Below are 68,513 nucleotides of genomic sequence, written 5' to 3'. Positions count from 1 at the left end.
CTAACCACTCTATGATTCTATGATTTTTTTTTATTTTTTTTTTTGACTCTGTTTTATCTAACATGAGTATGCACTTTAATTTATTTACTGAAATGAAAACGCGATGTAGAAGACATAAGAATTCTGCAGATTACTCAGGTCTGGTCGTACCTGAGTCCCAGACAGGCTCAGATCAGGGTTTATGCCCAATTTGGGATTGTTTTGCGTCATCAGAAGGGTATTCAAAGCTCAAAGCCATAATTACTAAGTGTGTCCTGTTTCCTTGTAAGTCAACCCAATTTTCTTACGCTTATTTTTGGAGTTCTTGTTTCCGTCCTGGTTCAGTCTCGTGTCCCCCGTCGGGCGCAGTTCAGTCTCCGGTCCCACAGCAAACGCGGTACAGGAGAAACCTGCACTCACAATGTTTGAAGTTTTACTTCCTTTTAAATTTGCCTGATACAGAATGCTTGTTGCCTTGAAATCGGTTCCGTTAAAGAGAACATCTCTCATGGAATTAATTAGCAGAATAATTAGCAGGACTGAAATCTAGACTCCATGTGGAGGGAGGTTACTTGCTTTTCCTTCCCCGTCAGTCTCGCAGTGATTAGTAAGAGCCATCTTGTTTGAATTCTAATATAAAAATACCAGAAAATAATCTTGTTGCTTTTAATGTGGTGTATTTGTTACAGAGTTTTGAAGAAATATTCCAAGGTGAATAAAACTGCATATATATTAAATTGTTTATTTTTTTTTTTTTAGCTTAAGCAGCTGGTAGTGTGTAGCGTTGTGACTTCAGTTTAGCTGTACCCGATGAGAGCGGCTTCTCTCCTCGCGGAGGATCAAATAGGTGATAGTTTTCATGGGTTTTTTTTTTTTTTTTTCAAATGAGCTATTCTTTTTTAATTCCTTCAACAAGAGTATGTGTTGAGTTGTGGGAAAGCTGTCTGGCGCCCAGATGGCTTCACAGCAAACTTTGTGTTGTGATACAGCCACCCTACAACCCTATCGCTCATACAAGCCCCCAGTTTTTCTAATGGCTATTTTGTTCCTTTTTTTCCCCCCCTTTCCTTGCTCATTCGCTTTTTTGTCTGATCTGTTTTGTCTATTTTTATTTTATTATAGTAATGAAAAGCTAAAAAGATATGGACACACTGAAGTTTGAGAAGTGCATTATTGTCTTCTGAAGGTTAGTTTTTCTGGAGAGAGAGAAAAGAAAGATGATCAAAATGCATCAGAAGCTACTGATACTTGTGGAATTTGCTGAATTTTTACTAGGGATGCTTAAAATTCTTCACTAATCATCAGTGAACGGGGGCTAAACCAGCTTTTTCTATCAGCTGCTTGTTTTGAGATTGGGAGTTAACCATCATTTCAAAGTCGCGGTAGTAATTTTAAGCTGGAATATATTATTTATTATTATTACAGTTACCTTTCCAAACACTTTGTGCCACCCGTAGTTCCTTTTCAGTTTCTTTCTAGGACCTTTATTTAATCTACATGGTGAAAATCTAAGTAGTTCACTTATAACCCTCAGACAGCAAAATACGTTTCTTCAGGAGAGGTATTAGATCTGCAAAAATTGTTTAATGATGGTGTGTTGCTTCTGTGGTATCTGGGCAGATTTCTGAGCGATAGAGGTCTCCGTTGTGGCTTTTGTAGGATAGTTAGGATGATGCAATCAATACAAGGGTTCTAGTTTACAACACTTGGGGCTTGAGCGTTCCAAACGGGGAAAAGAATCACAGAATCACCTAGGTTGGAAGGGACCCTTTAAGATCATCTAGTCCAACCAATGAAAAAAAAAAACCAAACCAAAACAAACAAACAAAAAAAAAACAACAAAAAAACCCCCCACACAACCCCCCCACACACCACCACACCACCCAACACTAATCCATATCCCCGAGCACCATGTCAGCTCCTCTCTTGAATACCTCCAGGGATGGTGCCTCAACCACCTCCCTGGGCAGCCCATTCCAATGCCTGATAACCCTTTCAGTAAAGAAATATTTCCTAATATCTAACCTGAACTTCCCCTGGCGTAACTTGAGGCCATTACCCCTTGTCCTATCATCTGTAACTTGGGAGAAGAGACCGACCCCCGCCCCTCTACAGCCTCCTTTCAGGTACTTGTAGAGAGCGATAAAGTCTCCCCTCAGCCTCCTCTTCCCCAGACTGAACACCCCCAGCTCCCTCAGCCTCTCCTCGTAAGACTTGTGCTCCAGACCCCTCACCAGCTTCGTTGCCCTTCTCTGGACCCGCTCCAGCACCTCAATGTCTTTCCTGTGGTAGGGGGCCCAAAACTGGACACAGTACTCGAGGTGGGTACCTAGAAGAAGTGATACTAAAGAAGTGATACTAAACCTGATATTCCTGCATTTGAGCATCCTATGGTGCATTTCAGGAGGTATAGCACACTTAGTACCTTTTTTTATTCAATGTGACCTTATTTAAGAGAGAAAGATGCTGTATCTATGGTTACAGACCTCATCCTTGTTAGACTCTGTCCAGAGAAGCTGCTTGGTTTGGAAGTAGTGAAGCTTTTTACTATTTGTGAAAAAACTGCTCTAATTCTAGGTTAACAGCAATGTGTGTTGGTTTTCCCCTCCCCTTTACGTTTCCAGTTATTGTAAAAGAAATTTCATATGCCACACAGCAAATTAGCAGAATTATATTTCTGCTGATTCCGGAGCCTATAACCAAAGTTAATGTCAGGTTCATAACGATTAATTTTTAGCATAAGAGATATCAATGAATATTATGATATAAATCAGGGTATTTTATTTAAAAATATAATTATTTCTAGATTTCTAAATTTATTTCTAAATAGATATTTCTAAAACATCCTGCAAGGTTTTCATAAACTTTCCCATTTGTACGTCTGTTCCCATCCTGCCTTCATTGAGTGCACGTTGAAATATGAACCGGGATTTAGAGAGCTGCCATTAAAGCTCCTCGAGTACTTTCCGTGAATTCTGAGAAGAGTTTCCCAAAGCTGGAGTTTTTGGCAGCTGAAGGGATTTCCTCCCGCTGCTGCTCGTTCCCCTCTGACTGTGCTATAAAATGCATTTCATAGCTGATGGGACTTAGGTGTACTCCTCTGAAAACACATCCTGAGGGGTGTTGGGGCTTTTTACTTTGAGTTTTGGTTTGTTTTTTTCTTTCTTTTCCATCCGCATCATCTCTGTGATGCAGCTCAAGATGCTGCATTGGTGTGCGGAGGCTCAGCTGGAGCTCACTGGGCAGCAGGAGAGGGAATGGCTTGAGTTCCCAGTGTTACTGGTGAAGGATTTGCTCTCTGAGCTCCTGCTGAGCAAGGAGTGAAGACGTTCCTATGCAGAAACCCGACGTATGTATTGATGGAAACTTGTTTATTACATCTTTCTTTAATTTATGTTTGAATTGACTTTAATGAAGGGGCAAATGTGTGTCTGAAAAGTCATTAAAAATAGGATTAAAGGGAATCTATGTTTTGTAATTGGGTCAGTTTTCAAGTGTTAAAATAGCCCCATTTATTACATGTGCTTCTGATTTATTTTTTTTTTTCCCACCTGACCACTTTTTGTGGATTTGGAGGCATATTTTTCCATTGTGTTTAAAAAAAAAAAAAACAAACCACCAAACACACTTCTCCCCTGTTGCTGTGTAAAATGACCATAAAATGTACAGGCAAATGCAAACCTGATCCTCGGGGAATGTGTTTGGAAACCTTTCATATTGTGCAATAAACATGTAGGCACGTGTAAGGCATTTAAAGTAATATTTCATGTAGGAGATCGCACTATATTATAAAAGTATGACACAAATCCTCCTTTCACCCTTAGTTTAACTGTAAGGGGATAAGCCAAACAATATAATTAATGGAGTTTGAAGCATTTCATTGCTATCAATGCAAATGAGTTTTAATATCCATGAAGACTCTCCAGTTATTATTAGGAGCGCGTTTTCGTTTGTTCGTAGGTGATGAAGCTGGAAGTGCCATGTCTTTCCTATCAGCCTCCGTTAGGATCTAGGATTAAAGAGAATTTATCTCCGTATCGTTGCGTATGTCACTTAGAGCAACTTCTTTATGTCAGCTTTCTCCAGCTGGAAGGTGAAGTGGTTCCCCTTGTGTTCCTCCTGAGAGCGCTACGGGCTTTGGGCTATTGTTTGTGCCTACTTGAAGAATTACTTAGGGAAAAAAAAAAAATGTAGTCTGGTTTTAAGAGTTCTCTTAATTGAAACCATTCCATTGGAACCCATGGAAGGAACTAAAGGGGAAGTTCATGAACTTGCTTGAGCTCATGTATTAGTAGTAACTTAAGCTCCGGCTTCTTGTAGTTATAAAAGTAGTTGACAGCTGTGATAATTTCAGATAAAGTAGTTGTGCTTTCGTGTGAACTACAGAAAAGTAGGTGCTGATATGGGGGGAGCCTGAATACTTTATCAAATTCCTTTTATAACAATTTAAGACCAGTGACTCAAGTTTTCTGTAGGTTTTGTCGTACAGCGCTGTTGGAACATTTCCTTATCCTCTATATCACGTGAAGATGGGCCAGCAAACAATTTATTGCTCTACGCATTTTGCGATTGAAGGGCATATTAAAAACTGTTAAAACTTTTAATTTGAAGCTGACTTTGACTCGTGTAATACCATGTTGATGCACTGATTGTAAATTGTCTGCCGTATAAAATAGCTTCTCGCCTCTCCGCAGGGAAGGGATGCGATCGTTATGTTATTTTAGCATGAAAAAGAAAAGCGTTTGTTCTAGCGATTGGGAGGCCACTGAAAGCAATTAACGTCTTCAGTTATTTCATAGTTGATGTCACGACTTTGGCCTTGAGTGAAAGTATTTTTCTTACAGGCATGGCTTTGATGTACTTTTGGGTTTTGATTTAAGTGAGTTTTCTGATGGTCTTGCGCATTGCCATGACCCATGAATCGCTTCTTGCTTAAGGAGAGATGTGTTCTTGAGAAAAGAGCAAACTGAAGCCCTTGGAGGGATGTTTATGGCCTTCAAAAATATATGCCCAGGATACAGAGGTCTTTCCTGGTTGAAATAACGCCCACGTAGCAGGAGATACTTCTGGATGAGGCAAAAATAGAACTATGAGGGAAGCAGAGGGGGAAAAAGGCTCTGGATGAACCAAACGCCAGGTGTCAGCAGGACATATTTAATTTAAATAATGCTTAAAAAGTTAGGTTCATAATGCCATGTCTGACAACCAAGAAACACAAAATACAAAGGGGGTGCATTTAATGAAAATTATGCCAATATTGAGAACCATTTGAAATTAAAATAGCTTAAAAGAGTGGGGAAAATACACTGCAGTGTGATGGTTATGCTGGTAATACAACGGAATAGATCTTTTCATGACCAATGGAAAACGATGATTCCAACTTAATCTTCAAAGGTGATGTGTGGAGAGAGAGGCGATGGTTCAGACACCAGCCCTTCTCAGAAGTTCAGCAAACGTTCCACCCAGGAACCCCTCTCAAACTGGGAAACTGGTGAGCAGTGGTGTGAAAACAAAGATGTTGAAATAACTGATTTTTTTTTTTTTTTTTTAGCTTGAGGGGAAAAAATGAGGCTGGATCCCTTTGGAGGGAGGTGGTTGCACTTGGAATCTGAACTGGTGTTTCTGTTCAAAGCCCTTTTTGTTGTTGTTCTGCTTCCAGGATTTTAGGTCATCCCCTCTGCGTTCTCCATGTTTCCATCAGATCACCTTCAGTGTTCTGTTAAAGATATCAACATCTCACACTTTAGAACATCCCCAGCAAGGCCAAGGAGGAACTTGTGTCCAGCACACATGTGATTGGTGAGGGGTATTGAGGGCCTGGGGGACATGGAATGGGGCCTTTGTTTCTCTACAAAAAAAATTATGGTCCAATGTTCATCATGGTCTCTAAAAAAAATAAATAATTATGGTCCAACGTTCATTGCTAATATTAATTGATACTAATATTTAAACACAAATTCAATGCAAATTTTAATATAAGCTTTTTATTGGTATATTTTTCCTCCTTTGCTGATACCCCTACTGAAGCTATTCAGGGTGAGGTCCCCTCTGACTCCCAGATGGAGTGCGAAAGATCTCTGATATTTTACTTTCTCTGCGTGTGAAGTCAATTTTTTGCTTTCTAGCCTTTTTTGGGCATATTTTGGCTGATCAGCCAGTCACTGGGGCAGAAGCTTATTGGAGGGACGTCTCTTTTGGTGAGTCAAACCCATCAGCCCTATTCTTTCCCACCAGGTCCTGTCCTGAGCCTGTCTCTCTCTAATTATCTGGGTTTCTCTGTCGAGCATGATATAACTACAATATTCATTGGGCATCACCCGCAGTTTCCTGGGCACTAGAGGTCCCTTCACCGCTAAGGACTTTCATGTTAATAACTTGCCTGCGCAGCTTAATTCGCCTCTTTGATGATTTATGAGGTGAGTGGGGACTTTGGTACTTTGTCTCCTGTTTTAGTGCCTCCTCAGAGAGGCTCTTCCCAACCTCCTTTAGGGCTGCTCTGGTGATTTCTGAGTGCTGTGACGTTTTAGGATATATGTAAGGTCAGACCTGGTATCACAGCCATCACAGTCACCTTGAATACAATGAGAACTAAAGCATTGTTGGAGTTTTTGGGTGTTTCTTTTTTCTTTTTTTTTGTTTAAGGTGTTACTGGCCAGCTGGAGTTGTGTGTTCTGATATATGTCTATATATTTCTTTGCCTCTCTTATAAAGACAGCCATGACTACATGGCCATGTAATAATAAAACATTGTAGTAGCAGGTATAACGATTAATAAATGCTGTCATTATTCCTAGCTCTGTAAAGCACACAAAACACTCTCCTTTAGTCAATGAATTAACAACATTCAGTCACTTTCATTAATCTTTAAATGCTTTCCAGTGATTTCTAAACTGTTTCATTTTTGTAATGGGGTGAAAAAGGGGAAATAAACAGGTCGTTAAGGAAAGACAAGCACTGGCACAGTAAGAAGCTGGCTGCTAAAATAGTGATTAGTGCACCGAATGAGTTATTTTCAAGCCTGTGAAACAGAGCAAAAGGAGTTCCAGCCATTTCTACTCCATCTTTATCTCCTCTGTAAGGCTCTCTCTGTATTTTCTTGCAGGCTTTTACAGCGCTGCAGGTTATTTAACACCTACTGTCCCAGTAAAGGACAGAAATCCTGCTTCAGCAAAGGGTTTCACAGACCTTCAGTTCAAGGTAAGGGTGGAACGTGACGGTCGGTGCCTTGAATTTTGTACAGTTGGTGCCTTGAATCTTGTCCAAGCCACAGACCTGTAAATGAGAGGAGGCTATTTAATTTGCCAGGTAATTTAAAGCTGTCTAAATGTCAGGGAGGGTTTTGGGGCTTTAGATGATGGACCTTTCAGACCCGTGCTGACCCTATGTGAGCACGCTGAAGTTCTTGGTAAGTGAAGTAGCTCCAGTCCTTCTTATCACCAGGTCTGTGACCCAGTGTCCTGTTCTCTGTCGCTGTGACTGGGCTGGTTTGGTCACTCTGGTCCCTGGGGCTTGCACAGCAGCATGTACATCGTTAACTTAACAGCAGTTCTTATGGCACAGTTGTCATATCCCAAAATTAGTGTTATTATGTGTATTTTTATGTGTTTTCCTGCAGGAACTGAAGGGAAAAATATGTTTAAAAATGTGAAGAAAAAGGTTAAAATATAGCTTAGTTTAATATTAAGAGAAATGATAAAATCAAGTAAGGACTAATCCTTGCTTCCCTTTCACTTTTTCATAACACCTTAAAACTAATTAGTTTTTACTGAACTTGAGCTTACCTGAATTCAAGGTTTCTATTTGAAAATAGGGTTGGTGCTTTCCTGTTAAAAACTGAAGTTGTATTTGGAGTGATTTACATGGAACAGGATATTATTCCTTAAAGCAAGCCTGCTATTCGTGCAAAAATGATGCTTTAAAACCTGGAGATTAAGGCAGATAATTTACTAGAGGAACATTCTGGTTTTTGCTGCTCTGTTAGCCATTATACCAAACAAAAAATTGACTCTTAGTGCAAATAAAACCTATAGCATGTTCATCTAAACAAAGCATATAAATTATGATATATGTTTTCTGTTTCAATGTAGTTTATTGGCGAACGTAGACAGAGGTGTCTACTGTAATATAAACAGTTTAGTCTTTAAGCTGCGTTTTTTCCCCTCAAAGACTGACATTTGCTGCTTTTCCCAGATAACAGTAGCCCACATTGGCTTATCAGGAGGAAGGTTGGCTGCGGTTCCGTACGTCCCGGGGGAGATAAGAACGGCTTTGAGTAATGGAGCGATGGTGCGAGTCTGCAGCGAGGCCTCTGCGTTCGGGGAAAGATTAAAGAATTTCCCAATAAGCCGACAAAACCACCCCTTTCTCCGCATAAAAATTCCCAAGCTTAGAAATATGAACTTCAGATAAACATGTTAAATTACACATCTTATTATAAAAAGCTTAAGTTCCTAAATTTCAAAATGATAAAGCTGTTTTCAATATAGAGAATATTTCCAAATGGTGGGGTTTTCTTTTTAAAGAGAAGTTCAATTTTATTTTCACTTTTTATTCTTCATGTGGGCCCTTATTTGTAACACTGAGCCTGTTGCAGGTACAATCCCTATGATTTGTTTAATTTTTTTCTAACTTCTAAGAGAAGATACACAGGAGTATTTTCTTAAAATCTCTGTAGAAATTGCTGGTTTGCATTTTGTACATCTCTCAATGCCTATCTACTCCCTCGATAAGAGAGATTTTCCTGCTGTCAATGATGAATACACATAATGATGGATAGGCCCAGTGAGTTCCAGCTAATTAATAATTATCATTATTAGCAGGTATGTCACATAATCCTTATTGTAAATTCAGCTAGAACTATTTTTGTAGCTAAAAGGGAGCTTTATTCCCCTTTTTGCTCCTTTCTACTTTCCTCATACCCAGCCTGCTAATGTTTTCCTTCTTTACAAACTGAATCTATGCTTTTCTCTTTCAGAAACCGCTTCTTGTGTCTGGAACACACACCTGGGAGAGGAGAGAAGACAGAGCTCATTGCTTTTGCTGTCGGTGCCAAAGCTGCCTCTCCTTACTAGTTTTATCTTCATTTTTCCTGTTGTTGAAAATCAATAAAGAAAAATATCAGCGCTGCCTGTATTTGTGGAAAACAGCATTTACTCTGCGGTTATTTGAAAGAAAAAGAATCTGGAAGTAAGAGCTTTAAGAAATGCCAGAAACACTGTTTCCAGCCACATTATTGTAATACAGCTTTGAGCATATCTATTACCTTAATCTATTACCCCTGCATTATCTTCTTGGAATAACATCGCACTTAAGCTGATCCATTTTTCTCTCCTTCAGTAAGGAAGAAACTATTAATGGTGTTTATTACTGTATCAGGTGAACGTGTGAGTATTTTGCTTGCCCATACTTTTATGCCTTGCATTTCGGAGAGAGACAGCAACAAGAAACAGAGGGAATAAAGAAACAGCATCAGTCAAGTACGATAGCAAAAGTGCTGCTCGTCTTACCTCGCCCTGTTGTGTTGGTAGAGATTCGGGGTCGCTTGGGATATTTCTCAAAATAAAGGGAAAAAGGAGGAGGGAGACCACCGTGGACCTTCTGCAGGCTCTTGCAGGATGTGAACCATGAGGGAGGTGGTGGCCTAGAAAAGGTAATGCAGGGAAATACCCTGAGGAAGCTATAGTAGAGCCTCCTGGTAAAATCGTGACTATATTTGTATATAAATTGCATGACCAGAGAGAAAGAATAGAGATAAAATACATAGACAATAAACTTCAAGTGCAAAACCAATGCTTGCAGAATATTAACAGGTCAACAGGAAACTAGCACGAGTGTTTCCAGTGTCATTTGAAGAGGTGTTAGTCTGGGATTCTGGATAATTGTATTCTAATCTTTCCTTTTCTATTTTCTGTTTGAGACATGAGTCCTTCACAGCAAAATGTAAAGTCTCTGCGAGTTTCAAAAATGGGCTATTTTGCCTCTTACACCCATCTGTACATCCAGTATCTCGCTTTTGGACAGGGATAACTGACTCGGAGCCCAGCACTGCAAAGTTAGAGTCGTCACGTATCTTGCTCTATGTTTGTCAGCATTGGACTTTGCCAGCAATTTCTTTCACTCAGGTAGTATTTTCAGTAAATATTTCTTTTTCAGTATTTCTCAACAACCTGAATATTATCAGCAAAATTATCATATCGCAAAATAGTCACCTCTTCCAGAGCATTTATAAATAGGTTTGGATTTGATATTTCTCCTTTCTAGCAGCAGCTGCTCAGCCAAATCAGTGGAAAGGGTATTACACGTTGAATCTGCGTCCTAACAGCCTTCTTGTAAGTCTACTTCAGCTTCTTCTTGTCTTTTACACTTTTTTCCTGCTAGTTTTTTTAAAGTTTTTACTTAACATTGAACCTTATCAGTATCTTATCTGTCACTCTGGAAATTCCAGAGAATTGTCTGAAAGAAAAAATCAGGAACATCTATTATCTTCAGAACCTTTTCAAAATTGCAGCCATCTGTACCCATATATTTCGATTTCTTTACCTGTTCCCCCCGATTTATCCAGGCAAAACAATTTTATCTTTTCACTTCCTTTCTTCTTAGGTCAAAATTTGGGTTTTTTTGGGGATGTTGCCTCGATATGTGCTGTGATCCTTGATGGAGAATATTGGAAGCGTAGTATTAAGCACAAATTCTCACCTAAATATCCCTTCAAAATTAAGACGCTGAAGAAGGCGCTGCTTCTCCTCTTGAATCCTTTGCTGGTATCGCATATCTCGTGTTTATGTGACGTGAAGGAAATGAAGACATTTGTCTCGGGAAAGCGCAAAAAGACAATCTAGATAAACTTGATGGATTCTTAGGAATGCGCCTGCAGAAACAGCAACTTTAAACTGAGCTCCCTTCAAAGGGACCTTCGTTTCATACTCTCAGTGGTGGAACATAACTTACTGCTTGGTGCCTAATAACAGCTTTTAACTGCGGGGTAATGATTTTACATTTAAACTCCCATTAAAAAGATAAACACCTTTAAACTGACCACTCAGCTCACTTAACCGCGGTGTCTGTTTAGTATAAAAGACTTTATGCTTTTTTTTTTTTTTTTTTTTTCCCTCTTTATTTGGATTTTTGAGACCCCCTGCCTAGTACTGAGCTTTAGCAACTTGTCGGCCCGAGACCTCAAGGCTACTCAGGAGTCTGAAACTGAGGAAGATTCAAAGCTCCTTTACTGAAATAGCTGAGATTGCATCCGATGACCTGGGAGAAGCAGGTACCACTGCAAATCCAAGTTACTGGGAAGATTCCTGTCAGCAAAAGCATTTCATTTCAGCCCTTTTGCGGAAAAGCAACCAAATAAAGTATTATTCAACCATCTGTCAACAGAGGCGGGAGGGTCTAACCCTCTGCTGGAAACCCCTAATGAAGCCCAGCTGGGCCCAACCGCCTCTGCTCGCAGGAGCTTCAGCACTCCTTTGATGTATAGGTAGGTCAAACTGTGACAATGCCATTTTCTAGACATAATCTGACATAAATTATGCAGTTGGTTTAACTGTCCTTCATTAGGCTACTTTATTTATCTTCAGATTCTTAAAAAGCTCTGCATCCAAATGCGTCGTGGGGTTCATTAAAGCTGCTCGCGCTTGCTGTGCTGGTTTTTACATGTAAAGCCATTAAGCACTTCCTAATTTCTGGGATAACCAGAAACCTGATCTGCTTTCCATATCTCTGTCCCGTAGTGAGCCAGGAGAGCCCACTTTTCTAAAATGGTAAATATTCCATTTCTTTTATCCATAATAATCCCTGTGGCTTCTTCCCCAGCTTTACTTTAACGCGTGCACTTGCTATTCCAGCCTCTCCTCAAAGGGCTGGGGGTTGTTTCCTTCAGATTCACCTTCTTTTTAGGCTCACAGATGCTCCCAGAGGTTGTGAAAGCTCAGGGTGATCTAAAAGTTGAGAAAAAGCCCTAAAACTTCACACTTAGGCATTTCCCAATAGCCTTTCGCCTTCCTGATTTTATCCTGCTTTTAACAAAATGGTGTATAATCGTCGTTGTGTCAGTACAGGATTTTACTGCTGCTGTTGACTGGAGAGGGGACAGTTCATTTACTTGGAAAAAGCACAAGAAAGGTCATTAACAATAGTTTATAGTTTATCTTAATAATTATTACTATTCTACCAGTAATAACCTGAAGCTTAGCATTGTCTTGGGAAAAAAAAATAGTCTGGAGCCCACAGAAAACAGGATCTTTGTCTCCTCATTGTTTTTTCTACTTTTAAATGGGGAGGGGTTTTTTTTCTACTTTTAAATGGTGTTACTGTTAAGAAGCTTAAACATCAATACCTAATAGCTAAAGCGATTGCTGAACCTGAAGGTTTTGTTTCCCTGCTGTTCATTTTACTGTGCAAATCTGACTTTTGTGGATTTCTTACATTGCAAAACCCCCAGTGTTTTCTCTTTCATAGCCTTCCTGTAAGGATCCCTGATTCCTTCTTTCAAACACTCTCCAGAAACTGTTAAGAACAGTTTAAATTGTCGGTTGCTTAAGGAGCGAATCTCTCTCGTGGTATCACAAGGCAGGATATTATTTGGAATATGAGTTTATACAATGAGAGTCCTTAACTGTAAGACATATCTGAGTTGTTTGTTGGGGTTTTTTTAGGAAACTCAGTGTTTTAAAAGCCTCTATGGATTTTATACAGGTTTTTGGCTTTACTGTAATTTTAATTTGGTTTTCTGTATAATTTTCATGCGTAAAACCTACATGAGATTTAAACTCCACATGAATTGTAATTCCATGCACTGAGGGGCGTTGCAGGGTTCTGCTATTGATGAAGTGGCTTGAACAATTCCAACCCTCACTTTAACAGTGACCACTTCTTTTTCTGGGTGGTTATTCCAAATTTGCCAGCATTTACTGACTGACTTCCTAACGACACACGAGCTACTGCAATTCTCCCTTATATTCAAAAAAAAAACCCAGATCATGACTGTGATGTGTCTGCAAACTTCTTTTTTTGAATGGCTGTTCCTGTAGCTGGTGCCAAATGAGCTTAGTAACATGGAAGGTTTTTATCACCTTCCTCACACCTGTTAATAAAGTTGTATTATAAGCAATGGAACAAATGTCACTTTTCAGCATAAAATATTTTTCCTTACTGAAGACTTATCACATATGATAACTGCTGAGGGGTGTGTGAATCCATTTCTAAATACAGAACAGATTGAAGACTCGGAACTGGCTACGATAAACACGTTCATGTAATTGTGTTACCTATTCTAATGTAAAATTACAAAAAGAAAAGCCACAAAATTATTTTTTCTTCTTTTTCTCCTCTGTTTTTCCCTTCAGAAAAATATCCAGACTGGTAATAGGCAGCCAAATCACTGATGAACAGTACTCCATGTTTTCTCTCTTTACTGTTCAGCTATTCTTATGTTCTCAAGAGTGTATTTTACGTATTTCCCATAGATTTGGAAGGCAATATTCACCCTGTGGTACACACCTGTGATTGCAGCACGTCAAGTGTACGGCGAGTCTGATGCTGACTGATTTTCAGAATTATGAAGAAAGAGGCAATTCCAGAAAGTTCTGCTGCCTGTTTGCGTATCCCTGTGTGCCCCTGTCCATTTTCCAGAGCTAGAAAACCTGAACCGATACCAAAAAAAATCTGAAATGAGGTAAGAAAATGAGATGATTAAGTTATTTGAACTCTAGACTTGGAATTTGGTAGGTTAAATGCAACATAGAACCAGTGGTGGTTGACAAAAACGCATGGGCAGATGATATAAAATATTGCTTATATTTTATTTAAGGAAAGAAAGGTCCAAGTTAGTGTTTGGTTTTAAGTACTTAAGAAAAAAAATATCAAATTTGAAGAATCATTAGCAAAACTAATATTATTGCATACCTCTTGAGGCGAAATCACAACGATGAGAAAATAATCACTCTAAAAGTAACGAGGCTATGGTGATTCACTGAGTTACCCAATAGGGGATGTTTTACTGCCTCCAAATCTTAAACTCCCAGCGTTTCTAGTGGAAATCTCCATTATCCATCTGTTGTACTCAGCCAAATATAAATATATGTCTCTGTAAGGAGTATGTGATCGAGGAAGGCCTTGGCTGGTGCAGACAGTAGAGGAGTATATTCAGGGGGTCCACACCAGCGCTGCGTCCATAGAGCATTTAAGCTAATTTTCCTTCTAATGAAGCAAACCTGAAGTATATCACTGAACCAGCGTCAGGAGCGATGTCTGAAAAGGTCATTGTGTGTATTTGTTATGCTGAACTGCTTTACGCTCTCACTACGCGTGTTTTTCTGATACACAGAATAGCTATGGACTTAAATTTGGAAGAGTAACTGCAAGTTCTAAATTAAACTGAATTCTTAGTTCGGGGAGGAATTTTTGGTCGCTTACTGTAGTTCTTACCCCTGGGAATGTGATCTGGATGGCGCTCAGCCCTCATTCATCACTCTCGCGTACCCCTTTTACAGCTAGGTTTTCAAATCTGGTTTTAAAGTTCATTTCATGTGCCTTTCAGAAAAGCAAATACGTCAGGAAGTTCGGGTTTATTTTCCATACTCAGGATAGTTTCACTTGATACAAACCTATACTGCGTTATTCAGAGTTGGTCAAGCCTGGTTTAATTTCAGATTATGGAAAGTGGTTCAGAAACACCTGGAGCCAAGATTTATATCCTTACCTCAATTCTGAAAGCAGCGTGTTTTTATAGCCCTTTAGAGGGAAGGCAGGAACTGCATTAACACTTGTTAGAGCAACAGTTAATGCAATGCTGACTGGAACTTCAAAACCCCAAATATTAATGTTAAAATGTTAAAAAAAAAAAAAAAAAAAAAGGGGGGGGGTCAGCAAGTTTAAATATTTGATATTTTCATTAAATATTTTGAAAAAAAAAATCAGTCAAGTTTTCAGGCATTTGATGGACATTAGTATAAAGTGAACAAGGTTTGCTGCTTTATTTTGATACCAGATCAACAGAAAAATAAGGACCTCAACTCTTCCTGAAAGTTACTTCACTGGAATAGGTGTGTGTGGATTTCAAATCCTCCCAGATTACGTACAGCACTCTGAGACATGGGAACTGATTCATTTCTCAAAGAATTGAAATATCTCATTCTTATTCTCTTGTAGCAGAGACATTCAAGCCCAGTGTGTTGGAAATCCAGGTTTCGGGTTGCAAGGATTTGAAAACACCTAATTTTGAGTCCTTTTTTATAGTAAAGCTATGTCAGTTGGAAAATTTGTGTCTGCATAAAGCCGTGCTGATGTTTAAATCCTTTTCCAGAGATGACCAAAGTGACAAGGTGTGTGGCCTCGGGCCCCGGAATTGATGCTGTGAAATTCCCCCGTTGAAAGCAGACAGTGGAAGGCCACCAGTTACAGAAATTCTGGCAGGTCTCAGCACTCCAGGCTGCTTTCCCAAGCTCTCAAATCGAGCGAGGATGCCTTTAGTAAATTCCGATCAGCTGGAATTGTCGTTCATCACTGATGACACTCCACCCGCTGTCGTTTCACTCCAGGTAGGGTGATAACTCATACTCTGCAGTCTCTCTGCAGAGCATAAAACCGTTCCAACGTGACATCTGGTAAGAATATAATTCTAGTCTTTCCATGCAGCAGAACGTTGAAGATTTAATCACAGCAGCACCATTTAGAGGTGTCCGTTCATGTATTTAGATACTTGAACCAAGAGAGATGGGTTGCTTCCTGAATGAGAAACAAATACATCGTGGGATAACCTCTTCTAGCCAAGCTATTTTCTCTGTGAAACGGCATTTTGAGAGAGTTGTTTAAAATACCTGCAGGAACTTGAAAGCAACAAGTGTTTCCAGTATTTCTTACAGCTGCGCGAAATGTTTTCCATGTAAAAATGAAGGTGATCAATCATAGTTTCACAAAAGGGGCAAGAAAGTTCTATCAAGACAGCCAGCAACAAGTTGTTATTGTAACTCTCTTGAAGAGGGTAAAGCTCTTTCTGTTAAAAGTCACTACAAAAGAAATGAAAATGGTCTGTTTGAGTCTTCATTTATTTGTATAATGACATTGCGATACATTGTTTTTGTCTGCCTCCCTAAATGTGCTCTGGAGAAAACCAAATTTCTTCAAGTATTGGAGGGAACTGATGAAAATTGACTGATCCGTCTCCAAATTGACCTTAAACTCTTTTTTTTTTCTACTGCCTAAGTCCCCAGGACTAACTCATACATCGCTTGTCTCCCCTCCCTGTGTCTTTTTCTCCACTTATTCTTTTGCAGCTGATGTGACATTAGTTCTCTTTCCAACTGACAGATGTTTTAAGCCTTTGTTTAAACAGGCAGGGACACCTCCCACCAGACCAGGTTGCTCCAAGCCCCCTCCAACCTGGCCTTGAACCCCTCCAGGGATGGGGCAGCCACAGCTTCTCTGGGCAACCTGGGCCCGGGTCCCACCACCCTCACGGGAAAGAATTTATTTAATTCCTTTATAGTCCTCTGAGGGAGGAGCTGCTCAAGTGCTTAAACGTTTATGCAGCACTTCTGAATTTTTTGATGTGAAATTACAATTTATTGGACTGTGGAGTCCTTCCCAGTTCCTGTAAGAATTAAGTACTCACAGCAATACAAAGGAAATTATTTGTTGTAATTTATTTTAATACTTTCTCATATAGCCCCAAACATAAGGCTGCGTATTGTCCTAACCAGCAATTATGGTATTAAAATAAAGTTATATGTAAAAAAACCCGACCCCAAACCCTTTAAATATAACCCAGAATGTAAGAAGTACTTTGGAGAGAAGTCTGTGTGCTTTTCTCTCTCCCCTCCCTCCCCTCCCTCCCCTTCTTTTCTTTCTTTTCTCCTTTTTTTTTCCCTCCTCTCCCCTCCAAGAATAGCTTGAGAACAAAAGCATGAATGCATCACCTTTGGCCCAAGAATTCCTATTCAGGAAAGGCATTTTGTGGGGAATTACCTCATCTCCCCACCGCTACACGCTTGGATCTCAAGCGTGTACCAGGTGCTTTCCTGACTCGGGGCCACTGTCAACACATAAATACAGAGGAAAACAGGTAAGATTATACAGCGAGTTTTAAGTAATATCCTAAATAAGAAGGGTGGGAAGATCTCTGTGTGATAGAGACTTGCCTGCGGAACGTGTGTATATTTGCTGTTATTTGGGCAGTCTTTGCCAAGAGAGATTATTCGCATCAAATTCCTCTCCCCTGGTTTACTTTGAAATTAACTTGTTTTATTCATTTTGTCTCCACTCAAAGGGCACAGACCCAATTAAAACACGGATGCTGTTATTTGCAGAGAGCATGCTTTGTTTGTCTACTTTTCTCCCAGCCGCTTCATGCCTTCCTTTTAACTTCTCTCGTTATTTTTCAGTTGTCTTCTGAACACATGCTCACCTGCTCCGACAGATCCAAAGCCACGAATAAAACCACCCCTAAATATGTAACACATGCAGAAGTGAGTTTAAGTGGAAACAGTTGAGTAGGGGAAGCAGACCCGGAGCTGTCATCAGCCCCCTCACAGTCACTAGATTTTATTTCACCTGCTCACGCCGCGCTTGCTCACGTCCTGTTGGCAGCCACCAGGTATTTCAGCTCTTACCATTTTACTTTTCTTCCCCCTCCACCCCACAGACTTTTTTTCTGAGAGTTTGTGACTCTATTAGATTCATCTCTAAATCCTGCTCAATGTGCTAAACGATGTAAAGTGGTTGCCATTAGAAGGAGGAATTTATGTGCTGCCAATATTTTAAGTAGGGCTTTCTCCTCAAGGTTGTCCTGGGAGACTCTCTGGAATCCTCCCAGCCTGCAGGGATCTGCTGTGGAAGGGGAGCACCAGGAGTTTGTTGGTTTATTTTCCTATATAAACAAACCCCATTTTGGGAAGAAAGGTGGTAATGCCATTTGGCAAAGGGATTTTCTGCAGGGTATGGGGTGTGGTGCTCCAAGTCCTACGAAACCTATTGAAAATACCAGGATCCTCTGTGTAAACTCGATGTTTTGAAAGCAATTGATGCTCCCTGTTCTCTGACACGTTCCACCTGCAAGGCTCGTGTCAACAAGATTTTTCTAAGGTGCATGAAGAAACTCCTGGGCAAGATGATTTTAAACGGGGTGCAGAGAAGTTTTCATTAGGTTAGAAAAATAAACACTCCAGAAATCATAATTTTATGTGCATTCCTTTCCTTTCAGGAGTGTTCTCACGTCCCATTAAACGCACCTCATGTACTTTGTGGATACAAAAAAGAAAGTAGGTGGTATCAGAACAAGCTCAACAGGTGATTTGAGGTAATAAAATCAGGTACAGGTACATTCTTCATTGTGATCTTTATCTCCATTTGTTGGTTGTGATAATGTAATTGGACCATAAACTCATGGTAGGACCATCTCACTGGCACACCAGATAATTCTATTAAGTTAAAGCAGAACATTTAAATGAAACCAAGCTGATAAATGCCTTTTTAAGTTCTGCCTACACATCCTACAGTGCTTTCCAGTACGATGCTGGGCAGTGACATGTTATGGACACAAGCATCTTCTTAGAAGCTTTTTCCAGCATGTGTGATCTGACTATCTCCATCAGCAGCACAGAGGACACATCCCCAGGTCCCCACCAGAGAGTATGGACAGAGAAACGACTCTGGTCTCCTTCCCTTTCTCTGTCCCCTTTCCCCTGTCCACCTGGTGGAGTCGCCATCCCTGGAGGTGTTCAAAAGTTGGGCAGACGTGGTGCTGAGGGACATGGGTTAGTGGTGGTTTTGTCAGTGTTGGGTTGATGGTTGAACTCGATGATCTTAAAGGTCTTTTCCAACCTAAATGAGTCTATGAAGTGGAAGGCATGACTCTGGCAAATAGTCAGAGGGGTTTTTTTCCAGCTGAATTAAACAATAGCATTTCTGCAGTCAATTGGTGGACGTTCAAAGGTGTTTTGTAGTTTGAGGTGTCGGTTGAATTAATCTCTCTGTGTTCAACATGGTTCTTTCATTCCAGAACCAAGCTACAGGGTCCTCTACTTTCCGTTCCACAGACCTCTAGAAACCACACGTCTGTCTGTGCGGTGCCATCGGTGATCGCTTGCCTCTGCAGAGACCGAGCAGGACAGCGGGAAGGTCAGTTTGGAGGTGGGTGGGAAACTGCTGCTCTTGTTGCACTCTGCGCTGTCTTTCCCCATATATCCCTGGAATATATGGCTTTAAAGGTAAGAGTTCAAACTATCTCTGCCATAAAGAGACCCTTTTCTCTGATTGTGCACAGACAAATAATAAGTGGAACTTTACTCTTCTTTGTTTGCAGCCTCATTTGCTCTATATACTTCCAAATTTTTAAATATTAATAGAACTAACCACACACTACACCCCGTGGACCCAGGCGCTGACCTCAGGTACAGCACTGTAAATCTAGAAGTAACTATTATCATTTGCATTTACGCTGGTGCCATTAAAATAAAGACAAGGAGTGATTTATTAGTGATGAGCAGAGGTTTTTATGGCCACGTCAGTCTTGCACAAGTTTATAAGGTTGTTTAAGTGCTGATACTCACAAGTTTAACTCTTTCTTTTATTACGTGTAAAGAAGTCTGTGGCAGGTCAGTCATTGCGCAGTGAGTGAGTGGGATCTAAAGAGTATATTAATTAAAAGTTCTTTTATTTACGGAAATGGCTTGTCAGATTTTCTTTAAAGTCTTGGCGCTCTTCTACACTGCCAACCCCACCACTGACCCATGTCCCCCAGCACCACGTCTGCCCGGCATTTAAACACCTCTAGGGATGGTGACTCCACCACTGCCCTGGGCAGCCTCTTCCAAGGCTTGACAGCCCTTTCTTTGAATAAATTTTTCCTAATATCCATCCTAAACCTATGGTTCATGCTAAACTGATACTGTCCTATCAAAAACTGTTTACATGTCCAATAGGTAAAAGCAGCGTAGTAAAAGAGAAGAAAATTTCCTTTGGAAACGGTGTTTGATGCAGCAAAGGGAACCCAACCGATGCAGAATGGGTACTTTCCACACGATGGCGGCGGAGGTGCATTTTTTAACTTTTCTGAGCTAAAATGAATTGTTCCGCAATAACCAAACTGGGGTTGTGATAACCGAGCCATTTATAACTGTAAATAATGACTAAGTGTTTTATTACTGCAGTTGGTCAAATCCTGAGTGATACAGAACTTCGGTAACTTCGATTACCGCTGGGTTTTAGTATCATTTAATTAAAACATATATTAACTGCTTTCTTGCCCTTTGTGAGGGAACAGCGAAGAGGATGGGAAACCTTTGCATCTTTTACCCCAAAGGTAAAATCAGGGCCAAGGTTTGTCATCAAAACACGCAGAGCAGAGGTTTCGATGAGGAGAAATGGTTTTTGGTGTGATGTTAAGAAACAGAATGCCCCTTACCCTGACTATTATTGGCTTTTAATTGTCGTACGTTTTTTCAAGATGAGGCTGATAAGTTTTTATTGGGGGGGTGGGTTTCCCCCTCCTCCCCTTAGAAGTTAATTAAGAGTTTTAACGAAGCACCCAGCCAGGCAGAGGGTCTGCTGGGCTCCTCAGGCTGGGCACCCCAAAATTTCACAAAGCAGGTGGGTATTGTTTTGAATATGGGCCTTTTTTGATATTATAAAATGTTGGTGTATGTTCTACCAGCCTGTTTTTCTTTAAGACCATCCAGTAGGATGTTGTGGTTTAACCTCAGCTGGAAAAATTAGGAATAACCATTTCGGTTTTTCTTTTTTCTTTTTTTTCTTAAATAAAAAAATTAATCTACCTACAAACTTTTTATGTCACACTGTATTCTCCTCTTACTCTGAATCTGCAGACTTTCAAAAAAGTGTATAAATAGCGGAGAAAAGGCATTATTTGCGCCTTTGGTTTATCTGTCTGTAATGCAACATGGAATTCCATGAGGCTGTTCTTAATTTGTTTAAAGCAAAAAAAAAAAAAAAAAAAAGATAATAAATATTGACCACGTCAACACCGATCCTGCATTAACTTTGTTTCCCCCCCTTGATTCTCTCTTAGGGGAGGAAATCTGAAATACCCCCTTTTGTGAGAAACTCTCTTCCATTTTCAAAGTTTTGGGTTTCCTATAGGACATTCCGAACATGAAGGGGGTTGTCCCGTCTATGCTGGGATGGGGGGAGCTGGGGGCAAAACTGTGCTGGTTTCTGCCTTTCGTTGGATTGTGGAGGGTATAGTAAACTGGGAATAATCTATCTCTGCGGGGATGTGTTAGATGTGCATCCCGTTGTGGCAATGAGCATCAGTATATTGGTGCCCTTGGGCTTATATATTTTTCAACTAAATAGTACATTTTTAGGTCAAGAAATAACCTTTGCATCTTTGTTATTCTTTTAAGTGATTTTTTGTTTTTGTTTTTGTTTTTCTGTGTTTTTTTGTGGCTAAAGAAGGGTCATTTTGTCCACTTGTTTGTTTGTGAGATCTGAGTGTTTTCATTTGTACAAAACTCATGAAAACACTCAAAAGAAAATGAAGGACTCTGAAAGCACTTGTATTTGGAATCGTATGAAATCTTGGAAATATCCAATTAAAATTTAGATGCGCTGTCATCTTTAGGCACTTGAAAGAAATTTTCTAGCTCACTGTCTATATTATAAAATAATAAATTATTGTAACTCACCGTGTATTTAATACTAATGACATGTTGATGTTTCTTAGAGCAGAAAAGAGAAGTTATTCTTCCAGTCAGGACACTTTATGAGAATATAAGACTGCAAATGAAATGTAGCTGACTTATCCCAGTTCTTTGGGAAATGGTAAGGGAAGTTCTACTAACCATCAGCGGCCAGCAACTGTGTGGTCCTGTCTTTAAAGGGAGGAAAATGGGCAATATTATATTTTGAAAATACCACTGTTGGACTGATAAAATAGAATTTTGCAAACAGGATGGTTAATGCCACTTTTGGCTGAACTGGACTCACCAAATGTTTGAAAACAGACTTTTGCGCGTTATTATACAGTCAGAATTTCGGTGTATACACGCCTTTTCTTGGATACCTATTTATTCATGTGTTTATACCATTCTTAGAGCCCTGATAAAGCTTTCAACCCTCTGCTTGTTATTAACTGCTGGCGGTGTTACAATTTGAGAAGCAAGGCAGGATTACACATTTAAATAACGGAAACTGTGATTTACAAATATTCCATGCATGTGGTTTGGGGTTTTTTATTACATTTGTGGAATTAATTGCGTTCTGCCTAAACTGATGGTGTCGTTGTGAGAGAAATAATGAAAGTGCTTCAAAACAAGGAAGATGGAGAGTGGGGGTTAAACACTTGTCAAGCAATATATGTGTGTTTTGGAAGTGGAACTATAAATGCTCTTCTGTACATGTCAGGTATCAATAAATGGCAGGAAAAGTTTCCGAAGTTAAACTCCATTTGCTGATTTTTCTTCCCAAAAGGAGAAAAAGGCCATTACCCCCCAGCAATGAGCTCTTCTGACACCTAAGAATTCCTGCGACCGCACCCAGTGATATCTCCCTCTTATCGGTATAAATAATCTAATCAGTACAATAAAAACATCCACTGCTGTGTGCTCGGGCTGGCTTTGGCACACAGTGCTTGGGAGTTATCACTGAAAGTAAGTGACTGAATTTTCTTGACTTCAGTTAAAATATGCTCCCCCTGCCCGTGTTCCCAAGTACCTGAAAAAGCAAATGAACAGCTGGAGAAGAATAAAAGTCACACCGTGGTCGGTGTGCCGTGTCCAAATAGGGCATTTACAGCATATTGAATCTTTGAGAATTATTTCTACTGATTTCAGTTGAAATAGGAGCAATAGGAAGTTTCTCAGGTTTTTTTTTTTTTTTTTCAGAATGGATGGGAACCAGTTTGTTGGTACAGAACGCAACCTGATGGTGTAACAAACTCAACTGCGCTTTAAAACCCCATTAATTCATCAGTATTTTGGTGCCCAGAGGGATTTGTGTTATGTTCCCTTGGTTATCGCTCGGTTTCAATATGCTGCTTAAATTTCTATCAGCTTCTGAAGCCGATATGGGCGTTCAGGAACTTCCCCCGTTGGCTGGCAATTATTGTAGTGAAAAATATTTGGCAACTGGTGAAGTCATGGAAATTTACTGTTCGTGTTTCCCTCCCGATGTGTGTTCAGCAGGATCCAGCACCGTGTTGAGGTCTCGGTCGCTGCCCTCAGGAATTTACAATCCAAGATACGGGGAGATAACGAACCCGCCTCGAGTTTACTCGGCTGGAAGTCGCCGGCCAAACCAAACACGGCACACCGGGCATGGCAGGTATCGTATACCTGGCATTCCAGTGAAAGTAATTCCAGCGTGTAAATTAAATACAGGATTTAGGAATTAAATTGGAATGAAATTGGAAGGAGGAATGTGGTAGAAAATGAGGGAACTTGCATTGCCCAGTGAAAGCTTTAAAAGGGGTGGATTTCTATGTTCAGAAGTGATATGGAAGCTGGAGATAGGATTATTTTATTCTTCAGAGCAAACTGTTTCCTGTAGCCCAGAAAGGGCTGAGCTTCAGTGTTGGATATAAAAGTCAGGGTGAGAGGAATCTAACAGTGAGAGTGATGAGTTTTATCACTTGCAAGAGAGATGTAAATTGAATGTCTTGTCAGTAAAACCACAGTTATCTCTATAACACAAGTGTTACAGATCGAGGTCTCTGCGATTCTTGCTCAGCTTCCCTGAACAGATTTATCTTGCCTGTGCGCGGTTGGGTGGAAAAGAGAAATGAAACACGAGAAAGAATTTATTTCTTTAATTTCAAACTTGAAGGTGGATAAGGTAGATGCATTGAGTAAATCCCAATTTGCCTTATTCAACTTCTGGGTGCTCTGGATTCTCACACCTTTCTTCCATCAGTTACGACTTCTCTTATTTAATTTTTCTGTATGAACTATATTCAAGTTTTTGTGCTACATCGTTGCAAGACTTGGCTGAGTTTACATTACATTTGCTGTTTTCTTTCATTTGGCCCTTCTCATTTTTATCCTGCATCATTTGTATAAGTTCTCATTTGTTCACACGGCAAAAGATTCATTGGAAAATAAGAGAGAAAAATGCAAAGGGGGAAGCTGTGTGCTGTAAGGAGAGAAGCGATAATCTCCCCTGTCCCAAGACAACCTAAAAAGAATTATGGACTAAAAAACCCAGAAAAGTGGTATTACCAGGAGCTCTGAAAATGCAAACTTAAAAGGGCAAAAGGAAACAACTTTAAAACTGGTAAGTAGAAGGAAAAGCCATTGGAATAATTAATAAAAGTAGGGACTGGGGCAAAACGAAGGTTTAGAGCCTGTTCTGAAAAAGGCAGCTATGGTGTATGGCAGGAAGGTGAGGACAAGAGGCGTATCTGAACTGAAAGGCAGATGCAGTTATGGATAAGTCATAGGAACCAAAAAGGGTTTAAAAATAATAGAAAAAGCCAAGGTCCTGAGATTTCATGAGCAGCACTTCTTTAGGGTATGAAAACATCCTCTGCTTTGAAAAGGATTGGTTAATTATTGTGTGGATTGCTAACTCGTGACGTAACTTAAACCTTCCTACATCATAGTTGCTTTTTGACATGCCTTCTAAGGTGGAACTTCCTATGCAAAAAGTCTGCAGAAATGGTTCTCCTGCCTGGGTCAGCCATTGGCGGCTGTGAAGAGCATTGAACAGAAGTGATTATTGAGGGATCCAGAGCAGAACAGGACGTCAGACTCAGTGAAGGTCATTTCCTAGAATAAAATAAAATTAAGTCTGGTTTTGACTGTGAGAGGGAAGAGGGCTAATTACGAGTAATTAGGTTTACCCTCTGTGATAACTATGTTTGTAAATATTGAGTGTAATGATGCAGGTGAACCATCCTGTCTGGTAATCAAGCTTTGTGTTAAATTCAGTAGCAAATCTTTGACATTTCATTTGCCAAAGGGAGTGATGAGAAGTAGGGAAAAGCATCTTTTTGTTATTGAGAGTAAGAAGTTATTTCTTCTCTCTGTCTTATCCTTCCCAACTCCGTGTCCAATAAGAATAAATGAGGTTGTTTTGGTTTGGTTTGTTATTTTTTTACATTCAGATCGTTTCAATTAGGATAACGCTTCCAAGGGGTCTGTGCGTTACAGCCTAAGCAAGCTCAGGAGTATGTTTTAATTCAGGTGACCTCCTTGTGTATTGATGGAGCCATGGATTATTCTCCTCTTCAGTTTCCCAGTGGCAAGAGGTAGTGGGAGGAACAGGAGAGGGGAAATGTCACTTGAAGGAAAAAAAACCCAAGCCCAAGAAATACCTCTGGAGGAGCAGGAGGATGCTTTAGAGTAGATCACATCTTCGATTTGGCATAGAGGCTGTGGTTCTATTACCTGGGACCTGGCTACAAACCTCCTACTGATGGGCGTCGCAGCAGGATATTTGTGACCTGCAGCTACATAGTCCGTTCAGGGACTGTGCTACTGCCTTGTTACTTCTACTGCCTCTGAAATCCACGGTAAATTGGTATTTAGCTAACAGGTTTAAGGAATGACACGTTTTATTTTACATGTTTCTAGTAAGGTCGTTCCAGAGTTGTAAAGACTTCAGTGGAACCCTGACAAGCCTGATGTGCGCTGGGTTTTATTATAAGCACCTGTCATATGTGATAGTGTTCATTCCAACATCCTGCAGTGGAGAAATTACTAGGTATACACATATTTACGATAGGTTCTTCAAGATTCTGGAGAGACCTGAATGTCCTCAGCACAGGAAGGACCTGGACATGTTGGAGCAGGGCCAGAGGAGGCCACGGAGATGCTGGGAGGGCTGGAGCCCCTCTGCTGTGAGGACAGGCTGAGAGAGTTGGGGGGGTTCAGCCTGAAGAAGAGAAGGCTCTGGGTAGACCTTAGAGCCCCTTCCAGTCCCTAAAGGGGCTCCAGGAAAGCTGGGGAGGGACTCTTGATCAGGGAGGGGAGCCATAGGAGGAGGGGGAAGGGTTTGACACTGAAAGAGGGGAGACTGAGATGAGATCTGGGGAAGAAATTCTCTCCTGTGAGGGTGGTGAGAGCCTGGCCCAGGTTGCCCAGAGAAGCTGTGGCTGCCCCATCCCTGGAGGGGTTCAAGGCCAGGTTGGAGGGGGCTTGGAGCAACCTGGTGTGGTGGGAGGTGTCCCTGCCCAGGGCAGGGGGTGGAACTGGATGGTCTTTAAGGTCCCTTCCAACCCAAACCACTCTGTGATTCTATGATGAAAATTGTCCAGAGGGGTCAGAGTGCGTTTCCCCCTTTCTTTTTTTTCCTTCTTGAGGCAAGAGTAGAAATGAGGAAGCTCCCGCTCAATGATGCTCTGCCTGCAAGTGAATGATTTTCTTCTCTGTTTCCTCAGGGCTTCGTGGGGCTCTTTTACCTTCTAATTCAGCCTAAATCACTTGAGTGCGCACAATACTCAGCTGGATTTTTGAGAGCTGTCAAGTGCCTTGTCCGGTTCCTAATCCTTTAACAAAAAATATGTCAGATTTCTGACTTTGTTTCCCTTGTCCCGTCCATCCTGGGACCGCGCTGGGCTCGCTGGCAACACGCTCCTTGGGATGAATCAGATGTGGGTTATGGCACCAGTAACACGGACTGGAGTATCTCACTGGAGTCCCCATCACAATAATAATAATACTAGTGAGTATGAGTCAGTGCAGGAGTGGCTCTAAGATTAACTCGGAGTTTCGGGGAGCCAAGAGATGATTCATCCCTTGAAATATAGAGAAGCTGCTAATAAACATTAATAGACATTTCAGTTTTATTTGCAGCGCTCGCCGTCGACATTGGGGAAGCAGCACCAGGAACTGAGAATATCTCATGTCCAGCAGCTTTGTAAACCATGACTTCGTGGATGCACATAGTCACTCGTGTGGCCACTGACCCTCACTGCTGCCACATACAGCCACAAACTTTACTTTTTTTTATTTTTAAAAAAAAAAAAGCCTACTTTTTTCCAGTCCTTAGTGCTGTTATTTTACACTTGAGATTTGCTGGACATTTCCTTTAATTCCTCTAAGTTAAGTGAATTTTTTCAACAACAAATTTGTTTGATTTATAGTATTTAAAGTGGCAAATGGCTCGGATAACCGGAAAGCCACTCCAGGCTAGATTCCCTGGACAGGAGGGTGAACTTGCTCTCCACAGAGTAGACTTTTTTGCTCCTCCAGCTTACAGTCGATTTTCCATATCTGCCAAATCCTTTTATCTGGGACCTGGTGTCACTCTACTGGCTGTGACAGTCACTCCCCTTCCCTCCTGCCTTGAAACCATCTTCGCAATCCAATGCTGGACTCTACCCAGCTGTTGTCCCATGTGTTTCCAGCTCCTGGAGAACTTATTTGCTTCAGATGACACTTATTTTGCCATGTCCTGGACTTCCCTGCTGGCGTGTCCACTCGTAAGAAGGCTTTTCTGCTTCTGAGTCGCTGCAGATGGTTGGGTGGTTTTTATCTGGCCAAAGGTAGGAGAGAGAGAGGTTGGAGCCAGCCTGGAGAGCATCCTGATTAACTCCCGTCGATACCCAATGTGATACTGAGCTTTCTGCCCCTGAGGGGGTTTCGTTCCTCCCTTGATGATACTCAGAGTGGCCCAGTGTGTCACCAACACTCATCTTCTCCTGCTGGATTTAATGCACGTACAACCGTGACTTTTTTGTGCCTCAGCCCATGGTGGCCACTGCTCTTCCCCTGCCCAGCCAAAAGAGTTTCATCCTGTAAACTAATAGCTCAGGGTTCTTTTAGAAGCAGAGACAGGAAAGAAAGCCCCAAGGGGATTTTTACTGGCCATTTGTTTGTGTCCTTGATTTTTAAAAAATTATTTATTAACTTTTTTCCAGTATGGGACTTTTAAGTGTCTTTACTTCACATTAAGGTCTTTACTTCACAAACATTTCCAGAAAAAAAAAGCGATGTCAGACGCTTATTTTCTTAACTCCTCTCATCTGGGTCACTGGTAAAATTCATGTTTTCAATACATGCTCTTAAGCTGTGTTTTTCATTCTTTTTTTATCAAGAAGAAAAAGTGCTATAGTTTTCATTGCAATTCATCCTCTGCATTATTGGTTTCTCACTGACCTTTGAGGACCTGCTTTGAGGTCACCATTCACACAAATAACCATTCGGCATTTTTCTCAGCTTTGTTTGTCTTTTTGAACAGAATTCTCCCGCACCGTGGGGAAAGCGTCTTTGTATCTGCGAGCTCAGAAGTACACGTGCAATTCGCCATAGAATCATAGGACGGTTCAGGTTGGAAAGGACTTTAAAGATCATCTAGATCTGTCTCTTTCGATGCTCAGATACCTCAAATTCAAGGTGTGTGCTGTTAAATGCACACTAAATTCCTCCTCTCCAAAAAATGATGGGCTTAAAGCTTTGAGAGTGTTGTTTGCGTTGTGTCTGCGCGTGTCTGCTTGCACAAGGAAAATTCATTTCAAAAAAAAGACTGTAAAGTACATGCTTGTCCATAGTGTTTGATAATGTTTCACTTTCCTTATGTGGAAAATGTTGAGTAGACAGTGATTTCAGTGCCTCCATCCCTCTTTTTTGAGGCTTTTCTCTTTTCGTGGCTTATAATAACCTGGTTTATAAATTGGGCTGAGCTGACTCTGCGTATTTGACCTGCATCTTGTTAAACTATTTTGCTTGTTCTGATTTTTTTTGTGTGTGTGTGTGAATGCACTGGTTTTGGCTGGGATAGAGTTAATTTTCCTCATAGTAGCTCGTGTGGTGCTGTGTTTTGTATTTGTGACCACAACAGTGTTGATAACTCTGGGGCGTGTTAATTATTGCTGAGCGGTGTTCACACAGAGTCAAGGCCGTTCCTGCTCCTCACCCCATCCCACCAGTGACGGGCTGGGGGGCACAAGGGGCTGGGAGGGGACACAGACGGGAGAGTTCACCCCAGCTGGGACATTCCATGCCATGGGACATCGTGCTCAGGGTATAAAGCTGGGGGAGAAGAAGGAAGTGGGGGAACATCGGGAGCGATGCTGTTTGTCTTCCCAAGGCACCCTCCAGGCATGATTTTACACACTCGGCTTGCAGATTTTGTTAAATCAATCAGGCATCCGACTAGTTATGTCCCATCTAACAGTTCTTCTGAAAAGAGCCGTGTTGTTGTCATAATGTGTAATCTGAGCGAATTTCTCTCTGCCACAGGCACCAGTGATATTGCTGCCTCGGAAGCTGAATTACTTTGTACAAATACTCTGTTTGTTTGTCTTTCTCACAGTATCCATTTACTACATGCTGCTTTGCCGGCATTCAGGCAGATTAACTTTCCTTTCTTTTCTTTCCTTTCAGATTTGAGTACACACACGTAGTATCTGTCTCTTTCCCAGGTAAGCATTGTATAAATCAGATACTTCCTAAACCCTAATGTTACTCAAGAAAAACTATGCAAGTTTTCCCGAGTTGAGACATCTTTCTCCATGCTGCCTTACAGGAGTTGTGTCAACTCTCTTTAATTAGCATTGACGTGGTACCAGCTGTGGATCGTACAGGCTGTTCAGAGCCCGTTGTGTTGCAATGCCATGTTCCTCTTCCTTGCGGGGTGACTAGAGCGCTCTGCAGAGCTGGCCTCCATCATAACCCAGTAAAATTTAACCCATTCACGTTCTGGAAGTAATGGGATTTGCCATAAAAACCTTCCCTGGTGGAAAGCTTGCAGCTTGAATAGTTTAATTCATTTGTAGCTGTTCTAAGATTTCTGGATAAATATTTCTCAGGCAATTGATAGCAACATCTCTATCTACAGCAAAGCTCACATTGTTGAGCGTGGAGTGAGAAGAGAAGGGAAAGAAGAACAGAGAAGAGAGGTGAGAATCCCGCTGTCTTTATGCTGAGGGTATTTCAAATTCTTAGTAAGAACTCATTGAAAGTTTGCAAGACAATTTACTGCTGAGCCAAGTCTCCTAAAAACTACTGAGCTCTCAAGCACATGGAGTCTGTTTTGTTTTTCCTCTGCTCTAAACAGTTGTTTAATTCCTTCCAATTAAATGTACGTTTCAGAGTGGGAACATTCCTGTGGCCTTCCGAAAACCAGCCAAACTTGAGGTGATTCATAGTAGAATTCTCCTTTGCAGAGATCCTGAATTAATCAAAATACTTATGGGGAAAATAATGGCGATATCCGACATCCCAAAAGACTGAACAGTTTTGTTCAAATTCTTTTTATATGGTCTTCTATTTTTATTCATCTATTTCTGCATGTGCACAAAACCGTATTGCTACAGGAAAAGATCGTAAACATTACACTTCCCCTCTTTCTGTTGTGTAATAAGGCTTCCCGTTGTTTTTAGTTTGCAAAATTCAAGTAGATTAGTCAGTTACTAATTATTTATTAAACAGAAGAGCTGGCAGTATAAGTGATTTTGGAAGTCTGGGTCTCTGTGCTGGCTCCTCGTGTACCTTGTGAACTGAGAGCTATTTCCCTTTACCTTAAGAGCACTCGGTGACCTCTCTTTGCCGTCCCTCTTCTCTCACACTCAGCTGTGATGTGGCCTTCATCTCATTCCTGATATTGATTATTAGTTCAGAAAAGTGTGTGTGTGGGGGGAAACAAGAAAAAAAAAAAGCAAAAATCAACTTATAGTTGCTTATGCTTTTGTAGGTACAGATACAAAGAATAAGAGGAATTATTCAATATAATCCACTGAGCTGGAAGCCAGTAGAACAAGGTGAAATCTGTAAAATAAAATTAACATCCGAATATGTGAAAGATCCTTAAAGTGAAATCTATTAAGGAAGGGACATTAAGAGGATAAAAGTTGTGGAAATCCCAACGTGGTGGATTTTTACAGAACAAACTGCGGCAAATCTTGTCTGTAAAGCCCATATGGAGGTACACTGGATGATCAAATCCAGCAGGGCTATCCTAGGGGGTTTTGAGTGGTGTAGAAGGAATGGATGCCAAAGATAGAGGAAAAAAAAGTTAACTTTGAAATCCTACACTAATATGTTTTAATTGTGTGATGTAATATTAGCCAGCAACAAGAGGAACACAAGCTGGCACAAAGGTGAACTGCAAAATGAAAACTCACTCCAAAGTTTCATCTAAATCCTTCTACTTCTTTCCTGCTCAATACAAGAATACATTGCAACTTTTCATTATCTTCTTTCCAAACTGACTTTTTTCCCAAGAAATTGGATTTATGTGACCTCAGGTAACAGAGAATAACATATTTGAAGCTTTTGATGGAGAAAGTTAAATGAGTTTACAAAAGGTGATGTTATTATAAAGCTTATTTAAACTTACTTTCTGCTGAATTTCCTTGGTAGTTTGCCCAGTGGGGATATTCAACCCTCCCACTGAAAAAGCTCCTTTTTTTCTATTTTCATTTTCAATTAACATTTGAGATTACTTTGAAGAGCCACGACTTCTTACAGGTAAACAGAGTACTAGAGCTGGGGGAAAAAAAATGAAATCATTCTTTTGATTGGTTTCACAACATCCCTTAAAAAATTAGGAGTGTTTTAGGAAGGTCAGAGTGACTTCTCCAAATTCCATTGCCTGATGCTGAGAAGCAGCAGCAGGTTCACTAATGGCCTGCGGAAAGTCACCGATAAAGCAGAGAACAGGAGGGAAAATACTTGGATATTGCTGGTCCGGTTCTGTAGGGAGTTGCGTAATGATTTATTCAGAATTTTAATGATGGCCAAATATGCTGCTTAATTCAAAGCTCACTGCGATATCTTGAGGGTGGTTTTAGAGTAGGGACTTTGTACAAATCGTTTCTGTTTGCTGCTGTTGGCACCGGCTCGGCTGGGAAAAAGGAACGGTCTTCTATCATTGGGCAACAGAATTGAGCAAGAGGCGGGATCTTGGGCCGGGATGGAGAAATGAGATCGTTGTTTTTTTTTTTTTTTTGAAAGGCACCAGAAGGTCAAGAATTTTTATGTAACATCAAAGCCAAAGGACTAAACTAAAGAACAGGCTGCTGCTTTGGAGAGGTAGCAAGTTTATTTGTATTTTCTGCAGTTATTTTGAGGATGGATATCAATTTCAGGTGGTGGGAAGAGCTTCCCATGTTGATAGGGATGTCTCGTTACCGCTGCTTGCTTTCTCCTGCCCGTGCTCTGCGTCAGAGCCGAGATACGGAACGCTGACAATTCCTGTGTACTACCTGATACATTCACTGTTTACATAAAGCAGGGGGAAATACTTTCACTCTACGTTGCTTTCATTTTTTAATGGAGAAAACGGCTCCAGGAAGACTAAATGAAAAGCCCATGTGCTGGAGAAGTACTCCATAAGCCATGCAGGAGAAGCTGCAAGCACTTATTTCAGACATGTAACTTTTAAATTCATTTTTCTTTCCTCGCCCTGATGGTAGAAGGAACAGAAAAGGCTGTGCTGTCCCACTTCTGGGGCTTTCATAACCATTTCGATCCCTGTTTTTCTGTTGAGAAAAACCCAAACACTGTAACCAGCTACTGAATGTTCCCACTGACGTCATCTGCCCGACCGCTGTCAGTTCTGGGGTTCAGGACCTGCCCGGTCACGGTGGCTGAAATCGATAGTTTTTCCTGGTTTATTGGATTTGTTTCTAATTTCTAAATTAATTCTCCTGCGTCAAAATCCATTGTTGTGTGGTTTTTGTTTTTTTTTTTTTTTTTAATGTGGAAGCATTTTAGGAAAAAGAACAAGATCAGGGTAATCCCTATACAAAGTGTTCCCCAAAAGCCCAGCAGACAGACGGAAGCCAAGATCGCGACAGATAAGGAACTTATGAAAATAAAAAAATAAAAAAAGACACACAAGTTCTGTGACCAGCAGAGCTCGGGGCTGTTGTGACTTGTGGCCATAAACACAGGAAGTCATTTTCCTCCTGGATCCTCTTTTAAATGCAGGAGCAAAACAAAAGTCTGACGCCTGTCGTGGGGCGCATGGGAGGTACTGAAAGGTCACCTGAACGTCTGGGCAAGAGGATGGAGGTAGCCCATATTTAGGCACAGCAAGAGCTTTTGAAAGGATGGGTGATTTTTGTTTGCATATATATGAATTCATAACTCCTAGCTATTAATTTTTTTTAGGACATTACCAGTAATACACCGGCGTCTGAGGCGGAATTGTGTAATTTCTGAGCAGCATTTCCTTTCTTAACAGTCAGATAACCCGGTGGGATGTCCCTGTTCTCCTGCTCTGAACAGTGTGTTCACAATCGTGTAGAAAACCTTTTCGTTTCTGTTTCCATTACATCAGCTACAAGAAGGCCATGCAGAAGCTTTAGGCTCTTTAATAATTAACCAGAGAACTGTCTAGATTGATGAAAAACCCCAGACGAATGCCGTGTGCATGAAACAAATTAACCCTGCTGAGATGATAAATCAAAACAGTTTAATCTCCTGAACTTTACCACCTTCTTTAGTACAGATTAAGTAGCGTATACGGTTGTCTCTACGTGTGCCAGGTATAGGTTTATCTCTAAGTGTGGTATCTTCTATGATTAACAGGTAATTTTCAGCTTTTATTTACAGTTCAAGCAACAGGACTTTCACTGCTTTCTCAGGAGACTTCATTAACAGTTATATTTGTACATTATACACATGCTCTTTAATCCCTCTATAAATATATTCTTTAGAAGGACTTTCTTGGTGCTGAAGCTTAGCTAAGTATCTTGCTATTTGGTTTTTGACTCAACCTCATGCTTTTCATGGTGTATTTCATGGTTAATTCTTGAAAATTCAAACTGGCACCATGTTCAGCAAAAAAAAAAATCATTTATTGCTTATCTGGCCATCTCATTTCCCAGTTGCATATTTCCTGCAGGTCACTGATTTTTCCTGAATGTTTTGAAAAATGAAATTTGATGTGTAAATATTCTTCCTTTAATCTTTATTCTTCCTTTATCTGCGTTCTTCCTTGGTTTGTTCTAAACCCTGAGGGCAAAACCGATCTGCTTTCACTTTTGATCCAGACAAGCAGCTTCCAGAAACAAAGAGAAATGAAGTTCTGGTGAGAAAAAACAGAGTTTACACATTACAGGAACTCTTCCTTTAAAATTCAATCTGCAAATCAAAGTTCTTAGAATGTGAAATTGCAACACTTGGGAGTGAAATAGCCATCTGTGGGGGGGATGGGAATGGGGTTGGGGGTGGTGGAAATTAGCAGGTTGTTTCATTTCTTAGCATTTCCCAGAAAAAGTGGTGTTTTGCCTTCCCCTGCTAATTAAATATTGCTGGGTGCAAAGGGCAGCCCTGGTTTGGATAAAAAGGGCAGGTCAAATGGTTAAAGAACTACCCAGAAATTCTTTTCAATGCCCCTCAGCTGTCAAGCACCTGGTATTTTTGCCATACAAAATACTGTCTCCGTTAAAGAAAATTGCAAAAGCCCATAGATTTTTTGAAGGTAGGATTTAACCTTTATTGTCTCCCCGTTTCAGGTCCTCCCCTGTAGATTGTAGTAATTCTTTATTGCACAATCAAGCATTCAAAATTAAGAATATGCTTCATTAATGTGAGAATGGGAACTGCAGTAAAACATGAGATAGTAGCTCAGAAGGTGATTGCAAGACTGGGCCTTCTATAACTTATTTAATTTTGCTTAAATTTCTCTCTGTCTGGATCCCCAGCAGGATTACGGATAGTGCAGAGAAAAACTGTGAAGTAATCAGGATTCCGAAAATCCCACAGCAGACTCCAGAGGGAGGTGTGCAAGCACATAAGTAATGCATATTTCATTTCATGAAATTTTGTTCATCAGAATATGAACAAAAGCTAAGAGTTGTCAATATTTGTCTCAAGGGAAACAAAATGTTTAATTTGAAGCATTTAAATTTAAAATAAATAAACTTAGACTTGTTGAAAGACAATGCTTAAACTTACATTTGTAACATTTCATTTCAATAATTTTTTTTCATAACTTATAAATATTTTTCCAAAGAAAAAAGTTGACAAAATTGATGCATGATTTCTAAGTACTTCTAAGATTTCTAACTCAGAAACAGGGAATTGTGTGTGGTATCCTCCTGCTGCTACCAGCACTTGGTTTTTTTCTACCGTAAATGTAAGTTTCCCTTCCTTCATCAGGACGTGCATGTGCAAGCAGGACATCTACTGTTCCAGGCAGCGGCCAACCTCACAACCGGTTTCACTCAGGTTTTTCTGTTGGGTTGTTTTTGTTTTTCCCCCTGTTACACTACAATTAACACTGTTGTTATCGGTTACTTGGTAGAAGACAAAATCCCGCAGCCCGTTCTTCTGTGTATAATTTCCAAACCCCTGGATGTGACATGGGAAGTGGAACTTTGCAGCCGCACTCAGTGACTGCAAGAGAAACCAAGAACTTTGCATCCAAAAAGGCCTTTTGCCTTTCTCTTCCTTCTGACCCAAAGCCTAGAATTTACGTTCTTCTGGGAAGGACGTTCCTAGCCACCCACTGTCTGGGGGATCTTTATGCCTTTGCCACCATCTGTCATGAACAGTCTGTCAACAGATTAGAGTTCAGGCTGCTCTGGGGTGCTGTGATGGTCTGCAAATGGGTAGTTCCAGAAGAACTGTAGAAGCGCCCATGTGGAGGGGGTTAAAGAAATGTGCAGAACCATAGGACAGGCCAGGTTGGGAGGGAGACCTTGAAAGATCATCTGGTCCAACCTCTCATGGGACAGGGAGGCTGGATGAGATTATCTAGATGATCTAGAACATCTTAGAGTTCTCTGTTGAAGAGGAGGTGCCTCTGACAAGGCTTTCCTGCAGCTTGGTGGGATTTCTGTCTGTCTCCTCACGCTTTTACTGGAACTGGTTCATGTTCTTCCCCCATAGGAGTTTTGACACTTCATCTCTCAGGCTCTGGACTGACCTCCAGCCGGTGAGTGACAAATTCCTCTTCAAGTTCTTCTGTATTTAGTCATCTGGGGAATGTGTTTGACCAGAATTCCCGTGCAACTAACCCAATAACAGTCTGATTCTAAGTATGGGGGGAAACACTCCAGTTCTGTGGCTGCTAAGGTGACCTCAAGCTCTACAGATTCCCTTCCTTAATGACTACCTTCACCTTCTCATCCTTGACCATCAAACACCCTGCCTCAAAGTGGAAAAACATGAAGCTGTAGCTGTGGAAAGGTCAAATATGAAAAATAATAATGTAATTTCATTTCAACCCAGCACCAAGAGAACATGAAATGAAAACTGAAGCTTTACTAGACAAGGAAGAACTTGGTTGCATGTGGAGGGGCCCCAGTCCTCAACTATTGTGTGTTCTGCCTGACTCTAACCCACATCATTTAGAACAGGAAACCCAGAAAAACATCTGTTTCCTCCAGATCATGTTGACGTAATGGTATACACGGTAATCAATATTCTGGATTTCAACCTGGGCCACTGGAAATCCTCAAATGCAGACTGAGACAAGAAAGCAAACAAACCACTTCCTTTCCTTTCCAGAGAAAGATAGATAGGAACAGCCAAGCAAGCTCTGACAAACTTAAAAATCTGATATGGAATCAGATTGTATTATACCACCTGGAGAGAATGCCACGGAGTCATCAAATTGATAAGAGTTGGTTGTTCCACTAAATAAACCTCTGGTTTAGGAGAAAAAAAAATAACGGTTGGTGAATAGAAGCTTTTTAAATTCAGAACTGAAATGCTGCCTGTGAGACTGGTGGTGTAAAAAACCTAACCATTTGCTAGATGTTAGAAGAAGCAAAGCAAATCGTCTCTCAAAACTTGTGGTGTTCTTTGTTGTTCTCGAGCTGTTTAATTGGGAAACAACTCCGGGAGGTACGAAATCCGCAGCAAGATAGTGGAACGGATCTCTTGAGTGGTGGAGACCAATTATTTCAGTATGGTGTTCAACTTCAGCTTAAAAAATGAACAAATGTGCTTGAAGTTTGCTACCCTTTTCCCAAATTAAATTAAAAAGACGGAGAGAGAGCATGAGACAGACAGACAGAACGTGCTTTCTCCCTCTGCACGGAGGTGGCTGTCACTCTGCAGGAGGCTGAAGTCCACAGTACATGTGATAAATTGAGTTTACCCTTTTGGTATATCTACCAGCTTCTGCTGTCGGAGACGATCCGGTGCCCTGGGTGATTTTAAAGCTGTTCTTTTAAGGAAAAATGTGATGTCTGGCAAGAAGTTTGCTTTTTACCACCTTCAAGTTTCCCTTCTTCCTTTGGCCACCGGGTAAGAGAGTGGTGCAGGACGTAGAAACACACGCTGGTCCCCACTGGATTTAATGAGTACAGTCTTAAAACTAATTTCATACAAATTTATCACTCCATTTAATTTTTTTTTTTTTTTTTTTTTAAATCCACCACGACGCACGCAGAGTCCTCGGACGCTGCCAAAGCACACAAGTTATACAAGCGGGCATGTCGCGGGCTGACTCGGTGACTCAGGGCTTGGCAACTGCCCTATAAACAAAGCTACTGAATTGGGTTGGGATCCGGGGAATCACAGCACTCTCTCCCTGCACAGCTCACTTGCAAAGGTCGGCTTTGGAGAATTACTAGAGAGTGAAAACGTGACCAAAACGCGTGAATTGCTAATTGAGTCAACAAATTCGAGGAGGGCTTAGAAATCCGATGGTAATAGTTGCGTTTTCAGCCTCTGAGTTTTAATGGGACATGAATACACCCTGAATCTAAATCAAGGATTTGCATTCTCTTTCTTTATGACTATAATTTGCGTTTCTGCTTCAGGACTTGGACTCCAGCTCCTGTTCCAGACACCGCTGTCACCACTGCTGGTCACCTAAAAGAACCCCAACTTTGAATATTGGGCAGATATTGAGGATGCAGTAGGGTAGGTTGCCCTGCAGATGGTTAAGGGCCTGTTCATGCGTTCTGTGTGGTTTAAATATACAAAAAATAGCAGCGTGCAAGGAAAAAAAAGTATATTAAATAACTAAAAAGGAATAACTATCGTTCCGCAGGTCAGATCTTTCCTCAGAGTTATGTTGTAGAGGTAGCCGAGTTCCAAGAGAGTGTAGTCATGCTGCTTATTAACTGTTGTTTGCCAGTTTCTACAAGAGTGGTGAAATGTATTTATACTCCAGCGTTCGATGGCATTAAGTGTTAATGTTTGAGGATACCTTTGCCGGCATAAAACTGCCTGCTTAATTGATAGCAAGGCCCCTGAAGCAAATCCCTATAAATATTGAAAATTTAGAATGGTTCCTATGCCAGAATGCTGTACTCTCGGTAGGTAGATTTAAGTTGTGCTAATCTGCACCCAGGACTGTAAAGTCTCGTGATGGCTCTTCCTTTCTCTTTCCATTTCTTCTAGAATGTTGTTTGTTGACTTTCCGGACCTGGGGACTCCATCACCTCTCCCTGGAGAGGAGGGAAAGGGTATCTGTGGTCAGTTTGGTTCAACATTGGCATTTCATGTAGAAATTGCAGGTGAGACCTCGGTTTATGTGTATTTTCACCTCCCATTACTGAATCTTGACAGTTTGTCACATGCTCTGGGGCAGCGTTTCCCGTTAGTTTGTGCCCAAGTCCGTGAAATTAACACTTTCTTCTGCATTTCCTCCAGAGCTGGGCAGCTCAGAAGACCAAATACATTTGGAGATGAACTTTAGTTTTCTGGGATATGCCAAAAATGACTTTTTAACTGAATATTTCTTTGAATATCCAGATATTAAGGGAAGCTGGAGGCAGAGAGCTAATGCAGCCCGTGTTTCTCCAGAGGGTGGACAGCACTGTCATGCAGGTGGTGATGGGATCTAAGTGTTTCTCTGAAGCTGAACGTGTGTTTTCAGCCATTGCTTTACATATGGCTGTTCCTCCAAAATGACTAATGTTTCCATGCCCAAGTTCCATTTAATTGGGAACAAAAATATTTTATTGTAAATCGTAGAATGGTTTGGGTTGGAAGGGACCTTAAAGCTCATTCAGTTCCAACCCCCTGCCCTGGGCAGGGACACCTCCCACCAAGATAAACGCAGCACCAAGGCTTGAAATTTAAAGAAATTAGACATATTTAGTTTCTTTAAACAGCTATGATTTGCTTTTCAAGCTCTCACTAATTGAAAATGAAATTTTGTTAGGATTTTAGTCCCCGTATCTGTGAAACAGACCTTGCAGGTCTTTGTTGGCACCACGGAGTATTTTAATTTATGCCACCAATGTATTTTCATGGTCAAATGTTCTGAGAAACTCACCTTGGAAATGCAGTTTGGATTTCATTCCAGCGTGGAGAGTGATTACTGAACCATTCTTCTTCCTTACGCTGGATAAATACTTATTTTTCCAACAGTTTATGGTATGATGACAACTTGAGGGAACATTAGTGGCCGAAAGCAACTTTCCTGTTCACACCAACATGTGTACTGGCCCTTTGATGTTCATACAAATAAATCTTATTATTTGTAGCCTCAGAGTTTGCACCATTTACGTGTCGTAGACAAACATCCAGACTGGGAGAAACAGCTACTTTTCTTCAGTTCAGCTCAGTAGGACCAACTTTGTAATTTATGGAAACGTTTTGTTCTCTGGTTTTTTGTTTTTTTGAATGGTTGAGCTATTAGACATAATGAGGAATGACAGGGAATAATAAGACTACTCAGATGATATATTTGATGATTTTTTCAGGGATCACAGTCCCAGGGATGGGCCTCCTGAACACATTTTTGGTTTTGGCCACACTGTACCGTAATTATTATTATTATTAATTTATTTTTTTAGGCAGAACTCCCTGTGTCACTCAGGGGACCGTTCTGTTCAATAAATGCAATGACAATGTTTGCTTTCTTCTGCTTTTTTGGCTTGCTGTTATTCTTTGGATGGGTAGCTTTCAGAGGGAAGTTGGTTTTTTGGAAGGGTTTTGAGTTTTTTTTGCTTTGTTTTGTTTTCCCCTTCTACAGTTCAAAAGTAATACTCGCAGCTCAGACATCAGCTGGGGAAAAACTCATGAAAAAACCCAAATTCCTCCTGCCACAAAGGGTCTGTCATGAAATATTTAGGAAATGTCCAGTGCATAGAATCACAAGTATTTCGGTGACTGTGAAATGGACCCATCTATGATAATATAAAAACTAAAATATATTATAACAGGTAAGGCAGTAGATTTGTCTCAGCAGGTGGAATTTTAGATATACATAATATGTCAAAGATTATACATTGGTTAATGTGTGAGCGTTTAATTTAAAAAGCAAATCTAATTTTTATACAATTCAGGAACTGAGAGGAAAAACGAAATTGCAAATTGAACTTGGAGTAGGTAAAACCAGCTCAATGAAATGTAGCTTGTATAGACTTCAGCATATTCCATGAGCTTCACGGAACAGATTTGGCAGATGAACGTCACTGATAAATAACGCTTTACAACTTTTAGAGAAGTTACTGGCTTCGCGTACGTGCGGAAATGGTGTATGTTGCTCTAGAAAAAAGGTAATTTCTGTTGTCTCTGGGGCCTGTGAGTGTGTAGATATATAGATACATACATGTCGAGATGTGTGTGTGTATATATATAAAAAAAATTAAAATAAAATCAATATGTCCTGTTCTTTCTCTAGGAAAATACAAGATGAAGTGCTGGCACTGGGCAGGCACAAATCCCCAGATTTAGCTGCATTTTCTCCAGCCTTGCATTAATACATTCCAGGGAAAGAAACTCCCTTAAATCAAAACAGTAGCCATGGTTTTGATAAGTGTCAGCTAATTTGTCAGCCTTGCTGAGGGATGTGTATTTAAACAGATATTTCAAATGCAGAGGAGAGAGAAAAAAAAAAAAAAAAAAAAAAGCCCCGCAAAGGAATGCTCTCTCTCTGTTTGAGGTGAGGTTGCCAGAAGGATTATGTCCAAGGAAGATGATTCACTTTTGGAGCAGCGGCTCCAGAGTCAGTGGCAGAGATTTGAGTGTTTTCTGCCCATCTGTGGGTCTTTGGGATCTGCGGCCTCGGTGTGTCTGGGAGGTTGTAGCGTTAATTGGAGCAACTCAGCCTCAAGGTCAAACGAGGTTCTGAAGTGTTAGTCATTTATGTAAATGGGACTGGCTTAGATGAGCTAAAACACAACTATTTTTCTCAAGAGTTTTGCATTCCTCCCTTCCGAAAATATCTTTATTTCCTCTTCTCTTCTGTGGGTTTTGTTTGCAGCTGTGGTAAAGTGCACTCAAAGTTCTCTTTGGGCTTTTTTTTTGGGCAGGCAGAAGCGTGCTTGCTCCCGTGTCCTCTAGTAAAGAGTTCAAAGCACCTTATTTCCTATTCTTCTTTATTTCTTCCTAATCATCTTCAGGATTGCGGCTGCCGAGGAAAGGTCATTCTGAAAAGAGAACAACGCTGCTGAAAGCCTTTGAGCCACTTCTGTGGAGCTGGAGCATCACGTGAGCTAATAAACTGGCCTTGCATTTTGTCTGAAATCGGTGAAATGAGTGATGTCTTCAGTGAATTTGTTCTTGGTGACTGCTGAAAATCCACAGTTGACTTTTGGTGCAGCTGGAGTGTAGGTCACTGCTGAAAAGCTCGGGTTTAAGGTAGTCCAGGGGGAAAGACGCAGAGAAGGAGGTGGCGAGATCAGGGTGATAGATAAATGATTAGAAAGGCTTTTTTGCCTCCTTCTTGGGCGTCGCTACAGTGAATTTCCACCTCATGAGGCTTAATCTGGAGCCTTAAACCGCCCAGAAGCCCTGGACCAAGGTGTCAGACCTGTGACCAGACGGTCGCCCTGTCCTATCAGGGTGAGTGCAGAAGGGCTGGAAACCCTCCTGTGGAAGTAAAACCTGAAAAAGCACAATTCTGTAGCAAGGCATTAACTGTGCCTCTGCAGCAGCAATAACCTCTGTAAGGTTTGCCCAGCAGATGCCAGCAGTGAATTAGAGCTTGTGGGAAAATAAAAGAAGCTCAATATGTGACTGTTGCAAACTCTTCACTGCTTAAAGCATGATTGCTTGGAATAGATTAATTTTTTTTTTTTTTTTTTTCATTAAGGTTGATGAAGACCCTCGTTTTATTCCCTGAATCCCCGAGGTTTAGGCTTCCAGAAAACATTCAGGTTCAGATTTGGTCCATGGCTCATAATAATGGCCTCTCACATAAACAATGGGATTAAGTTACTTATTTCAAAGATGTTTTAGGCTTAGCCTTTTGACACCTTTTATGTTTTTTTACCTGACCTGTTCTCTTCCTGTTTACTGTCCTCTTTGGAGTAAGAGCATAGCTCTTCTTGTTTTCTGCCCCTCTCAGTTGGAATTCCAAATTTGACCTGACATTAAGCTGTTCCTTTTTGTACCGGAGGAGAGAAAAAAATGAAATAATAAAACGCCCTGAAATCATATGGTGTTATCCTTCACTTTCACTGAACCATCTGGGTTCCTGGAGCCAGCGCTGAAAACTGTCAACGTCTCCTGATGGGAAGCAAAAAGACTGAGCTAAAAGGGAAGTTCGGGCTGGAGAATCCACCGGTAGAAGTTTTTGAGCAGTTCAGCGCCGGAGGAAGGAAATTGTTATCTTGTCCTGCCCCAAAGCCACAGCGATAGGTAAAGAACACCGGGCCCTTAAAGACGGATTGAAGAGTTTGGTGGAAACCAGATTAAAGTTTATTTTTGGTTTGCTGTTTGCAGAATTTCTGTTCCAAACAAGAGGAAGAGGCTCTCGTCTCTCGTATCATAAATTATTCCTTAATTTAAGGAAACTCCCAGGAGGGCTTGTTACTGCGTGGATCACCCCCTCAATACTAAGGTTGATACCCGTGTGGTTTTATGATACACATAATGTATGTTAATCCCAGGTCCTTCCGAGCTGCACAGAATGTAATGCGTTATCCATGTAATCACATTGATGACAGTGGTTATTTACCTTTTCAAAAGGCTTTCCTTGAATCGAGGCATTAATACAAATACAGCAATGCGGTCGTGTCCCAACGCAGTTGAAATGCCTTATGATTTGGGCTTTCATGTAGGATCATAAACACTGAAAAAATGGATTTCACTGGGAATATTTATTCTTTACCCTTAAAAGATTCCTGTTTGAAACTACAAAGACCCACTGAAAAGTAAACTCAGGTCACATGGAACTGGGTGTTCATTACAAATAATGATCATCAGATGAGTCTAGATTATTGCTTGTCATTTTATGTTCTTGGCAATTAGTATCTCTCATTTAAAATATTTATTTTTCCTTTTGGCTGAGTTTCCCTACAAAACTGGAATGGTTGTCTGAAAAACGATCATCTCCCAGGCAAAATAAATTAAGTCTTGGAATGATGTCAAGACTTTTAACCGAAGATGAAGTTTCAAAACAATCCCCGTGCAGAAATGAAACTCGCTTTCTCCCTTTAACGCCTCTTTCCACCGACTACTTCTGCGGCTGGGTCTGTCTGGAAATCAAACATACGCTCATTTTCTGCCTTCCTGGAAGCCCTCCAAAGGTTGAGGGGAAGGAAGTCTTACAGGAAACCTTTCCAAAACATATTTAGGACTTTTTCTTCTCATGCAGATAAAACCCTCAGATGTGTTTTAATACAGAGTAACTGAAACAAACCGGAATATTTGGTTTGGGGCACTTTTTTTTTTTTAATTAAAAAGGTAGAAATTTGATGGCTATTTTTTCCTATTAGAGTTTGCATCGAGAGTTTTACTTCGTTGTTACTTCCTTGTTTCTTCCGGCGAGTTCCAGATGTGCTAATAATTTGAGATTTATCTCAGTATAAATGTTTATTTGATCAAACGAGCATGTCTTGCATTCTGAGACTTCCTTATCGGATTATCAGATGGAAGAGAATGCAGTTTTTGCCTTCTGTGGAGTTTCCTGCATGGCTTTGATTTGAAAACATCTGTCTCCGATTTACAAAAATAATCCAGAAGAAAAGACCTACAGATACAAAAAAGGTATGGCTTTTATTCTTTCCCAGATACAGGCTCAGATTTTCCAGGTGTCCTGGAGTCTAATTGCATGTTTTATTAACCTGATTTTTTTGTGTGTGACTGTTGATATACCCCATAAATGGAATCCATTCTTAGAATACTGCCAATTCACAGAATTAGGATTTTGTAGCAGTGCAATACCACAAGTTAATTTGCGCGATGTCTAAAGTGATTGGCTCTGATTCACTAATTTCTGTTTTTCTTCCTCCAGGGAGCATACATCAGACTTCTGGCCTTTGATTAACTAACATCCTTAAATTATATGTTCCTTCATTGATCCCTTGGGAAACTCAACCTGTTGAACAGGTATTTCATTTGGGGCGGCAAGGGGCAGAGATGAACAAAAGCATCCAAGGCAACAATACATCACCACTATAAATACTGACATTTGCAATATTCCCATTGTTATTTGAATATGTCCTTAAGAGAAGCTACTGAGTTACTACCTAACTACTATCAGGCAGTAGTTGTTAGTCCAGAGGGATATGCAGATGCTTTCAGGAATGCTGATGGTGGGGATAGCATCATGTATGCATTCAAAATAGGCTTCAAAAAAGTAAAAATAGCCAAAAAATGTGGAGGGAGGGAGAATGGTCAGTAATTCAAGGCATGTGTGTCTGCTTCTTTTCTTTTCCCCACAGTCTTACTCCTCCCCACCTTCCGCAGAAGGTAAATATTAGTGTTTCCACTCTTCCAGCTACAGCACCGAAAAAAATAATGCTTATATTAGTGAAATTAAAGTCAGTGCTCCTGAGGAGGATAAAATACTAACTTTTCTCAGCTTTCCCAGGAGTTATTAAGTCGTCTCATGCTATGAGCCTAAATAAATTACCATGTGAAAATGGATTTTTGTCAGGAGCGTAACCCATGGAGCACCAGGGTTTGCTTCATAAATGTAGCTGGGGATTGACCTGGATTCAGAAGGTCCCAGGAGCTCTGGAGGTAGGAAGCTCATTTTTTAGCTTCATTGTCCCTATGTGACACACTCCATCGAATAATATGTACCATGATACCAAAATGGACCTGTATGAAACACGATAAAACCAGATTATTCAGGATTTAATTGAGGTTTTAATCAATCAAGGCAAGAAATTAGATTTAAAGGTTTAGAAAATGAGATTTAATGAGTAATAGACATTTCAATCAATGCCAAGTATTTATCCTTGTATATACAGAGAGAGAAAATTCATATATATATCTATCTATAAAAGAAAACAAAATATTTCAGAACTATTTTATAAATAGCTAAAATCCAAGAAGATAAAAAACTGTACTTCCTTGTGTGATATGCAACGTAGTTAGTTGCATATATAAATGAGGAAAGAGAATTTTGCCTGTTCTATTTTACATTTCTTAAGAAAACGTAATTTCTTAACTCCTTATAGGTATATTTGTCTTCTGGATTCCTGACCCAAATTCCTGGCCTGAGGAATTCAAGATTTAAATAAACAGATGGTTATGACAGTGAAAAGAATGATAGGAAGTAAGTCAGGTCCACCTACACCTGGAGTAGGTAGATCAGAACTACCAGGAGGAAAAAACTGGCCCTGATTACTTCAGAATCAAAAATCTTCAAAGTAGTGTGTTTATTCTATTGAATAAATCCTATTATCGGCACTTAGAGAATCAAAATAGGATGGTAACGTTTTCCCACACCAGATTTTCTTCTCCATCTCTTTGTCATTACGGTGTGAATGTTTGAACACTGCTCCAGACACAACACTAACCTTTTTTTTTTTCCAAAAATTTGCAATTTTAAGAATTTTTTATATTTAAAAAACCCCCAAAATAATTAGTGTAAAACAATTATTTATCTCTTTGATGATGTAAAAGGTGTTTGGCTGTATTCTTGAAAATGAATCCCTTGGGATGCTGTAATCTTCATCACTTCTCCGTTTAGAGTGTCATCTTCAATGATTGTTATCAGTCCCTCAGCAATTCTGGATGGGCTGGAAAGAAAAAAAAATATCGTTATTTCCGACCCATGGTGTAACAGAACATGTGAAAAGAAGTGAAGCAACTCAATGTAAGTCTCTATACCCTGAAAATTAAATATTTGAAGAAATTTATTTTCAAGAGAAGCAGAGGTTACCACCTCTGAGTGTTTCCAGAAAGAAATTTAGTCTCCTCGATCAGGACATACAATGTGAAGTGGCGACTTTACAAGTCATTGGTTTTTTGGCCTCTATTGGCAATCTCATAATGGGGTAGGGGATTTTTTGAGCTGATGCACCATCATCTTATCAACTTAGTGCAGTTTTGTCAGTTCTTGGTCTGATTTCCATCTTGGATCACTTGCAACTTTATGAAAATTCAATATAAATGATATACCCTGTATCTTGCAACAAGTTTGAATAAACACACTTAGGGAAGAACACCAAGGGCTATTAAAAACTAATACTTGGGAATTTCATCTGCACTTTGCTGGTAAATGGGAATGCATAAAGAGAAATATCAGTGTGTAGGTGATAATCTTAAAACGGCCTTAAATATTTGTTCCTTGTCTATAGGATAATACATTTGATAGACCTTTATCTCAGGCAGCGTTTCCCTTTTACGTTAATTTTGCTGAAAGTGCTATTGTGTGCTTTTTCTTCATTAACCATGGACAAACCCCCCCCCCCCCCGCTGTGTCTGACTTACTCCATCACGCCGTAGAACTGCATCATATTTTTGATCTCATCCTTATACGAATAATATTGCCCCATATTCTCCTCCTTGTCTATCGACTGAAGAATGGGGGTGTTGACAAATCCTGGGCAAATTGTGTTGAGCCTCACGCCGTAGTTTTCCATACTTGCCGCTAACTGGAAAAGAGAAGAAGTTATGGCTTTTGTCATCACGACTTTAAAATAGCATCGTGTGAGTGATTTCTAGCAGAATGAGATTTACCACTAAGTACTTTCCAGCCCTGCCCAGTAAGCAGATTTTGTTACTACTGATTGTTTGGTTTCGACAGCTAAGTCTGAGGCACGTTTTCTCTAGTAATGGTACTAGATTACTAGAAAAATAACATCTGTGTTGCTGGGAGAACAATTCCACAAGAAATCAACACTCTTCTTTCCATGCAGCTGGTTTTTTCTAATATTTTTGTTATTAGTGCTCTTGGCACGTGCTTAGCAGTGTTCTAGGGGGATGATATCACTCTCATAAGCAAAACCAAGTAAAAAATATCTCCCATGTGCTTCCAATATTGTAAGAACTTTCTCATTAAAAGCAAACTGTCTGAAATCAAATCAAGATTTAACTCTAAGATTGTATTTACCTCCCTCACATCAACAGAAATGGGATTTGGTCTCTACCCCTACAACTGTAACGCTAAACTTTTCCAGCTGCTCTCTTGTCCCTGCCAAAGGGATGAATCCCTCACTGAACATCTCCGCAGGAAAAGTCCCTCTGAACTCCAGGAAAGGGGCAGGAGTGTTTCAGGAAGCAGTTCAGGAAGATGATGACAGCGCAAACTGCTCTGGGAATGGTGGGAGCCTTCATTTGTGGTTGCTCCCAATGCATCCAGACCTGTGGTGAGCGCTGGATGGACCGCCTTAGCCATGGCCCAGAACTTAGGAACTATACATGATACAGCCAAGAATAACCATAATTGTTCAACACCCAATTCTGTTTATGTTAACATTTAACAGGAATCCTTTCTGGTATTATGTACATGTCCTTTCCACGAGATGGTAACCTGCCCTTTTGGTCTGGAGAAGAACAGAAACTGAAGTCCTAGATGTTTTTTGTTGTACCTGCCCAACGTGAGGCTGTCCTGCCTTTCCTGGTAAATACAGGGATTTACTGTTTGTTATTCCTTTTCTCCTTGCCATTTTCATATTCCACAGAGACAGCATTTCCTCTAATTTTCTAGAAGACCCTTTAGTTTTGAACTTAGAGGGTGATGTTTGTGTTATCATGAGGAAACAAAAATGGAAACCCAAGTTTCAGGTTGATGCCGTGACTTGGGTGTTATATGCGACCCTTATCGACGCTAATCTGTTTAGGTTAATCCAAAAAAGAAGTTATATGAATGGAGAGTTTGGGGGGTAAAATACACATAAACTATCCAAATGATCATATCTGCTCCCTCCAAGTTATTTTACGTAACTGCTTGTTCATTTTAACTAGAAAGTTTTGGATTCGGAGGCTAAGACTTACTCTATGGTCATATAACAGCTCACACCTCCCATCCTGAACGCGTCATTTTGCATTTTCAGCGTATTGAGAGTCGGTAACGGCAAATAACGGTAAACATTTTCGTGCTCTAGTCACTTTTTGTACACTTTAGTGCCTATTGATCATTAAAAAAAGTCATCAACCCGACTTATAAATAAGGAAAGCAATATGTTAAATGACTGGGATGGAGTTATGAAAAATATTTTCAAAGCCTGGATAAGAATTTGACTTTTGGGCTCCTCCTACTGTCCTTGAATTACTTCGCAGCATCTTTCTTCCATGCTCCTGAAGCCTCAAATTGCTCATGAACACACACATGCCTGACTTATTCCAGGTTTTGGGAAAGGAGGCTTCAGACTGCTTCAGACTCTCTGCTTTCTTTAAGAAAACACGTCCCAGTTGTGTGACAAAAGTGAGGGAACACAGAAAACTGAGCATGATCCCAAGGAGCTGCTGATACTGTTTTCAAAAAACACATACTTACTGCTATGGACCGTGTGAATCCGATGACACCGTGCTTTGTAGCACAGTACACGGGCTGGAACGCAGCGGGCATGAGGCCTTGAAAATAAATAAAAAGGTAGCTGAATAAAGACGTTGGGTACTCCTATTTATGATTACCTTAACCACACACGCAGGCTCTATAATGGTAAAAAAATAAGTGAGGAATTTATAGAGATGCAACAAAATAGATGAGTGAAAATTTTCAAATTACTTTGTAACTGGTGGTAGGGTGGGAAAAGATACCAGACTGATAAAAACATGAGGAGGCAAGAGAAGAGTAATAAAAAAGTATAACTTTTAAGAGGAAAAGTTGTATCTATGAAGTATGACTTAAAAAAGAGGAAAGGATTTGGAATAAAACACTCAAGGCTGAGATTTTTGAGCTGCCTTCTATGAATCTGTAAAGTACTTAAAGTATATAAAGTATTTGAGATAAAATTTGATTGCTGACCGCTGCTGGGTAAACTGGGCACCTGCAGTCATTTGCAGTGATTTCAGGGAGACAGTGTGGGAAAAGTTAAGGGAAATAGCCAAGTCTGTTTTGACTACTGTATCTGCTTTAATATCATCTTTGTAATACATCAAAACATAAATATAAATATAATGTCTGACTTAAATCCCTTGTTTATATGGCCTGCACAGCTGCTGACGGCGCGATGGTCTGACTGTGAGTTTATTTGGTATTTATTTTGGAAACTGCATAGTTTTGCTCTATGTGCAACTATAAACGGAGTAATTCAGACTTGAGGCACCATTTGAGGCATTGTAAAATTTATTTTACTTAAATACTACGCTGGTGATATCTGATAGATGATTTTTTTTTTTTTTTTTAAGGGATTTAAACGAAGTAAGCCATTTTGGAAAAATGCACTAAGAAGGGAACGCACGACCTCGGTGCAGAGAGAATAGAGATACGTGAGTAAACACCGAATGGAATGAGAAGTTGAAGACCTCAGACAGTGGGCAGAAAGAAATGGAAGCAGAGGTGTGGATAGCAAAGCTTTTTTTAAGCATTTTCTAGATTGAATTAGGTTGGCTGAAAACGATTCTATGGTTTGGTCCCTCCTAGAGTGGACCCTGTTCTGGAAGGAGAAGCTGGGATGAAGATTTTTAGAAGGGAACAGGAAAGAGGTAACGATCCTTTATAGTTATAATAATGATTATAATGTCATTGCTACCCTCTAGGGAAAAGCAGAAGCGAAATGAAAAATGGGTGCCAACGCTGAATATTTATGGTGAGAGAGCATAAAATCATTATTCATAGTAGAGAAAGAAGAGAAAAGAGAGGTTTTGGAGCAAAATTAAGAACTTAATGCTAATAAGACTGAGTTTGATGGCAAAACGCTGGTCGAGAAGAGCTGAGAGACCATGAGTGCCTAGACATTTCTGCCTGTTACGCCAACAATTTCCACCATGTGATGGCAGCTGAACTGGGCCGCGTGGATGCTGTGCTTACACCTGAACGCTCTGGTCTTGGGAATAGAACCCACAGCCCGTCCTGAAGCGAGGGGATAAAATTCCTCTGTGCTCCTGAATGTGGTGTTGTAAAACTGGGTACTGGTTTTGATGCATTAGTGTTTGATTCTAATGGAACTCATCACAATTAATGGCTCAGATACGTTTTTTCATTCTTCATATTTCACATCTTTATGTGATATAATCAAGAAAGGGTGTGACTTATCTCAGTGGAGGTGACGAATCCACTACCCAGCTTTAGGGATGGATTTCCCAGAAAAATTCTGTGTGTTGGAGACCTGCCTGGGCTCTTTGCTCCCGAATCCGTTTGGTCTGAAGGGAAGAGCTTTCTAAGATGGCACAAAGCTCTAGTTACACCCCCGAGAGCTTCAAGGTGTTATCTTGGTTTGAACTCTTCATTGGTGATCCGGTGAAAGCAACACTGTTCAGTGGTGGGAAATGAAGAAATTAACCTCGTGGCTGGTTGTTCCCTTAAACATGTATTTATCTGTTTAGCTGGGATTAACGTGTGATGCTTCTGCTTCATATGCTTTATGAAAAATGGGTTTTTTCTTCTCCCCTCTGGGTTCTGATCACAATATTCCTTAACGCTTCTGTTTGGTGACTTGATGATCATCGCTATTCTTCAAATCATTGGAAACGTTGGAATATTAGCACACTAGAAATATTATGATACTGGTTTTTTTATACTCTCGAGTACTTTTAGATGTTTTAAAGGAAAAACCAATCCCAACGAGGCTGTAGCTCACAGACATACAAAAGAGAAAATAACTGGGAAACAGAGAGGAGGAATTTTACGCTATTTTTTTTTTTTTAAACATAGTAAGACAAATTAATTGTTACTTGAGAGGGAAGAGAAACAAGGTCAAGAAATAAACAAAGGAATCCAGACAGATACAAATTCAGTTTTACAGAATACCACCTTGAAAGTCTGGAGGTTGTCAAAGCAAAAGCGCAGGCACACGCATGAATTCCCTTTCCCCCTTTGCTTAATAGAAGCGTGTAGGTACCAGCCACCAAAGGGTAAGAGACAAATTTCAAATTGCTAAATTTAATTATCTAAATAATCTCGGGAGTTAAATTTAGTTTTGTGTGCTTTTTCTGTTGCTTGTAGCTATTCTGTTAAAAATTAAAATTAATGTAGGTAGCTTCCTACGGAAGAAATTTTAGAATAATTTGCTCTTTAAATTTGAAATGAAGTTTATTACAGTGCCAAACCCTGCAGCCATTAGCCTTATCTTTTATGGGGCAAGCTGGCAGTAAAACACATTGCCCACTCAGTTGCTTGGCAGCATTGCTTCCTCTTGAGATGAACGCACAAATCCCTTAAAATTCAGAAAGTTGTATGGCTTTGCGATGCAGTGGGTTGGGAGTTGGGTACTTGCTGCTTGTCCTTCCGACTTTATCTCCCTTTTTTACTTAGTCCTGTCTCCTGGAGACACTAAAGAAGGAAGATTCGATACTGGAAAGGCTGGACACACTGGCTTTCACCCAGCTGAAGGAGCACTTGGAGCATCCACTTCACAGGAAGCGTTCCGTGGGTGCTTGGAAATATAAACCAGTCGGGCCTGATGCCGACCCGCGTTCAGATCATTGGCAAAAATCCCACGGTGATGAATGGGAGACTAATTAGCGGGTAAAGCAAATATCATTGAATGTCACAAAAGCACTAAATATAACTCTTCTTGCTGCTCAGCAGGACACCAGAGTATTTGCTGCCTGTAGAGTGTGTCTGGTGATAAAATCTTCTAGAGAACTTGGACAGGGGGGGATCAAAACAGCTCGAGAGTTTAATGACCAACAGGAGCTCGCCCCGAGAAAAGAAAACACTGGGAGGGAATGGGAAACAGGCCAGTGGCAGTTTGCCTTTTATATATGGAGTAAACTGCAGGACTTGGACCTTCAGACTGGAGAGGAGAATGAGAGTCACAAAGCACAAAGAGTAGTAAATAAATAAACGATATAAATTAGCGTATGTCAGCTTTTCTAACGTGTTCTCCCTGCTGACCTTGGCGACAGTCGCTAAATACAAGCTCGGGAGGAGCAAACAAAGTGAAGAACGCTCTGTTTTTGACAGGTTCCTGCAATCATTACGGCACAACGGTAATGTTAAAAAAAAGTAAGTAAATAAATGCAAATTTTGATGAAATAATTAAAAATGGCACTTCTGAGCTCTTACCAAACCGAGAAAAGCCAAGCTGTTAGGTCTGAAAATCAGAAGTATTTTGTGTTCACTTGAAACTGGTTGGAATGGGACTCACACTACTTCCTGCCCCTGCCCTTTCCGAGCGCTGCCTGGGCATCGGCCCTGCTGTGGAAACGATTAATTTTTGACCTGTGTTGATGAACCCTTTTACTGCTTTCGTTGCTAAAACACATAGGAACACCCCGGAATAAAATTACTGCTGTTTGGTATTCCTCATGGATACCAAGGAAAACACTAACAACCCAAGCATAAACCAACATAATGTATTATTTTTCCCAGGCAGTAGCAAGAGAGAGCAAACATCATGCTCAAGATTATTAAATATGAGACTGAGAGGTTGGGAAAATTATTGAATTTTTCATTGAACTGAGTTTAAAAAGCAAATGAACGTCATGGCCCTTTGATATTACTTGGTTGCTGTGATGAAAACCAGCTCAAAATGGGAATAAACAGGGAGAAGCCGTAAGAAAGAAGGAAAGGTGTGACTGATCAGCACGATTCATTTATTTCAGAAACAAACCAGTGAGTAGGAAATTTTTATACAGAAAATATTCTTACCTGCCAAAGATGAGATGTTAATGATTACTCCTCCGTCGCCTCCGTTTCCTTTTCTCATGTATTCTAGGCCGAGGTAGGTTCCTCTAATCACAGATGTCTGGTACAGGGGGGAAAGGGATTATTATAGTCAAACTGTGTTTCTTTTGTGCTCCTAAAAACTGAATCTTGCTTTAATCATGGTGCCTAGAACCTGTACTACTTTACCAGTGATCTTATTTATTTTTTTGTACATTTCACAGTAACGCAGCCCAAGAACTTCAGAAGCACGATTGCATTGTGTAGAAATAATAGCAGCGTAATTATTGTTCTTATTAAGAGATCAATAATCAAACTAAAGTGTTACAACATGAAATAAATGCTGTGAAGGAAATGAAATAGAGAATACATAAATAATTTATCGATGAAACACATGCTTTATGTGAGGATACGAGTGGTGGATGAACTGATCCGATTCCAGCATTTTTACTGAGACAAACTGCTCTGCGTTATAAAAAACGTACAGACGGAATCAAACACGAACACTTGTGGCTCCATTGGCTCAAGGCACGAGACTTCTTCTTAGGATTAAGTTATACTTTATATTTCTGGTCCCAGAATATTAAAAATCTGTATTCTTTTCTGACTACCATTCCTCTCAAAAGAAGATTAACCCAAAAAGACAAATATAAATTGTCTTTTTCTATTGTCCTCTCAATATAATTGTCCTCTCAAAATGCAGAGAGGTGTGAAACGTGGATTTAGTCTAATACTAATCTGCAGCATGTGATTTTTAAAATGTTTTTTAAAAGATCTTTTGGGAAGAAAATTTTACTGAGACCTGTGTTATCTCGATTCCTTAAGATCTGTTTTTTGAACCCTCCTGCAGCAAGAACTTCGGCTGGGATTCATCTTGCCAAACTTCAGATGTTTAACCCCGAGACACCTAAAGAAATGCCGGGCCTGGGGTTATCGGCCTCCAACACGAATCAAGCAGTCAAGACTTTCCCAGAGAGTAAGTCACTTCAGCAGAGACTTTAGAAGTGATAATAGAAAGGTAGAAGATGGTGGAAGATACTAATTTTAATGAAATGTTGCAATATTCCTGCATCAGTGATGAGTTTCGTAATTATTTGCTGATTTTGTTAGATCTCACCATAATCAGTTCCCATTTGGTTTACAATGTCTACTTAAAATGAACAAGTGTATTGAGTTTTATTTTTCTGGAAATATTATTTCAATTTTTAAATGTTTTTTATGACCATTTATTGCTATTTATTTGACCCAAATTAAGATGTTCAAAAGATGAAGTGGCCCTACAACTATGTTCACATCTGCGCACAATTATTTCACTGAGAGTTTTGACCAATTCTACAGAATGGTGAATCATGGAGAAGGAAATCTCCCAAAGTAATTAAAAACCACAGTAAAAAAAAATAAATCTGTATATGACTAAAACCTACTGCATAGTGCCTGGGTGTACTGGAAAGGAAAAGCTTTTAAAATTAGAACATAAAGTATTTTTCTACCGTTGCCTAAATTCCCAAAGCAAAATTGGAATAATTTAAAGACATGTTATTACATTTCATTTTTATTAGCTGATAGTTTCAGACATACGTGGTGTAAAACAGAAAGTCAAGGTCCTAATTCAAGTTCGGTTCAGTTGCTCTTACGGGTTTTCAGAGGACTCAGCTTTGGGAGGCTGCATCTCCTGCTTTGTTAATATTCCTTGTTCTTTGCCCAAGAAACATGAGGTTAAGCTGCCCATTGATGGAGACAAAACAACCTGAGACCTCACTGCCAAGTTTGCTTTGGAATTTTGATAAAGAAACAGCTTTTTTCAGTTTCTATAGTTGCAGTGTTTTGTGTGATGTTTTCAATGTCGTTATATTTTCAGTGTACCAATTTCCTGGAATAATGTAAAAAAAAATAAAAATCACAAAATATGAATAGTTCAAAATTCTGAAATAACATTCCAAACTTTTCTTAAACCAAAAATTCCCATAAAAAGCTTTTTTTTTTCTTTTTCCCCTGGAAAGTTTTGTCTTAAGTAACATACTTTAAAAAATGTTTTGATTAATATCAAAAGAATGTTATTGATTGAATGTTTTAACAGAAACTTTCCAAAGAAGTGTCTTCGGTGGCTTGTAAAACACCAGACTAAATCTGATTTCTCTTGCAAGTCCCAGAAAGTTTCAGAGCCGTTATAAACATAGTCGAGTGCTGTTTAATCTTGATTGCCATGTGTAAATTTTAAAGGATTTATTGGAAAAGAAGATTGTTAATGCCCAGTAGTGCTGCTGTGAGGGGTCCTTATTCTGAATAGGAACTCATTTGCAGCTCAAGTGACTCGGACTTAAGGATGGGTGGTGGTTTTTTAATATATAATATTAACATTATATTTTATTATTATTAATTATAACAATAATAAGTATTTTATGATGTGCTAGGCTGCCCACAAGAGGTTTTAGGGAGGAAGGGGTTAATGCTGCCTGGGAGAGCAGGTTCGGGTCCCGCCGTGCCCTGGAACAGCGGCTCAACCTGCCCAACAGAAAACAGAGGATTCCACTTGGGACGATTAGAGGGAATAAATCAGCCCAAGAAGGAAGTAGCTTGGGGCTCCTGGAGGATTTTTCTGTTCCTCCAGCCTTCTCATTCGAGGAGATAACAGAGCTAGAGGAGGCTTTGGCCAAACCACAATTAGAGGACAAGGAAAAAGTGAGTAGCTTGACTCTCCTCTCAAAATCACTGTACTGCTCCTTTTTCTCCCCAGACTTCCTTAACTCAGTATTTCTTCAACGTCAGGGAAGCCTTCTCCTTTCGTAGGTATTGTGAGAGGTTGTCTTCAGAATTAAGGCAGACTTTCATTCAGATATTGCCCTTACACCTGCTCTTATCCTTGCAAAAACCTTCTCGTCAAGTGTGGGTGATCTTGGGTGATGTGGTTATTTCTGAGGTTTGGGCAGGTCACACAAAGAATTATTCTGGAGGTAAATTCTGAACCAAATATAGAAAAAAAACCCCAGTTGTCTGCCCACTCAGCAGATCACACTTCAGCTGAAGGTTGTGTGGTAGATCTCCCATTCTCCTGCCAGAGTTCTCCTCTCTCCAGGAGAGAAAGTCCTCTCAGCAGTTCTCCAAGGAAGAATTTCCCGTAGAAGGGAACTCCTACAATGTGTGCTCAGAAGCCGTAGTGCCACTTTCCAGCCCACAGTGAAGCTGGTTGCCCTGTCTGAGTGCCAAACACTCAAATGGGAAAGAGATTTTCCAAAGAAAAAATAATTTTCCAAAGAAACATAGCATCTTGCTTTTGGGGTTTGTTATGAAATCCATCTTTGCAAGTGCATCAATTGCAGCCTCATAAATTCCTCTCGCATAAAGCTTTGGCTTCTTATGTGTTGACGTCAGAATACTTCACCTGAATTCCAGAAGAAAGCTTATCAGCCATTGGTTCCTTATACCCTGAAATCCACAATAGAAAGTAAAACTGGCAAAGAATGATGTGGTTTGTGTAGCCCAGTTTCCCGGATTTGGGATGCGACGAAAGATATCTGCAATTTGCCTGTCAATTAACTGAAGGATCTTCAGATTGTGTAGTTTTCCACATACACTTTTAGGAATAATACCTTAATCCTACGCTCTTAACCAGCAATAACTCATAGTTTGTCTATTGCAAATAGAAGTTCTGGGAAAGTTACCATTTAAAATTACCAAATTTTTTTTTAAAAAAAGTCTGACTTGTTTGAAGATGAAAATGTGCTGCGAGACTTAACTTTGTACAACACAGAGTGTTGCATCTTGGGGTTGAATTATTTACAATTCCTCTCCTTTACAATTCCATTTAGCCGCATGGACATTGTCCATAAACACAGCAAGCACCAAGAGTAAGAAAGTTGTCAAATTTGCGATTAAATGCAGGTAAAATGGAAACTGGGCCAGCTGACTCTTACTTAGATTTTTTTGCTCCCAGCCACTGAAAACTAGTGTCATTCAAAGTCAGAAAATAATCTAAAGGGTTGTCCTCCTGTGATCTTAGTGATGCTGCTGTTTGTTTTCTTACCAAAATACAGCATATTGTAGCACATAATGATGGACCATTGCAGAGCTCTGCAGGTCTGAGAGAGGATGTTTTACTCAACTGCCAGCAGAAAATTTAGGATTCTTTCCGATGAAGTTATAATGGTGAGTGTGGGAATATCTCCTGGTATTGGCTTCCATAAATTACAGGTTTAAATTAGAGGAGATCAGAGGTTCTGAAGCACCGTAGAGTAATAAACCCCAAACTTAGTATCTGCCAGCGTGGTAAACTTTAAAAAATAATTCTGCAAATCCTCAAACATTTGCAGTTGCCTTTGCAAGTACCGTGTCAGTAATCAGCTGATGGTTGGACTCCATGATCTGACAATTCTAATTCTCCAATCCAGACAATTCTACAATCCTACTTAACAAATTGTTAAATGGCAATTTAGGTATCAGTGTCAAAATCAGAAAGAAATCCTACAAAATCTGTGATTCTTGACATTTCTGTGTATCCCAGGGCTGTATTGTATTGTTCTAAAAGAAACCATATCTTGGAACTCTGATTCTAATAAGACTCTGAATCTTCAATAAAGACCAAATTCTTTTTTTTCTGGCATTAGGAGCCAGTGTTAGCCAGCGTTGTACAAGGTTCTCATATTCTAACATGAGAATGTAGGCCAATTTTCATACTCCGTGTTTCATTTTAGCCTGATCTATTAAAAAAACCACAAAGTGTTCTTCACTGATGGTGCCCAGAACATCATTAACCGTCATCCTTTGTAAGCGACAACTGCTTTGAAAGTAATTTAGTAAAGTGCTTTTTTTTCCTAATGTTTCAAGGGAGGTGTTCCAACTGACGTAGTTTTTTATACCTGTTTAATAAGAAATAGGCCACCTTGTGCTTGATACTTTTGCTGTCTCCTTATGCATGCTAATATTTTACGCTGAGAAACTATTTAACTATATCTGCATTCCTGCAGCGCTGAAGATGACTTGTTATCAAGATGATAAGGCAACATGAGTTAATTTGAGAGAAGAAAATGGTAATTAGGAATCAGGCCTAACATTATATATAGGTTTTTGAGCTAAATCTAGTCTAGAGCAAGGGCTACCGAGCGAAAAACAAATGAGGGAGCCTTTGGCTTGTGGTTTCATAGAGCAGGTCAGCACAGGGCTGGAATTTGACCCAAGATCATTTGACTTTCATGCCATGATGTTGTAAATTGATGGTTATCTATAAGGAAATGTTTCAAAGCGCTTCACGAACTGCGTAAGATGAGCTTCAGAAGTCTGAGACTAAGGGCTGCTCGTGATATTCATGGAAAAATTTAGCTTTTTGCTGCTGGACGGGGAGGTGGGACTGATTTTGCCTTTAATGTAGATTTTCTAGGAAGCAGACAGGTTGTAGCAAGCACACGAGTCCCTTGGCATTCCTGTGTAGAGGAATAGTTTCCTTGCTATATAAAATGAAATCGCAGGCTCTTGATTTTGAATTTCCAGCTCAAACTGTGGAAAACAAGCAGCCCAGGGAGGGAGAGCAGAAAGGAGAAGGGAATGTGCAGTAGGATTTGATCATTTGCTCGAAATCAGCAGCTTTTGTACAACGTGGGAGTGAGTGAAATACTGGGGTTTAGGTTTTTTTACTGTGCAGTTTTCTTTACTTCCCCACCCCACACATTCCTGAAGGACACGGGAATAGTGTTGCATTTCGAGTAGCTGGGCTTAAGGAGTTCTTAGTTCAAAGAAATTTGCTTTTCATTGTATTTCAGCATTGGTTACTGTAAACCCAGGTTAAAACTGTGAGCTCTGTAAGTTCATTGACTTTGATCAATGGCAGCTTCATTGACTGCGCAGTTAAGGTAAGTCTGTGTTCTTTCTCGTGCAAGAAGGACAATAAAAATAGTTCTATAGAGAGGCTTCTTTATGCACTTGGAGGATTGACCCTCGTGCCACTGGTTTCAAGGTAAAGCGGTACTCGTCACTTTTTGGTGGCCGCATCTCTCCCTAGGGACTTAGTCCTCCTCCTGACATCAAATTATGCTGAAGAATAAGCAACTAAGCCACTGAACAACAGAGTTACTCCGTTCCTCGTTGTCTTAGAGTGCAAGTTAAACTCCTAACCTATATAATTTTGTCTTCTGCAGATCCCACCTTTTGGTTCTGTGTTGGTAGCATTAAGCCACAGTCCTGGCCCCTATCTGTACTGGGGGTCTTGGTGGTAATGCCCACGTGCTGAATCCAGCTGTGTGTCCTGATCATGATATTTTGAGAGGAAAGTTTGCCCCTTGTCATTTCTCCTGGTCCACTGGGAAAGGAGAGCAAGGTGGTTGGACTAGAAGAAGGTTGCAGTGTTCTCCCAAGGGGTCCCTTTTATGGCTTGTACAATGGACCTTGTGATGACTATGAAGTCTTTTTCCTCAAAATAAATAAAATTAACAACTTTTGAAGTTTACCTAGTTAGCCTGCTGGTTTCTGCCGAGACATTAATTGGCCTTTTGAGGATTACTTCCTTATGGATGAGCAAATGAATTGGTTTTGGAAGGTTTGTGAGCTGCTGGAACCTTTATGTCACCATGGGCTACATTTGGGGCCACACGTAGATACACAGCATTGCATTCTCTGCTCTGTGGTACCAACCTAAGTCTTTTGCAGGGAGAAATCCCAAGTTAGGTAGACTTCATTTAAGAAAAGGACTTTCCTAAATTCACAGAAACGTGTTACCTTTCTCATTTTTGGAGATAAACTACACAAACCCATGAAAAATGCAAAAACTTGGAATTGTTGGGTACTGCCACACTTTGCCCAGTAACGAAGGATGAGACTGTAACACCTGAACAAATTCTACGTGTGTATTTGAGTTCTGCTTCTCTCTGGGCAACACTTAGATAATGGATCCCATATGACTGGGTTTTTTTTGGCTTGCCCAAGTTATGGCCTGCAATTTACAGTTTTGCCAGAATAATGTGTTAAGATGTGCAAAATCATCACATAAACAGGAGATAATTGTGATTTTCCTGTCACTTTACTGAGTCTATTTAATTTCCTTTGGGGACTTGGTTTAAATATACCTGCAAAATAATTTGTTGGCATAAGAAAACAATAAGAGAGTCAAAATATTATGTAAAGTGCTTCTGTACTTTTGATTCAGGGAATATTTAAAATGTAAGAATATGCGATGCCAGTACTGCTACACTTAACTGCCAGTTTTCAGAAACTTTCTATATGAGCACAAAAAAGGAACCTCCAAATAAATTTTGGGATTGTCTCAGTGTAAAATGTGCTAAGTGCATTTGTAAAGAGAAGAGATACTGTAATTAAGAGGCCACTATAATTACAGTGGTTCCCGTAAAGCCTACGTCACCAACACAAGATAAAATTTGGGAAGCTTCTTGGAACCCCAAATGGTGTTGAACTAACATATATGTTCCGGGCTCATAAAGATGTGGGCATTTTTCTTTCTTTAGGAACTTCAAGAGGAAAAAAAGTCAGATTATAAAATTTCTGGCATAAGTTCTCATGAAGTTGGATGCAAGAAACACTGTCCTGGTCGTGCTGGAGGACTGAAGGTAGGACCTCAATAAGAACGTACGTGTCGTGTCCTTGTGCCCTTCTGTGCGTGGGTGTGTGTGCACATCATGGGCTGTTCAAACTATAGGGGTCACTTCATTTAAAATGGAATTGCTGAATGGTTGCCAAGATATTGTTTTAAATACCATAATAACCAGAGTTTGTATGAGTATGAGCAGTTGAAGCTGCCATTGATGAAGCTGGTAGTGATCAAGTGAATGCTATCGGCGTTGGGGTTTTGAGGTGAGGAATGGATGGCATTGCTGGAATATTTAACTTAAAAATTTAATAGAAATATTAATGAAGTAACAAAAAAGGTGGACGTTCTTTTGCACAAAATACAGCAAAACGGCGGGAAGCGCTGCAACAGAAAGCTCTTTTTAGCTCTTTATACTCTTTTTTTCCCCCCCATCTTTATGAAACTGTCTTTTCTCTTGCTCTCAGGAAACTATAATGGAGACAAGTAGGAACTGTGTTTTATTCCCCCTTTTTCCTTCTAAATTAAGCCCCACTTTTGGAACCTGCTTCTTCAGTTCTGTTCTTCATGCTTTCTCAAGCACTACCTACCAGGGAACTTCCTCACACTCCTTTAGAAGCCTTCCCAAAGACCAACCGGTTCTGTGGAGTGTTTTAGCCATAAAGAACACACCCCACACGTGTTTGCTCTGATTTATCGTGCGCTGCCCTGCTCTGCTTCTGTACTTTGTACTGGGGCAGGGAATATTTGTGGTATCAACATATAAATGGTATCATTAAGATGAAGACTGGCATGTAGAAGGGTTTTTTTTTTTCCCCTTTTTAAAAGTAGAAAATATGTGCATAATGTGTACCAAAATGTGTGTCTGTAGAAGTTTTTCCTGTTCTTAGGGATAATACAAAGGATACTTAAAATGTCTGATGTTGGTGAAATAAAGACATTTTAAATTCATGTATTTCGTACATATTTTGCTCCTTTGTCTACAAGAAGCAAAAAATATTTTATGGAACCAACCAATGTAAGATATTAAATGCAGTTATTCTTCAATTGTTATAGTTAAAAAGCAAAAAGTACCAAATGTTGTATCTTGGTTTTTAGAAATTACAGTAACTCACTAGAAATGCCCTATGGAAATAAGGTATTTGGTTGACTCGGGGTTAGACAGGGAAAGAATATCCACATCAAAAGATAAACGAGGGTATTTAGATCTTAGTGTGTCCTTGATTTAAGCCGCATGGCTGTACTTCTACTCTGCTTCATCACTTTAGATGTTCTTATTCCAGTCACCAGCTTTCAACTATGAATTAAGCCATGAGGACATTTATAGTGAATTTACCTATACAATAATTTATAAACTCTATAATTTTCCCTTTTTTTTTTAGTTTTTATTTTTAGGGGCAGTAGCTTGATAGTTAAGCATATAGATTTGCAAGACTTGGATTCCCGCTTTTCTGCTCCTTGAGATGGTTCAACCCCACCTCTGCTCTGCTTCAGCCCCATCACTGGCAGCAAGAGGAAAAAATAGCAGACGGAGGTTCTTGATGCCTTCTGTTTGAAGCTCTTGGCATTGAACAATTGCTTGAACGTCACTCTATGTTAGGATATTATAATTGGTAATAGTCCCTATGAAAATAAATTTTGCAGGCTCACTGAATGTACTAGGTTTTAGCAAGTAAGTGCTCTTAAGTGATGTGCTTCTATCGGCAACGATGGTGAAAGGGCCTGTGCTAAAAGCTCAGGTTCTATGCCTGCTTCGTTGGTGAAGAAAATGTGGAGCTCTTGGTTGAACGAGTTTTCTTGTAATACCAACAAATGGCAACTTATTCTGTAGCACAGGCTCAGTCTCACAAGTAACTAAAATGTTCTAAATAAATCAAATAAACAGATGGTTCTTCTGTAGAGACAGCTCTACTGCTTTGGGTGCCACACAGGCCAGGTTGGACGGGGCTTGGAGCAACCTGGTCTGGTGGGAGGTGTCCCTGCCCAGGGCAGGGGGGTGGGACTGGATGGGCTTTAAGGTCCCTTCCAACCCAAACCAGTCTATGATTGTTCCACCTACCTGGGATTTCATTGGGTTTTATAGCTTTATTCGTTAGAACATCTGTGGTTACCTGGTTATTGCAACAATAGCTGTGCTTCCCAATCCAACCATTCCTGGCACAATAACCACTAAGCGTATTCCAGCGTTAAATAAAAGTATGAACATGTGAAAGGAGAGAATTCTTACCAAGTTAATTTGGATAGTGCTTTCCCAGTCCTTCTCATTGTTCACTCCAGCGTTGTTAACCACAATGTCCAGCCTTCCAAAGTGTTCGATTACTTTTTTGAAAGCACCTGTAGTAAGATCCAAGGGTGAAATTTGTTAGAACTTACGGAAAGTAAGATATAAAAATACAATGCATGCATATAAATCAATGTTTGATTACTCTACCGAAATGTCTTTGCTGTTTTCTTAACCACTAATGAGCAACATGCAATGAAACGCTGTATCCATTCACCGATATTAAACATATTGAGGAAAAATGAAAGGATTAAGATACCATCATCACCTTTTCCTTCAGTTTTATAATGCCTGATAACAGGAGCTAACAAAAGCTCTTAGCACCCATACGTTTCGTATTAGATAGGATGTTTGGCACCCTAATTATATAAATTAAGCATTTATAGCTTGGTTTGTAACAGGTGGATATAGCCAGTGAGTTCAAGATTTGGCACCATCTATTTTACAGGAAAAATAGAAGCTTCATGTGTTCAGAGCAATTTTCTTGGTTGAGTCTGAATTTAACCTAAGAACGCAATTCTTACTCGGTGAGATAACTAATATGAATCTGTCAACTACAGATAATTCATTGTAATTCTTGTTTAAATTTATCCATTTATGAATAAATTGTTATACATCCTGCTTGTCAGGTAACTTCAACAATGCGTTTCTCAAATTCACACCTTCTTCTTTCTGCTGAGGAAAACAGTGACCTGCCTTCCAAAGAACATCAAAATAAAGAGCTGGGAAACTTCCCTGACGACGTTGTGTTCTCCCAGGTGACGGTGTCTGAACTAAGGTAAAAGATGCGTATGGAAAACCATGATGACGTCGTACTGATGAGCAAACTTATCTGGGGTAGGTTGAGAGGATGGTTGGATGAGATGACCTCCAGGTGTTCCCTCCAGACTAAGATTTTCCATGACTGCAGACGTTATCTGACGTGTATATATATAGCTTGGGCTTTTTGTCCCTTCAAATATTGTTCCTCCTCACTAAATATTTATTATTATGTAAACCAAGACACATCCTTCCCCCCATATTGTTTTAAAAAGCATCATTTGATGACTGACTTAAAACCTAGAGTATTTCAGGTATCCCGAAGCCATGCTTGGCAGGCCTTAATGAAACCACATCACTAAAAGGTGATCCCAGGACCATCCTGATTCCCTGATCTTCAGCAGCTTTGAGAAATCTGCCCTGTTTTTCTGCAGCAGTTGCAGGGATTTACTGAGTTTTTTTCTGGCACCAGGTGGCCTTTTCTTTGCCTGAGCCCTGCAGGTCCTTCCCAGTCATCGTCTTGTCATCACAACAAGGGCTGGGCGGCCGGTGGGAAAGGTTTTGTTTGTCCAACTGCCTTTATTGTACAGATCTTTCTAATATTCTTATTCCGTACTAGAATATTTCAATATTGCTAAAGCCTCTATTTTTGGCAGGCTGCCTTTTTGGCTTTGTCATGTTTGTTGCTAATTCATTCTCCGGTTTCTCAATTTAACTCTTCAGTCACTTCTCTTTCCGATCCTGCCTCAGCAAGGGCAAGCGAAACCCTTTGGCTTAATTAGGAACAGAACCGATTCTTTAACTTAGTTTCAATGAGTAAAATAAACACAGTTTGGGTCCTCAATCAGCTTCCAAATTTTGGAAACTCTAATTCCCTTTTAAGCCTTCTCCAAAATAGCGTCTTTCATCAACCTCATTCTTAATAGAAGCTTTTGCCTTCAAAACCCACCACAGATACTAGTACTTTTGCCAATTATTTATTTATTACATTCACAAAGTCTGGACTAATTGTAGTTTTCTAGTTTAGACACCAAGAAAAGAGCCAAATGCTTTCGAGCTGTTTGCGTATCTATGTTAAAATGAAGAATGATTACCCAATTTGGAATATATTTCTGGTAAAAGTTTACCTGCCTACGGTAATCCCATCTGTTACCTACCCACAAAAAGAAGGATCTCATTATAAATGAAAGTTATATCATCCACGCTTCAGTGTAAACTGACTTGTTCTTCTCTTTTTGAATGCAGAGTAACTCTGTGCCTACATTGCACACTAGTTAGTGCGTATGGAATCGTGAAAATTAAAAGCAGATGATCGTATGGAATGTTGAAGGAAGAAAAATGAAGAGGAGGATCCATTTCAAAGGAGAGGGAAGAAAACCAGTGGAAAGTAAGTACCAACACCAGTTAGACGTGAACTTCCTAAACATTCATGGAAAGCAAACGTAGATGTATGGGGATTTTTCAGAAGTAGGACAAGGTAGAAGATTTTTTGGGGGGAGGGAGGGATGGGACTGTGTGAAAGAGCCACCAGAGAAAAAAGCACAGGCAAGACCTGGAAGTCGATGAAGCAGCTGATTTCCTGCCCATCAGCCTTTTGTACCTACGGATCCTCGGTCCAGGACCGTGGCTTGTTCATACCGAAAGGGCTAAAGTTAAGATAAGAGGAACTTCACTCACGCACACGACCTTTAACATGAAAAGCCACGACAGGGACTTGAGGCATCCACTAAGGGCTTTAAACACGAGGAGTGAAATGAATCTACATTTATTAAGTGGTGGCTTCCAATTACAAGTGAAAAAAAATAGGAAAAAAAAAAAACCCCAACCAACTAATAAAACCAGTAAAAAAATACCCCAGAAACCATAAAGGATTGTAAGACATGGTTGCAAATTTGTGACACGTGTGCTGCAGGATGCTTTTCCTTGCTCCTAGCTCACTCCTCCCACTCGGAGAAATAGTCAATAATCAACCTAAACTGATAAAAAACACTTTGTTTGCTGATTAGAGCAGATCTCAAATTTGAAGTCCAGCATCTCTCTCACAGACAGACAATGTAAATCTTTGGAATTGGGCATAATCCACGCTAGTGAACATTATTGCTGAATCCTGGGCTGCAGTGCTTTGGGAAAGAGCAATGGATACGCTCAATCAGCGCCGCTCAGAAAGCGGGCAGCGAAGCGTAGGGGATACGAGCAGAACTAAAAATGTTGACATCCAGCCTGACACAAACAAATCTGGGGAAAGGGCACGGACAAAAGTGATGTCAAAACCGGGATCTGAGTCACTACCTATGAATGTATCTCACTAATAATGAAACTTTGAAGAAGTGGTGTGCCTCTTAGGAAATATGGTGAAGGGTGCATCAACATTACACGATACTCTAAGAACTCAGGAGGGAACGCTATTTACTCCACTAAGTGAAAACATAGATGCAAATCCTGCACGAGGGAAGCTCCTCGCCGTTCCCTGCATCTGCAAATTGTGTGTGAAGCGTTATCAGCCCGTGTTTTACCCCAGTTTGCTGGGTTTTGTTTTTGCTTTTCTGCTCTCGGCTACAGCAGCACAGGAAGAGAGCACTGCAACCCCGAGCAGAGTTTATTACTCCTATGACGAGAGAATGCAGCTTGGAGTCTGTATAGAAGCCTCATAAAAAGCAATTCCCTGCTTTTAAAGTTTATATATACATATATATGTATATTACTCACAAAATAACAATTATCTTCTGCAGAGGCTTTCATGCAAAGCTATCAGGCGCGGTGCTCCGTGGAAGTGATTTCTTTGGCTTTGCTTGGGCAGGAGGGTGCAGAGCAGGCGGGCTGGTGGCAACGCTTCACAGCTGCAGGTTCCGAACCAAGCCCAAAGCCCTTCCCGAGCCGCCGTGGGGAGCGGGGGGGGGCGCGGGGGGCCGGGCTCCGGGGTTCCCCGCAGATTCCAGCCCGGGGGTGGCCGCCGGCGAAGGGGGCCGGGGGCTGCCCCGTCCCCGCTTCTTACCTTTCAGCTGCTCGGGCTCGGTCACGTCGCAGGGGATGAACACCGTCCTCTGCGGCTCGAACTGCTCGTCCAGGGCCGCCTTGCTCTCCTGGCCGGCCTCCGCGTTGCGGTCCAGCAGGGCGACCTGGGCGAGGAGGGAGGGAGGGAAGGGCTGAGCGCGGACGGACGGACGGACGGACGGAGAGAGCCCGGTCCCGGCCGACGCGGGGTGGGGAAGGCGGGGAGCGGGCCCTTCCCGGGGCTCACCTTGGCTCCCTTGCCCAGCAGCGCCTGGGCGAACGCCCGTCCGATGCCCTGAGCCCCGCCGGTCACCAGGGCCACCTTCCCATTGACGTGCATGGTGGCCCCGCCGCCGCCGCCGCCGAGCCGGAGCGACCGAGCGCGGTGTCACCTGCCCGGTTCCCTCCCTCCCTCCTTCGCTCCCTCCTTCCGTCCCTCTTTCCCTCTTCCTCCTCCTCCTTCTCCTCCTCCTCCTCGGGCCGGGAGCCGCCCGGGCGGGGGGAGCGGAGCGCGGGGGGGGGCGGGCGGGATCGCGCCCTCCCCGGTGCCGGGATGAACCCCGGGATCGGGGGGAGCAGCTCCATCCCCTCCTCACCCCTTGGGGCCGCCCGGCGAGGAGCGGCTTCCCCCCGGGGAGGGAAGGGGGTCCGGGGCAGCCGGGGGTCCCTTCGAAGTGTGGGGGGACAGACTTTGTGCCCCCAGGGGTGGCGTGAGAAGCCGCTGGAAGGTTTGGGAAGGGCTCTGTGGTTGGCACCGGTCGCTTCAGCAGCGGGGCGAGGGATGGAAAGAAAGTTCAGTTTTTAAAAGAGCAAACAACGAGCCTTTTCATTTTTTCAATGCTTCGAAATACCGCCCCCCCCGCCCCCCTGCAGGCTTCCAGCAAAGTGGAGTTGTTTGGTCTGGAAAAGCTGCCACTAAACATTGTGGACTTGGGTCTGCTTTCTAGAAATTTTCAGGTCTGCGGACGGCATAGCTTGTACCTTTGAGAAGTTGTTTAACCGCTTTTACAGTTTATAAGCCAGATTCTGCAATACCATGGGAATTGCATGAAATTAAAATTTATCAATACTGAGATATATCACCCTACAATAGAAATAAGAGCAACCGTAGCGATCCAACAGCTGAAATCAATTTTCTTGTTCTTTAGCCCGTTACTAGAGATTCCCAAATGCTCTCCCATAGAAAACACGATCCTGGGGAGTGTTGGGTAGACGGGAAAAACCCACCCTTCCCGACCTAAGCTCTGTAACCCTGTGTGCATCGTGTGCCTGCATGTGTGAGTGTTAAGAGACACGCTTTTTGGGGTTCTCTGTTGTTGGTGGTGCATCAAGTTTAAACTTTTTGCTTGTGCTTTCCAGGCCCTGAAGTTCTCTGACTCAGATATATTGTCTGACATTAACGTCTGTTATCGGTTTGCTTTAATTCTCAGCAGGAGTGAGCCAGCTTTGCTCCTTTTCTTACGCTTTCAACCAGGCTGCCGCCTTCTATGGAATTCCCTTCTTTTGTATTACCTGGAAGAAACAAATTATATCGTTCCTGCCACCAGCAAACTGTTACAGAACCATTAAGGTAACTACGTTACCTAATTGAGTAAATTGAGTAACGCAAGATCTTGTTATTATAACCTTTGTCCTTAAAAAATGTGAACTAATATAATCCAGCTGCTAAATTGGCCCGCAGCCATCTAGTTTTCCTAAAGATCATGATTCACGGTGCTTCACAAAAGCCGTCGGAGCCGGCCCGTGGGATGAGTGATTTGTTTGACGGCGATACCTGTATTTCTGGGAGGGCTCCAGGTCGCCGGGGAAGCAGTGAGATCGGTGCCACCGTGAGCTCTTCCCCAACCAGCTGAGCCAGCTTCCCTCATTTACTGGGAGACGAGGACGGTGCCAGGTCAGAGGCACACGCCGAGCTGAGTGTTACCACACAGGGACCTAACAACAGCGTCACAGCGGAGTCTTTCACCCTCAGCCCAACCCCGGTAACACCCCCCCTCTCCCAGCCTTCGGCCATGTTGTGGTCAACCTCTGTCACCGTCTTCATTTGCACAACATATTTATATTTTTTTAAAAGTGATTTTCCAGGGAAAAGATCAATAAACCCCTCCGTGTTTCCAAACAGCTGCAGCTGGAATGACCTTTGGCAGCTGTTTTCTAAATTGTTGATAACTCGGTGCAAATGTTCAGAACAATCCGGGCTCTTCGGAGAGGCTGGAATGCTTTGGGATCTGAGTGGTTCCAGAAAACAAATCTTAGAAGTCT

General features: G+C 40.8%; 1 protein-coding gene across 3 annotated transcripts; it reads right to left on the bottom strand.

Moving 5' to 3' along the window:
• Nucleotides 1-44,822: 44,822 nt before the first annotated feature.
• HPGD (15-hydroxyprostaglandin dehydrogenase) lies at nt 44,823-66,710 on the bottom strand. 3 transcript variants are annotated; one of them, XM_074154925.1, is made up of 7 exons: nt 66,499-66,710; nt 66,253-66,376; nt 62,448-62,554; nt 52,681-52,777; nt 48,421-48,497; nt 46,413-46,576; nt 44,823-45,718 (listed from the first exon to the last, which is right to left on the bottom strand). In XM_074154925.1, the coding sequence occupies exons 1-7, from the start codon at nt 66,589-66,591 to the stop codon at nt 45,580-45,582; spliced, it is 801 nt and encodes a 266-aa protein (XP_074011026.1). In that variant the 5' UTR covers nt 66,592-66,710; the 3' UTR covers nt 44,823-45,579. The 3 variants fall into 3 exon arrangements, with proteins under 3 accessions (XP_074011026.1, XP_074011027.1, XP_074011030.1); XM_074154926.1 differs by having other exon boundaries at nt 44,829-45,718; nt 46,413-46,572; nt 48,417-48,497; XM_074154929.1 differs by lacking the exons at nt 52,681-52,777; nt 62,448-62,554 and having other exon boundaries at nt 44,829-45,718; nt 66,499-66,591.
• Nucleotides 66,711-68,513: the final 1,803 nt, after the last annotated feature.

Source organism: Numenius arquata, chromosome 10 (genome assembly GCF_964106895.1).
Source record: "Numenius arquata chromosome 10, bNumArq3.hap1.1, whole genome shotgun sequence".
Classification (NCBI taxonomy): Eukaryota; Metazoa; Chordata; class Aves; order Charadriiformes; family Scolopacidae; genus Numenius; species Numenius arquata.
Note: the sequence above shows the minus strand (reverse complement) of the source record. Positions and strands in the feature narration are given on the sequence as shown.

Bases quoted from the DNA above. Each gene is read 5' to 3' on its own strand.
- HPGD (XM_074154925.1), bottom strand. From the start codon at position 66,591: ATGCACGTCAATGGGAAGGTGGCCCTGGTGACCGGCGGGGCTCAGGGC. The intron at 62,555-66,252 runs GTAAGAAGCGGG...ATCTTACTACAG, and splicing joins CGAGCCCGAGCAGCTGAAAG to GTGCTTTCAAAAAAGTAATC. The intron at 52,778-62,447 runs GTAAGAATTCTC...CCCCTGTACCAG, and splicing joins GCACTATCCAAATTAACTTG to ACATCTGTGATTAGAGGAAC.